This window comes from Nannobrachium achirus (genome assembly GCF_963921795.1).
Source record: "Nannobrachium achirus genome assembly, chromosome: 23".
In the NCBI taxonomy this organism is placed as follows: domain Eukaryota; kingdom Metazoa; phylum Chordata; class Actinopteri; order Myctophiformes; family Myctophidae; genus Nannobrachium; species Nannobrachium achirus.
The window spans coordinates 38884844-38955351 of NC_137830.1; the positions used below are offsets into that span (position 1 = coordinate 38884844).

Sequence of the window (70508 nt, forward strand, 5' to 3'; positions counted from 1 at the left end):
AACGATTTTTATACAGGCATATATTTTAGCCACCTCTCGCTAGGACCCCTACCCTACTGCAGCTGCAGCAGCCAGGGGTCATAAGGCCAGGGGTCAGGTCAACACAAGCCCAGAATATCCCAGACACACACACACACACACACACACACACACACACACACACACACACACACACACACACACACACACACACACACACACACACACACACACACACACACACACACACACACAGGTTTGTATACTTTTGGGAACATTACATAGACTTCCATTCATTTTCTGTGGCCTTACCCTAACCTCTATCCCTAAACCTAAACCACCTGGACAGATGGGCACTTGAGACATGTGGGCACTTGGAGAGGTGGGCACCGGGACAACTGGGCACTAGGGACATGTGGGCACTTGGAGAGGTGGGCACCTGGGCAATAGGGACATGTGGGCACTTGGAGAGGTGGGCACCAGGACAACTGGGATCTAGGGACATGTGGGCACTTGGAGAGGTGGGCATCTGGACAACTGGGCAATAGGGACATGTGGGCACTTGGAGAGGTGGGCACCGGGACAACTGGGCACTAGGGACATTTGGGCACTTGGAGAGGTGGGCACCTTGACAACTGGGCACTAGGGACATGTGGGCACTAGGAGAGGTGGGCACCTTGACAACTGGGCACTTGGAGAGGTGGACACCTGGACAGATGGGCACTTTAGACATGTGGACACTTGGAGAGGTGGGCACCTGGACAACTGGGCACTTGGTACATGTGGGCACTTGGAGAGGTGGACAACTGGGCACTAGGGACACGTGGGAAAGTGTGCAAGGACTGACAGATACAGATCTCCATATATGGCCATATCAGTTGAATCACTGCTGCAACGTAGCTGTGATCACCCGCAAAGCGGGCGCGATCTCTAGATGTGAGCGAGGTGGCCACTTGGACAACTGGGCACTAGAGACATGTGGGAAAGTGTGCAAGGACTGACAGATACAGATCTCCATATATGGCCATATCAGTTGAATCACTGCTGCAACATAGCTGTGAGCGCCCGCAAAGCGGGTGCGATCTCTAGATGGGAGCGGCCCAAAGGGCCGCGAACTTCTAGTATATATATATTAGTAATACATAACTGACACTATATAACAAATAATTGAAAAGGTCAGTTTCTAGCATTACTTCTTCCATTTCGATTCTGTTTTTGTTGTCGCTTCTGTTTTTGTTGTTGTTTTGTCAACTCAAGTGATGTTAATTTATTTACCTTTTGTGCATTGTTGTTTCTGTTTTGTTGTGTTTTTGTTTGTTTGTTTGTTTTTTTGTGTTTTCAGTCTTGTTTATGTCATTATATGTTTTTCTGATTTGTTTGCTTATACTCTTTCGAATATTACGTTTATTTACACGTTTAAAAGGGTAAGCATAATAAGCTTAGGCTTCAGCTTATAGGTCTACCCTTTTGGTCTGATTTGCTTTATTTTTTTCTCCCTATGAAAGGGAAACAATGAACTGTATTGTTTTAATCTATCACAAAAGACCAAATAAAACTACTACTACTACTAGACTAGGGCTGATCTTGCCTGAGTCCCACAGTCTGATGATGAGGACCTGAGATAAGGTGCTGAGGGGTAACGAGAGGCCAAAGCAGACATGGCTGGGACATCAGGTCAAATGTATTGGCTAACCAAACAGCCTCACTTCCTGGGAGAACCACCAGAGAGAAAGCTATTACCTTTGCCAACTGGTCAGCTCAGTCCTCTGGATCAAATGCATTTGATGTTCGAACAAGTCAAGACACAAATCTTAAGTTATAAAAAAAAGAAAAAGAAATAAAGATAAAGGACCTTTCTATTATTAACCAGCGTATTACTGATGTAACAGAGGTTGTGGGTGAACACTTTGAAAGTGAATAGACCTAAACTGACCATTGACTGTAGGTTCTGACAAAACCCAACCAAAATCTGAACCACGCTTTTCCTTTAATGTTGTAATTTAGCCATGGTAGTTGGACTGTGACATGCTCTTCCCTAGAAAACCAAGCAGATGTGCTCTTTATTACCCACAGGCCGTCAAGAGTCCAAGGGAGTATAAGTGAACAAGGGAAGAGAGTCTGTCGTCCAGGCTCTCTCGTTCTCTCCAGAGGGGAAATGTATAAACTCAGTGGGGAAAAGATAAGGCCAGTTCTTCGACATGACAGCCCATGAGGGTAGATAAAGAATTCCGCCGAATTCCACACCAGTTAAGTATATTCATAGACAACAGCACTTTTTGCCGTCTGAAATTCCCAGCCTATCATGGAAACACTAGCCTGCATTCAGGCCAGCTGTTGCTGGCCTGAATGTGAACTGAGGGTGACCATCTTGAAAGTAATGTCATAGCCATGAGGTCACCAATCAAAGTACATCATAGTCATGCCTTCCAGCACTACCAGAAGGTTGCAACACCTGACTGCACCGCTGAAGTTGAGATGGAGCTATAATGGGTAGAAATGTAAAATTGGACAATGTTTACCCCTAGAGTAGAACATATAGAATTAGGTCATTCCAATCACATTTTCATTTTATGAGCAAACACACCTAACTGCATTTCATTATCTGATTTACCAATTCTTTGACTAAGGGAGGGAAAATCATGTCATGCTGCAGACATTTGCCTTCAGTTCGTGTTTGCTATTTACAAGTCGACTTCACCATGGTCACCAGGCCTTCAGAGAGCACGCAGAGAGAATCATTTCCTATTTGAAACTACATTATGCAACTACAGGACGAACATACAGTATGCGCTGGTTTGCCATGCACCCCAAGCATCCAGAGATCTTCTGATAGATAGAGTATGCAGGATTTAAAGTAGATTAGGACAGTCATGACAGGGCTTGTTAGTGTATCTTGGGGGGTAAGTCAGTCTCAACATTATAGCGGGACATCTTCCCCTCCTTACTGATCTCATAAATACAACTGAAGGAGCATTCATCAATTCATCCACTTAAAACAGGCAAGTCTATCTTCCATTCAAAACTGCTGTTCTGAACGGAAGAAACGGAGGCTGCTTCAGGAACAACAAACACGTTTGTTTCCTTTCTATTGTTGTAAGAACAAAAAGAGAATATGGAAGACTAGACAAGCAAAAGCAATAATATAAGGCCCCTGTGACTATTTCTGGGCAAGTGGAAACTCCACTTTAGGGGGCTGGAAAGTTGGCCGGTTCGAGATATGTCACTCATATTCAAGTCTTTCAAAGTTAGGCATAGCCAGTGATCTAGGCCTTAATGTAAAAGTGGGAAAATACAAGAGTTGTTCTCAAATAGCCAAATCCCATTCAATCCAAGACGCACCATGTCTTAACTCGCATAGTAACTGGTAAACACACATCAACAAAACACTAAAACGTATTAATGGCCCTCAAAACTTTTATCCAAATAAAACAGGGGGATTCTTAAGTGTTGCCACATTGCTACTTCTATGGAATATCTGCCAAGCTACTCGCCTACATGCCTCCTGTCTCTACGATCTCACAGGGACACCACATAACCACTTGGTATGTAGTTGTCTTTACCTCACTTTTGCTCTGTCAATCCCTGCCGCTACTGGGCAAATGGCATGCCCCAGCAATAAGGTGCATTGAGGTGCATTAATGCTTAGGTAGCCAACACTAAACGCTTACGCAAAGACTGTTATTGTCCATCCATACGGTGTCTAAGTAATCATATCCAGGGGTCAGACCTGAAGATCACACAATATAAGTGCATACATCAGGAAACTGTGACTTATACAAACTAAGATGTCCCTTCAGTCAGGCTTTAAGCCTAGCCTCAAGGTGTGCTACCTGTATCATATGTGTCGGCGTTGTGCCAACGTGTGAATAGACAGATGGCCATCTTAACTGTGGCACATGGCTGCCATCTCCAATAATAAAAGAAAATCACAACAATAACAACACTTGGTTAGTGTTTCAGCCATTGTTAAAAGGCCGTGAATAATTAATCAACACCCACAGAATTGGTTATTGTATCCCACTGAATTCATCATTGTAAGTATACTGTCCTTGAGCTGTGCTTTGTGTTAAGACCATTGTTTAAAGTTGCAGCTTCATAATATAAGACAGTCTCTCCGGTTCCTATCCCGGGAAGGCATATACCAGCTGGGTCCCTTACAAAGATACATATCTTGTTTCTATGGGCCTTTCTGTGCATCTGGCCATTTTACCATTGACTTGCATTATGAAAAATACATGAACTTTGCATAGATATGGGTATCATATTGAGCTTTCATCATTTTCAGGATACATTTTTGTACTAATAAGAGACAAGATAATCAGACTTGGGAATACGGTGACCTCGGTAACCCCTTAAACAAAAATGTAGTTGACTGAGGTCCCCCAGAGGTGTATACGTGGTACCCTCCTTTTCCCCCCCTGGGACTCTCCCCAGGGACTCAAGGGTTGGTGCGCTTTAATCAACACTGAGGATTTTTACTGTGTGCAGTCCACAGGACATAAATGTATACAGTATATATGCAGTCGTACCGCTTTAGTTTGACTGTGGGAGGGATATACCCCTATAGAGCAAGCAGGGCTTGTGCTTAATGGCATCAGGATGACTAAGCATGAGGCCCACTGCCTGTGGCAGCGTGCAGACATGTTCCATTCTGTCAGTGCCCCAGCAGCACACAGGCACCATCTAGCATGGTCCCCCAACTCTTGGCTAGGAGAGTGGGAACAATCAGCAAAGAATCCTTGTGAAACTCTTCTGTAAACAACCTCCCAAGCATCCACGGTGGCTGTAGTGTAAAAATCAGTCCATTTAGATCTGTGTTTGTAAGTTAGTTTGTTAGTTTTTTGCATTGGTGCCATGTGGCAGTTGGAGCAATGGTGTCAGGGGGCTGAGTTATCAATTGCAGACCAATGATCATATGACATACAGTACACTGTAAACATAGCGCACGCACACTCTCACACTCACACTCACACACACACACACACACACACACACACACACACACACACACACACACACACACACACACACACACACGTGTGGCCTTGCAAGGAATAACTGCACTGGGAGATCTTTTTTTTATTGCATTGCCAGCAAAAATGGACATAAGTTGTTATCCAAAGTGTGTCATATTTCCCATCAGTGTCAGGAAAATGTACTGAGTCAATGTCTTCCTGCAGGTATTTCCTCCCAAAACAATGAATATCTACGCTAAGCATTCTCCTCAAACCATTCAAACCAAATCCCAGTATCATACAGTGGTTTCACAGTGTGTGTGGTCTGATCTCAGACAGAACCCCCTCACCAGTGCTTTTAAATCTTTACCTCCACCTAGTGGGCTTTGCTAGAATAATAGTACAACAACCCTTGCTTAGGGTTAGCCTCCAAAGTGTGAGGAACGACAAACTCAGAAGACCAAAATTAAATCAAAATACACTACATTCAAATTCATTGAACGGTTTTGAGTTAATCTGTGTTTCCGGGATCAAGTACATGGGCCCTGTGTCACCCTATAGAGACTGAGTGGTACCTTGTCTTTGTAGGCTACACTATAGACCACTGAAGCGTGATGCACATTTTCCACCCAATTAAGGGATTCTGGTTCCATCACCTTGCCAGATTAATGATAAAATGAATAGGGCAACATAGGACAACAGCACTATTTTGCAGGATCGTTTGATTTAAAATGGATGTTTTATTTGTTAACGTGGTGTGGAAAAGTTGTATTATGTTTTTCTTTCTAAAAATGTCTGTTTGTCCTACATGACGAATGGCTTCCTTATCTATGGACCTGCAGTTAAGTAGAAGATGAAAATCGCTAGTATTAACCGCCGTTCAGCCCAAAGATGACAACACTTCAGTGATCTATTCATATAATTCATGCATCAAACTGGAACCGAAAGTTAGATAAAACTTGAAACTTGAAATCAATGGGAGCCAGCTTATGAACAAATAATATACGAAATGATTCAATGTCGTATAATCAGTTCAGGAATATCAAAGAAGACATATCACACATCTGATCACTTGTTTTTCGATATATTGCAGAATATGCAATTTTATTGAAGCGAGGTATCTAAACAGCACCAGCTCTTATTGCTGCACATTCAGAAACGTACTCTGTGCTCTTTACGTACCTCAATAAAATGATATAGTGTACACACGTCTTCTTTTATTTCCTTTATCAGGTTATTTTATAAAAGAAAGTCTTTATTCATAAGTTTGCCCACCTGGCTCTCATTGACTTCAATGAATTCCATCCAACGTCCAGCTCCAGTTTGCCTCCCAGTGCGACGAATCTGCCAGCTGGAATCGCTGGACAGAGAAAATGACGTAGATGTCACTTCCTTCATTTTCCACTCCTCGGTTGTAAACTAAGGACGCATTTCGACTGGCAAAGAACCGGTTTGGGTTCTTTCTCCCACCTATGGGATGAACCAGAGGTGAGCTTTTCCACCGAGAACCGAGTTGGTTCGAAACGGGAACACAAAATCCTTGGTTCCTCTTGTTCAATCTGGTGGAAACGCAAGCCGGTTCGCAAGAACGAACCAAGGTTATTTTGGTGGAAAAGGCCCCCAAGAGCCCCTTTACATGAGGGTTAGGGCTCACGCATACTCCAGGTGAAGTGATAGCTCTTCACTTTTTAAGGTGATAAGCTATCACTTTTTTAGGTGATGTCAGAAAGTAAAAGCAGAGCAGACATGTCTGGGTTTGCTAATGACGTAAGGTTGTAGTTTTCTGACTTTAGAAAACTACACTGCAGTGATAGCTGCTCACTCCACCCTGGACTATGAATGAGCCTTCAGAAGCTCCAACTCTTCCGAGATGTAGTGATGTGATATTGTGTAAACAATGTAAAAAGAAGCAACATGGCAACATTCAATCATAGTGTAATATCTAAACAAGATATATAACAGCATGTTATAAGCAGAATTTCGAGTTTTGGTTTACGCAAAATACATACAGTGGGATAAAAAAAACACTTGAGCGCTCTGAGGTGGGAAGTTCCGTCAGAAACTTCCCAGTTCCCACTTGGCATGAACGCACCATATTCCATGACTCCAGCATCATGTCCATTCATCAGCCTGAACACTGGGGCTGCTCCTCTTCTTCTTCTCTGGTACTTCTTCTATACAGTAACATGTAGGCTGTGTCACTGTTGAAAGGTTTTTTAAATGCTTTTTTTAATTGATACTTTTGACACTAAAGGTAGTGTGTGACTGTGAAGTGATATTCTCTTTTTTTGGTCAAACAAAAGGTTGAAGCTCTATATTAAGATGGTAATAATTGCAACAGTTCAATAGCAGGGGTCTCCCTGTCTCTCCATCTCTATAATGAGCAGAAACATATTTTCAGGGTCGGATGCCAATTTCCAACCAATCAGGAAGAGAGTATCCATTTATTGTTTTTCTTTTTTTTAAAGAAAATCACTCACTAAAATAATATCAACTGAAATATTTCAGGGTGAATACTTTACCTGTGTCCGCCTCCATATGAGCTCTGTACCTCCTCCCAGCTGGCCTAGGTGTTGACAAGTTAAACAATAGTCAGAGAATAAGAAAGACATCTGACAAATAATTATATTGTGTTTGTGTGTGTGTGTGTGTGTGTGTGTGTGTGTGTGTGTGTGTGTGTGTGTGTGTGTGTGTGTGTGTGTGCACACACTTGAACTCATATAGTAACCCCTGCCCCTCCCCATATGCACAGGGAACATGGTGCAGTCCAATTGCCAGCTCCTTATAGCTGATCTGAAGCAGCTGGTACGTGTGTGGCCAGCCATTTTAACTTCAGTAATAGACAACTCCTCAAAACAACACAACTTAACCCTGTAGATTAGAGATTTCCCCTACAAGGGACAGAGGGGCCAACTCATTTTGAATTTTAAAAACAAACATTAAAATGCTTAAAGTAATTTCAGAAGCTGAAGACCAACCTGTCTTACATGGCTGTCATCTGCATAGTGCCAGTTAGGGTTCCCCTTGTGACGAACGTAAGCAGTGTAGTGTCCAAACATTACGGTACCAGAGTGCACTATTACCGCATACAAAACATATCTGCCTTCAGTCTGAAAGAACACAAAATCATATTAATAATGCAAAAAAGGGTAACACCATACTGTAGGCTACATACAATCTCCAGATTGCACACCGTACATATTTTATTAACTAGGCTACTTCTAATCTACTGTATATACTTAGTTGACTGGGGTCCCCAAGGGCCCTATACTAGTCTACTCCAAAAATAGTTGATCTACAAGCTCACAATGCCTCTCAACAATGCAACAGGTTGTGAGCTGGTGGATCGGCTATTTCCGCCTCTCTCCAGAACAGGGATTCTAGGGTTCATGTGGTTAAGTACCTTGACAAAGTTCCTTGAAAATGTCTCTTCTGTCAGGATCTGCAAACAGTCAAAGGTTTCCGGAAAAGTAACTCTGCAGTGGAGTTTTGTAATGTTGCCACGAGAATTACGAAATCTCTTCAGGTGCACACACAGAACAGAGGGCATGGAGTGCAGTCTGAGACCCTAAAGAGACAAGTGTTGTTTGAGCTTGCTAGTCAATAATTCTTTGGCCACACAGTAAAATCATGAGTGTTCATTTAACCCTGAGAGCACAAAATGAATATATTTGTACACTCTCAGAGTTACAGGTTGATCTGGTTCCATTTGTACTTTGTATATTACCCCTTTTTATTTCCAATTTAGTCATTATGCCAATGAATTCCTCCCACCTGTCAGTGTGGAGCCCCGCTCCTCCTGTTAAACATTCCCTACTGAAAGTTGCCGCCCTAGCCCGTACTGGGAATACGTGACAAATATCACACTCCTGGCCGGCTTTGGTCCCCCAAACACAGGTTAATTGTGGGTGTCGCTCTCCATTCCGAAATGTCACCACTCCGAAATTGACTTCTTATTGTCGGAGTGGCGACACTTCCATAGGGGTTAAGTTTAGGGTACAGGTTAGAGATAGGGTTAGTGAAGGAATGGAGACATGTCGGAAAGGAGACATGTCGGAGTGGCGGGGTGTAACTGTTAATTGTGTCCGTGTAGGCACTCAGCAAGCCAGACACCGCGGTGGATTTGAATTAATGGACTCTGCAGTGCTAGGACCTGCCCAGCACTGCCCCACCCGAGTGGCTCGTTTTTTTTTTTTTTTTTTTTTTCAGTAGTCTGACAGGAAGTGGGAAGAGAGAGTGACACGCAGTAAAAGGTTGTCGGGATGGGTAGTCGAACTCGCGACACGCTGTCAGGCAGCCTAGGTGCCTGGACCGCTACATTAGCCGCCAGAGGCCAGAGTTAAATTAACACTCAGGATTTTACATTGTATATCAATGGATAAAGAACGCACCTGTTTAGATGGAGTCCTTTTTGCACACTGTGCACAATAGCAAATGTTACTTCCCCGAAGCTCCTGAAGTTCGAAGAGAGATGCCATGCAGCCTTCCTGAAAATGTTGGAAAATGGAAAAAGTATTACGGTACGTTAATTATGACTAAATCAACTGAATCCCAGGCAGTCATATACAGTATGTCTTACATGGGCAACTGGCGGCCTGGGGGCCACATGCGGGCCCCATCTTCACTTAATGCGGCCCGCAGCAAGTTAATAGCCTATCAGAATACCAATATTATTGATTTCAGCTGTTCCAATTCCAAACATGCAAACAAGACCTGCTTTAATTACTTCAGTCTATATTAGTAGTCTAATGACTAGCATTAAAATTGTATTGTCTTTTACTATATTTTTTATGTCCAATGTATTTGTATTTAAGTTCATAAAGTAAATGAATATAAATAGCAAAAAACAATTCAGGACTGCAATTAAACAATAGTAAAAAAATAACAGATCTACAAGCTCAAAACATGTTGCAGCGTTTTGAGCTGGCTATTTTTGCAACTTTCTGTGAATGACGAAGTAGGGCATTAATTATGAAAAATGAGATAAGAGGTTTTGGCCCTCTGGAGTGAGTGTGGAAATATAGTGGCCCTCTCCATCATCAAAGTTGCCCACCCCTGCAGTATGTAGTAATAATGGTCTCACCAGCGAGTTGTGACCCTCAAGTATGTGCAGAGGGAGACTGAGCAGGTAGCTGGCCTCAGACTGGATGTGACCGCATTCTAAACACTCAAGGTGATTTTCAACTGAAATCTTGTATAGACTCTGGATATCAAGAGCCTATAGAGAAGAGCAGATAGAGTTAAATATGATATGGGACATAGGAAGCTAATGCTCAATAATAGCAGTTGCTAAATGCAAATTAACAAGGATATATGTCATAATTTGAAAAAACAAAACAACAACCAACCACTGCTTTGTCATCCATCTGCTGATGCATTAAGTTCAGAATAGCGAGGAACACCTCATCAGCATCATGCTGGATATAAACTACAAAGCAAAAATGTTGATATCTGTAAACCTTACAGTACATAGCAGAAGCCACACTATGTGACAGTGACAAGCAATATACTTTATATCCCCAAAGTGCACACACACACACACACACACACACACACAAACCCACACACACACACACACACACACACACACACACACAGTAGATAAGTGCTCATACGTCGAATGTGGTTTTTGTCCAGGCAGCGGAGGAAATCTGCATGAGGAGTAGGCTGAGACTGGTCACTCTGCAAGGCTCGAAGGACTCTCTTTAGTTGCAGGGGGACATTATGACTGTCTCGTTCAGTATCCCCTGGTTCCCACCTTATGGAATGTGAAATGAATAATCATGATCTATGATGTATCTGTTACATACTGTATAGCCCTGCGTTCATTATTGTCTAATTATCCAGGATGGTACCAGTAAGACTCCCTAATCGGGAGATAAGCGTCCGTCAGGTTGCATGTATACACAAATTGCAAAAAGCCACCTCATGGTGGCGCTAGAAGAGGGGCATGTGAGAAATCAGGGCCAGAGGTTGAGGTTTGCCAGCCAAGGAGCGTGTGTGCAAGGTTTGGCATGGATAGGGGCAACGGTGCCAGAGATAAGAGTAGGGGCAAAAGTGTGACGTGACGTGAAGTGACGGACTGACTGACAGCCAGTGGAGGTTTTCATAGTAACATGGGGATGTTGTGACAGGCATTGACACTAAGGCTTGCCCACCTGCCCCCGGCAGGTAAATAAAACATCAGGGCAGGTGAAGTTGGCTTTCAGGTTGCCCGACAGGGCAAGTGCTCATTTGAGAGGGGACACAAATGTCTATAAACACAACACAAGATATCTGTCTAAACATCTGAACGTGGCCAGTGCGCTGTGTCTTCTGGTCTGTGGAATGTAAAATAAGAGCACTATTTACCTATAATGTGCTGTTTTTACTGTTGCTACATTTAAAAATATAAAAAGTGTGAAACCATAGACATATTCAATCATAGCTAAAGTATTTGGTATTTGGATTTGGAGGTATTGAGGTATGACATTTTATCGCACAGACCCAGAAAGTAAAGAAATAAGTGTTAAATTGAGCGGTAATTAAAATCGTACCTATCATTTTATTATGGACGATTTACTTTTCGGGCAAGTGGGCATTACCTTCGGGCAAGTAGAACATGACCTGTACTTGCCCGATGGGCAAGTGCCTCTGAGACCTTAGTGTCAACCCCTGTGTGAGGATCTGTGGACTTACTTGTCTAGTATGTGTGTCAGTTCCCAGGTAGCAGAGAAAGACTTACTTGTCTAGTATGTGTGTCAGTTCCCAGGTAGCAGAGAAAGACTGCAGTAAAGCGTTCACACAGCAGGACAGACCATAGTTCCCGAGACCTCGTATCCCTGCAATATCACATCAGTCAGTGCATCTTCTATCTTAGATAGTATTCTAGACAAATCTTTTTTTTTTTCACCAGATCAATTTATAATTTCTGACTGAACATCAACATAACATTAAATGTAGTGTAGGTTTTCTGGGAAAAAACAGAGTTGAATTAAATAGCTCTATATTCTGATAGTAGGCAGTAGCATCTATAGTATTCGGTAGGGGGTCTCCCTGTCTCGCTAGCTCTTTATTAAACTGAAAATGAATTTTCAGGTCAGAATAAAAATTGTATCCAGTCAGGATTGAAAACAAATTAGCTGACACATTTGGAATAAATGAGTAGGCCTACTACTATAGGCACTCCTGATTGGCTGAAAATATGGTGTCATCAGTAACAGTTTCACTTGAATCCTTATTGGTTAAAATTGGTATCCGGCCAAATGCAATTTATGTTGTTTTAGCAGCAAAGCCAGTGATCTCATCATGTGACCAACAAACACCAACACGAGGGCTATTATTAAACATTTATTCTAACAAAACAATATCACTTATGCCTCATTCACACTACAGATAGGCTATATAGTTGAACGTTTTGCTTGGTAATTCAATGTAATCTCAATGGAAACCAGCTTTAAAGGCTGGGCATGTCGGCTGTCCTTGGAATCCAGCCTTTAAAGCTGGTTTCCATTGAGATTACATTGAATTACCAAGCAAAACGTTCAACTATATATCTGTAGTGTGAATGAGGCATTAGGCTACCTGTTCGCAACTAACATCGCACATTCAATAAAGGAAAATACATCATTACCAGAACTTCCAGAAGAGTAAGACCTTATGTAAGGACGACGATCAATTGAGGAGCCACTTCCTCCCATATGCCAATAATAACGTGACCGTGACATGTCACTGACATCGAAGAGCACGCAGCAAGTGTAGGCTACTGTAGACTGTAAAGCAGCAGCAACGGTGTTAAATTAACTTTCAGTTTCTATTCTGTTGTGAGCTTTCTGTAAACGAAACTTACCGTATGAGGACATCTATGGGAGGATGGCGAGACTGCAGGACAGTCTACCTTTAATTCTGGACCAAATTACACATGATATCAGATCAGAGCCTCAGACCAAATCATGTCTCCCGGTGTTCTTACATTTTGGGGTGCCAATAAAGTAAACAATGCCAAATGTGTTAATGCAAATAAAAAAATGTGTTTGATGTGTTAGCCTATACAGACAATAAATTCATTCTGGACCAAATTATACATAGGCTAATATCAGATCAGACCAAATAATGTCTCCCAATGTTCTTACATTTGGGCTGGCCAATAAAGTAAAAAAATACCAAATGTGTAAATGCAAATAAAAACTTGAAATGAAAGAGGTTGCAAATGGTAGGCCTATAAATAACAAATGAGAGTAACATCTGTCATTAGCCTACTTATTTCCATGACAAACAGCTGTTGTAATGGAAATAAGTAGGCTTTTTTTACACGAAAAAAGAAGAAAATATGTTTCTTCAGTCAACACGTTTTTAAGTTTCAGTGTCAAAAAGACCCAGAACAACATGGAATGCAATACATATTATGTGGCTTGCTGTCCATTTATTTATGAAACAGGTTCCTGGATTTAAAGAAAAAGTAGGATATCTTAGGAGTTATTCTTTTAAATATGTCAATAACTTTGGAGTGATCAATATCAATGCAAAAAAAGCCTGGGTTTCCGAGGCTATTATCAATGTGAATAGACAACATAGGTAGGACAAGGACACCAAATTATGAAGGGGCATTCATAATTGCTCATTCAACTGAGCAAGAGACATATTTCACTCAAATAGTGAAAGGCAGTTTCCATCTTGTTTACTAACACATTTCTCTTTGGGAGGGATTATGAGACAAGGAACACTTCCAAACTCACTTTGTTGCTATTGAATAGAATGGCAGCCAATCACGCTATAACCTGACATAAACTTGTATTATCTCAAATGGGAAGTGAGGCTATGAGGTTTTACATTTTCTGATTCAGAACATGTCTTGCCTGGCACATTAAAATGCACACCTATGACAAAAAGAGAAGGAATGTTGGCAACACAATGTAGTAAGAACATTCTCAAGAACTAATTGGGAGAGATGGAAGATTACTGTGATCGAACTGGCAGCAAGGAAGTTCTCATTTTCAGGACCAACTCCTAAGACAGAACAAAGCGTATAAACATATAACATTTTGTGTTCCACAAATCCATCTCCCATTCACCGTCGAGCAGCTCCAGATATACAAACTGATGACACAAACCTTACTAAAGCTCTAATGGCTTGACCTCTTCTTTCAGAGATCAGAAATACTTTAGATTGTTATAGTAAAAATCTGACTGATATTTGTGCTGATTAAGTGTAGTATGTAGAGTATGCATGCATATTCTCAGCACACACCAAAGTTTATTGAGGAATAGTTTTAAAGTACTTCATAAACAGTATATACAAAATTGGTTATTAAAATAGACTATACCCTGATTTTGATGTGTATTTTACAATTTCTTGTTCTGAGTAACGGCCTGATAGTGTGGGGCAAACACAGCATTCCACATCTGTTTAAGTAGTTGCAAAAGTTTGGAAATCCAGGGGAAAGAGGAAGGAAGAGCTGTGGGCAAAGAAGAAAATACAATTACTCTATTGTTTCCAACCAAATATTTAGCTCTTAGACAGAACTGTATTCAGGCCAAGTATGCATCAGACACAATGAATAATTTGACTAACCTGGATCCATTCGAACAAAAAGCATGTAGAGAAGGACAATAGCCAAAAACGCGTTTCTGAGAGGGAATGACTTGCCACTGACGGTTGACAGCTTTGTGTGCAAAAACCTTAGCATGGTGATCACAGCACCTGAAAAAACACCATCAAATACAGCAACATTAAACTTATTTAGATTATTTGAAAGGATTTATTAATGTGTGGTTACATAATTATGTGGAAGCCATAGTTAGCGTTATATTGAGATTTGTGACCTTGTGGTGTGGTTGTGAGTTCGGTGGTCTCTGGTACATGGCTGGGACTTGGAGGTGGTTCTAGACTTTTATGCTCTTTTTCCGCAATAAAATCCAGCGCCGTCTGCCTCTGCACCTCTGTGAAAGCACCACTTCCCACCTCGCCTAAGATGAACTCTCGTGCCTCTTCCATGTGTCCAAGAGGCACAAGGACATGCACCAGGTACAGCTCTGCAACGGATCCAAACTCTGCTAATCTTCTGTTGGAGGGGCAGTGAATCCAAAGCCTTGAAGCCTCCAGCATTACAGCTTGATCACCCACTTTGGTATAGAGAAATATACTATAAGAAAAATAAGAAAAAAAGAAAGAAAATGAAATTTGGACAGGAATTAAGAAATTGTTTTATTTATTTATTATTATTCTAAATGAAAACCATACCTGTGTTTTTTGATGTTAGCATGACATTATTGTGCAAGGTAGGGCTGGGCAATGTACTGTACCGATACTGTACATCCAAACAGAAAAGTCCTATATGATTGCATTAAACAACGTTAAACGTTAAACTCACTTTGCCACTCGATTTGCCATTCACTTTACGCATGTACATACCCTCTATTGTGATATTCTGATATATCGTCTTGTAGTTTGGATATTGTGATATTGTCTTTTCCTGGTTTTAATCATTTCAAAATATTTCAAAAAAAGAAAAAGTAGCCCGTCTACCAGTTCCCCATGCAGCGTTGTGAGCTTGTAAATCTGCTATTTCTGTTAATATTAGTATTTTTGAAAATACACTGCACACTGTGTCAGTTTAGGGTTGGGTGAGTTGGTGAAGTAGCAGACGCGTAGAATGAAATAAAATGGCCCGCACGGCGCCCCGTTTTCACTGAGTCAAACTTCTGGAAGTTTTTTCCAAAATGACGGCAATTTTGAAATTCACGCCATGTGAAAACGGCCACTCATTTTGTCTTCCGTGAGTTTTGGTGTCCCAAACGTGACGGGAAAATACCTAGTAATTTTTGCCTAAAGTCCCGGCAGAATAGAAATATCCCCACAGTGAAAACGGCATACCGTGATTTTTACTTTTTTCGGACAAGCAGGTGCACGCAAGGAGCCAATATTAACAGTTAAAGCATTGTAATTGGGATTGAAAGCTTCAGAATGCATATTGCATTCGAATGTTATGTGATGACGGATGACGGATGATGGCAAATATAGCGGCATGGTCATGATGGACCTCCAGAAGGCATTTGATACCGTAAATCATTCTATTCTGATTGAGAAACTAAAAGCCATCGGTCTTGACAGCGCAGCAGTGAGTTGGATGCAATCTTACCTGGTGGGGAGGGAACAGGTGGTGGAGATTAACGGTACCATGTCCCCCCCCCTCCCAGTAAGCTGTGGTGTTCCTCAAGGTAGCATACTGGGGCCTCTGTTGTTCCTAATATACGTGAACGACATGGCATCTGCTTGTGACTGCAACCTGTTCCTGTTCGCGGATGACTCGGCTCTCCTAGTCTCGGGCAAGGACCACTTGCAGGTTGAGAAGACACTTAACTCTGAACTAAGTAAGATCTGCACATGGCTTAACGACAACAAATTATCAATTCACCTGGGAAAAACGGAGTCCATCCTCTTTGGAACAAATCATAACCTCAAAAAGGTCGATAACTTCACAATCAAAGTGGGTGACAAGGTCATAACACGAAAAAACGAAATCTCTTACTTAGGATGTATCCTGGAAGCTAATCTTTCCAGTGAAAAGATGACTTCTAAAGTAATAAATAAAATCAACCAACGAACTCGTTTCCTACAGAGGATAGCCCCGATGGTCAATTTTAACACACTGAAGACCATAGCTGGTGCAATAATCCAGCCCCTCTTTGACTACGGAGTCCACGTATGGTATCGTGACGCCCCACAAGCCCTGAAAACTAAACTCCAAACAGCCCAAAATAAACTAATTAGGGTCCTGCTTAGCCTTCCCTATCAGACTCACCTCACCGCTACTCACCAATTAAGAGTGGGGTGGCTCAGAGTAGATGACAGAGTACAGCAGCTTGCAATGGGCCTGGTGTACAAGATACACTACACCACTATAGCCCCTTTTCGACTGCAGTTTTAGCACCACACCACACCACACTACACCACACCACACCGCACCACATAAAAATATCTACATTTTCCATTACACAAAAGTACCCCTATCGGTAAGAAACAAATTGACCCATTTAACTGTGATTATAATACAATATAAATTTGTATTATAACTATCCTAATTATAATGCACTATAATTGAATATAACTGTGATTATAATACATTATAAAGTATTAATGTATTACTATGATAATTATAATACACTATAATAGATTATAATAGTGGTTATAACACAATAGAATCTATTATCATGTATTACAACTATATCCTGGTGGTCCAAATGAAAGGTCAGTGAGTGATCAGTCATTATGAAGTGTTTGGCCCTGTTTGGCCTAGCTCAGACCTACTCTAGAGTGGATACTTTTTAGTACCCTGTTTAGTACCACTTTCACACCACTCTACCCAGGTCCTTGTAGTGGAAAACCTGGCACAAGTGGGCGGTGTGGTGTGGAGTGGTGTGGAGTGGGGCCTGTGGAAAAGGGGCTTATGATACCCAAGTACCTGTCAAAATACTTTATAAACATTAAGGATGTCCATAATTACAACACCAGAGGCAGCGCCACAGATCACTTTCAACCCAGAGTCAAAACCAACAAAGGGTCAAACTCTTTTTTCTGCTATACCACCAAAATGTGGAAAGCCTTACCGAAGGCCATAAAGGAGTGTGGATCACTTGCATCCTTTAAAATTGCCCTGAAAAGCCACTTACAGGCAGCAGCCGTTCGCAACTGGTAATAATGAACCTAGCCCCAACCCTACCCTCCCCTGCCCCTTCTTTGTATATACTGTTTGTTTAAGAATTACTGTCTTTGTTTTGTTTTTCTTTACATATCTACTGCATAGTACTGTGTTCTATCTGTCTGTCATATGTTATATGAGATACTTCAATGGTTTCCAGTGGAAATAAGCTTAGTCTTTTCATGGATCTCCTTTTAGTAGACCTTGTACCAGTGAACTGTACCGTCATGAAACTGTACCTTTTCCTATGCAAACTTCTAATAAAGTCTTCAATCAATCAATCAAATGTAAGCCAGCCAAACACAGAAGACAGATGTCGAGAAATGCAAGCTTAATGCTAGATCAATGCATGGTTCAAAATTATTCTATAGCCTATTTGTAATTAAGCTGTGTGGGTTTTGATACAAGTCCGCTCTGGAGACAGGAGCGCGATGCGCTCGTAATGTGATAAAAGCTGGAATCTTTACCAACTTTTTTTTACGGTGCTATAGCCTATTTTTTGTCTGAGTGAGACACAATGCGCTCATTTGGCCTATATGCTGTGATGAAAGTTGGGAGCTACCAACTCAAAGAGCGGCATCATTAGTTAATAGTTTCTCGTCGTAAAGTGTTTTACTGAGCAGCGAGCGAGTGGATGACCAGCATCCATCGGTGACGTGAAGAAAAAAAAAACAAGCCCACAATCCCACATGTGCAACACGTTGCATCCTTTCTGAACCTTATGTGACACACATAAGGTTCACATGTGTTGTTTCATGAAGAATATTTCTTGTAACTTGTTAAATCCATTGGTGAGAGAGAAAAGGAGAGACGAACAGACGTGACTCGCTGCTGCTTTAAGCAAGCGACCAAGCGTCCAGACGCAGACGGTGTGGTAAACACTGGTTGCCATGTTTGCTAATTATAAGCGACTATGGTCTTGATTTCCGTAAAGTTGCTTGTACGTATTGATCGTTTCTGGCTGCTTTTTATTTGTTGTGATCTTTTAGATCGGTAATTGTCAAGTAGCTGATGTGGCGATGCTTATAGTTTTAAATTGCTTTTGTGGCCTAGATAATATCACTTTTTGGGGCTTATTTTCGTACACCTGGTTGCTTATTTCTCTCGCAAAGTCTGGCAACACGGATTTTCATTCCGTGACGGTTTAGTAGTGAAAACGATGTATTTTATGGCGATGCCAGCATTTTTGCTCATGTGAAAACACCCAAAAAACAAAACTCCCGGCAAGTTGAAAATGATTATGCTAATTATTTTGCAGGAAAAATTCCGGAACTGTAGTGAAAACATGCCTCAAGATGCATGAAGAATGTCCATGACCGATATGTTTCCTTTATAATAAAAGCTTTCTTTATTGTGCAAGTGTAGATAGGGGTGGGCGATATGGTGATAAATATCGTTGAGACAGGAGATACAATGTCTCCACGATATTCCTTTTCAGTGATATAGTATACTGTATATAGTGATACAATGAGGGAGCCTTATAGAAAATCCTGTTGAATTGTTAATACAGAGATTCATTGCAGAATGCATTTAAACCTACATTTTGGTCTAAATTAGTAGTTCTCAAACTTTAAAATTTCATGGTCTTAATTCAGTTTCAAAAAAACTTTTGGTCATTTTATTGTTTAGTCAGGCTTTTATGAACACCCTGAACAGTTTTTAATTTGCTTGATTCAATATTTAGATATTTGATGTAAATGTTACCAGGCCCTCCTCCTGCAGGAGGCCTCCACATACACAGCCATTTTAACTCCAAACTCCATTTTAACCATGATAGATTAATTAAAAACACGCATTATTTTTTCTGGGTTCTCATAATACCCTCCTAATATGTGAGCAGGCCGTGTTTTTTCGATAACTTTTTTCATTTATTGTATTTAATTTTTTCCATTTTCCAAAATAATTATTAAAAATAAATTAAAAAAAGTTATTGAAAAAACACAGCCTGCTCACGTATTAGGAGGGTATTATGAGTCACCAGAAAAAAATAATGGGTGTTTTTAATTAATCTATCATGGTTAAAATGGAGTTTGAAGTTACAATGGGTGTGTATGTGGAGAGGCCCTGGGCCTGGAGGGCCTGATAACATTTACATCAAATATCTAAATATTGAATCAAGCAAATTAAAAACTGTTCAGGGTGTTCATAAAAGCCTGATTAGACTATAAAATGACCAAAGGTTTTTTTGAAAGTGGAATACCCCTTTAACTCTGACAGTATACAAATTAAACTTGGTTTTGTATACTGTCAGAGTTACATACTTGAAGGATTTTAGTTACCTTGTAGGTGGTTGCACTGTTAAGTAACTTGAAAAAATAACCATAAAAACCAATGTGAAAAAGAATCGTGATAAGATTGTGTATTGTGATACAGCTTGGAAGAATATTGTGATATTGTATTTTTCCATATCGCCCACCCCTAAATGTAGACGGTGTGCAGGTCAATCTATTTTATTCTACACAGTAAGAAAAAATATACATTGATATCATATCCTATATATATATATATATATATATATATATATATATATATATATATATATATACATATATATATATATATACATATACATATACATATACATATATATATATATACTAGAAAAAAAGCCCCTTGCGGGGGCTTCTCCCATGCTTCTCCCCACCGGGGGAAATGGATGTGCTGTGGCAGCGCGCCGCATCCAGTTGGGGTTACCGCGCGGCACTTCACGTGCGTCGATACCGCGATGGGACGCCGCGCAGCTGCCCGCGTTCAGTGTGTGCTCCACTTTATGTCCCTAGTGCCCAGTTGTCTAGGTGGCCGCCTCTCCAAGTGCCCACATATCCCTATTGGCCAGTTAAAGGGAATGGCCTCAGCAAGGCATTTTTGTATTATGTTTTTTACACAATTGAACAACGGACAGTCGGACGCAGAGTTAGCAGAAATGCGGACAGACTGGCTGGTACGTATTCTGATTAAGGTAGTGAGATAATATCCAAGATTTATCATGAACAAAAAGGCACACATGGACACTAATGGTAAAATACGCCAACACAACCTCCTCCAGTCCCTTAAGCGGCCGTGGCCCCATTAGGCTTATTTCCTGTGGAAATAATAAGCCTCTGCTTTCTAGGATCTCCTTTTAGTTGACCTTGTAGCAGTGATTTGTACTGTCATGAAACTGTACTTTTTTCTATTGCAAACTTCTAATAGATTTTTCAACCACCTCCCCACCCGGTCTGGGCTGTCTGAAAGTGAGTTAGTCTTTTTTAGCACCAATATAATAGGAGTCAGGAGAAATCAAATGGCGAAAGTAGGCACGTTCTGAGACATGTCGACCCGTTGATTGTTGTTAATATTTGGGGTTTTTGATGTTGGAAATTACATAAATGCCTCGCTGGTATGTTTTTTGTGTATTCCACTATTCCTCATCCTACCCCTGCTCTCCATTGCAGAAAGCAACATAACGATTGAAGCTTGCACGTTAGAGTAGCGTCCCTCCGTCAACACAATGTTACATGCGTAGGCTATTTAGTTACACCATAGCATTTGCACGTTCGCGAATGTGTCACTGTGTGCGTTCGGCGTGCGTGCTCTATTAACGCATTATTATGATACACGATCCAGTGGTTATGAAGTGAGGCAATGTTTTTTGTGAACATGGATCGGAGAGACAGAGAAACAGACAGGTTTTCACTGCAGCGCACGCACGCACACACACACACACACACACACACACACACACACACACACACACACACACACACACACACACACACACACACACACACACACACACACACACACACACACACACACACACACACACACACACACACACACAGGACGGAGGACGGTGTATCTTTCTCTGTCTGTATCTGATCCGAGGCATTTTAACGGTCCGGTGAACGGCTCTTTGAAATGAACGATGGGATCCGGTTCATAGTAGGGAGCCGTTCCTTTTGTAAATGAAGAGTGGTGGGAAAAGTACTCAAATTCTTTACTTAAGTCAAAAAAATATCAATACTGCAATCCATGTGGAAATACTCTGCCACAAGTAGAAACCTGGAATGTTAAGTAAAAGTACAAAAGTATTGGTATCAAAATGTACTGTAAGAATGTCCTGTTTCACAGGTTTTACAATGAATAAAATGTAAAAAAAGAAAAGAAATAAAAAAATTATTTGTGAGCTTGTAGATGGGCTATTTTCAAATAGCAGGTATGTAGGCTACATATGTATGTCAGAAATACATTTATATAGGGTTGAAGTTATTTGTAATCATAATCAAAATCTACATAGTAACTCAAATGAGTCAGTCTTTTGAACGGCTCTTTGAAAGGAACGGATCCCAGAGATCCGGCTCACTTCAGAGAGCCATAAATCCCATCTCTACTTGTGTGCACTGCAGTCGCACATGCGCAGTAGGGTGGGAGGGGGGTCCTAGCGAGAGGTGGCTAAAATATATGCCTGTATAAAAAATAACGTTTTATATTAATTGTTTGACATTTAAGTACAATCATGGCGGCAAACATAGCTTAGGCCCTTTCCAGAGTATTGAGCAGTGTACATGCCGAGCGGGGAACCGTGACGTTCACTGGTTTGCTGGGAATAGGCCTTCATGGCGTACATGACCTAGCTCTCCAATTATAATATTAAGATATATATATATATATATACCTAACCCTATATAATGGTATTTCATTTGATTTTGTCCATATCGCCCAGCCCTAGTGTAAGGAAACATAACCCTGTGTCTCACCACAGCTGCATTATTTTAGCAGGTATCTTCTCTGGGCACTCATAGTGCTTGAGGATCCAAGTGAGTACATATCGCCACTGATTAAGCTCAGCCAGTGCTTGCATCCCAATAATGCAGAGGCTTGCTTTAAACTCTCCATGCCTGGGGAAAAGCAAAAGTTAAAGCTAGACTAAGTAATGCTAACATAGTTATTTTACACACAATAAAATCCTCGTTGTTAATTTATCCATTTCGTGAACTCTAACAAATAGTGTAACTCACCTGCTGTCCTCTTGCTCGATGCTGGCAAGAGTCAGACAGTCCAACCCTCCTTGGCATGTGTCGAAAGCTGCTTGGAAATCTCTATGGACACATAGTTGTTCTGCAGCTGTGTCCAACGCATTGATTGTTTGTGCTAAATATGAAATAACTGGTGGGCTGCTGTGATTATGACGGACTGACCCACAGTTGCTTGGATCACTAGTTGAAGAGTTGTTCATCATCTCTTCCAACCTCTGCTTGAAGTTGAAGCTCAAAAACAACAGGACTTATAATCTAAATCACTGCCAACTATAACGTTACACAGGTACGGTTACCTTGATCATTTATGATTTTGCTGAATGTTTTTAATGGTTCGTTGCAGCAGACGGATCCTCTCACATTTATTGATCTAATCTCCTCAGCATTTTGCTTTTGTTTACTCTGATGAAAGTGAACGTCGACCTTCCGGGTTTGGACCATGAAATCCAATCAGATCACTGCGTCTTCTGCGAAGACCAACCCAGCCAATCAGCTTACCGTTTGTTGGACTCCGTCATCACGCTTTCACGTTGTAAACACGTGTGTGTGGAGTCAGTGCTGTGCATTACAGTTTGATGTGCATGAGACGGCGCGTTTGAACGACAAAACAACATTATTACTTGTAAGTTACAATCCCTATATAAATACTGCCATTTTTACAGTCGGAACGACGGTGTCAATTCGTGCAAAAATAATGACTTCAAACGTTCTACTGTCTGAAGGTCTTCAATCGGGTTGTCTGATGAGTAGTTGGTTAGCTGCTGGGTGCTAACAAGCTAGGCTCGCTAACGAATAACGATAGACCAGTGTTTCTAAAACTTTCACATTTCAATGTCTCGCCTTAACTCTGACAGTGTACACATGGGGTTCATTTGGTTCCATGTGTACACTGTTAGAGTTACAGACTTGTATGGGTCAATTTATACCCCTATAAAGGAACCCACAAAGTCCCTGGAATCAACTTTGATTGAGAACCATTGCGATAGACGTTCCTGTTCAGTGGTTTTTGATTGGTTGAAGACTTTATTAGAAGTTTGCAGAGGAAAAGGTACAGTCTCATGGTAGTACAGTTCACTGCACTGGTACAAGGTCAACTAAAAGGAGATCCAAAAAAGGCTTTCGGCTTGTTTACATAGGAAACCTTCTAGTGGAAAAAGTACTGTAAAAGTATCATTCTTTACTGCAATTTAGAAATACTCTGTTACAAGTAAAAGTCCGGAATTCAAAATGTATTTGAGTAAAATGTACTTAAAGTACCAAAAGTAAAAGCACTCATTGTGCAATGTTACATTTCAAGTTTTCAAATGTATAAGATTCTTAAGATAAGAAAATAGCAGCCCACAATGCGATGCATTGTGTTTTTGTAATTGACAAATACATTTCTGTTTGGCTTGTAGGCTTTGAAGTTGCACATGGCAGATATGACACATAACCTAGAAATATACAAAGAAATTACTGACATATTTGACAACTTTATTCTTGAAAATGAACATTGATAGTGGAAATAGCCGATCTACAAGCTCACTGTGAGATTGTAGATCGGCTATTTCCACTATTTTTTGAAGATATGTGAAATTATTTCAACATCTACACGACTTTGACGATTATCACAAAATAATTGCGATTATGTCAAATAATTGCGATTTGACGATTATTATGTAATAATTGTGACAGGCCTACTTGTATGTTCTTCAGCAGATCCCTGAAATGGCAAAAAGCTTAAGAAGCAAGAGGCAGAGGAAGATGCGAGCGGAGAAGAGGAAGAAGAATGCTCCAAAGGAACTGGCCCGCTTGAAGCAAGCTCTGGGCAACGATGTGAAAGGAGAAGCCATCATGAGTGACATCCAGGAGGTCGCCACGGTGGTGCCAGCCAAGAAGATCAAGGAGGGCTTGGTGGATGTTCCCATGGCAGAAACAGGGGGTGATGGTGGTGAGTGAAAGCATTATGGTAGTACTGTTGCTGACATGGTTCCCTAATACAGTGGTTCTCAACCTTGTCAGGCAGAAACCCCCAAAATAATCATGTTTTATCTGGGGACCCCCACCCTGACGAGCACTAAGAGTTGAGGCATTACATTTTGTATACCACGGTTCTATTGTGAAAATAGCAGATTCTACATTCTAAAATAGCAGATTCTGTGAGCATGTAGTTCGGCTATTTTCACAATTTCTGCCTTCATATTTGACAATTTGGCCAATGCTTAATTTGTCATTTCAGAGGTATTAAAAAGTCCTTAAATTGTCACTTTGGAAATGTGCAGATCCCCTCTATACATTTAAACATTATGTTTGTTTGTTTTTTACTGTTAAGTGAGAAAACGTTGCACATAAAGTTAATCATCTGGGGACCCCCCAAAATACCTTGGGGGTCCCCACAGGTTGAGAACCACTGCACTAATACACCCAGTTATCACCATCGTTATCTCCCCTGTTCCTTGACCTAAGACAATTGTTGCCTTTCTATTGCAGATGGGAAAATGGATTTGGACAGCACACGCAGCAAGAAAACTCTAATGAACGAACATGGACAATACCCGTCATGGATGAACCAAAGGCAGATCAAGAAAATGAAAGCCAAACGGTTGGCAAAGAAAGGAAAATTTCCTAAGAAGAAAAAGCACATTGCCTGGTAAAACAAAAGAACCCTAACCCAAGGACCTTTACTACTCAATATCTTGTGACACGTCTGGATGCATATGATGATGTCACATTACTTTGAGTGTATACTCAATAACCGTGAACCTGCAATTGAACCCGTTTTGTTCCTGATCTTGGTGGAGAAAGTTTTATTCACGGTTGTACCACAGAATTTATGGCTGAAAAGCAGTAGAGAGTAGCTGTTGTGTTCAAATGGAACAGGGATGCCTTGATATTTTCTTTTTTATTAATTAAAAGAACACCAGACTTTGTAAATACATACATGTTGCCTCAGTGAGTTGCGATATTGTGGCAGTTTACATGTAATATTTGACTCAAAGGTATGCGTAAATAGATGCATAGTATTCCCAAGGATTGTTATAGTATTCCACTATTACCTGCTCTCATCATTTCTTTCCCCCCAGTTACAGTATGCTCGGTCATTGATGGACCATCATAAGTTGTCAGTGATGGATGACATTAAAGCAATTTGTTGATATACAAGTGCGATTGATTGAATCTGTATTTTATTGACTCCATCCAGATGCAATTATAGCATGTATCCCTTATGAATATGACATTGACAATAGTGATTTCACAAAATCTGATAAAAAGAGTTTGGAAACTTCTATGTAGGCTATGCTTTTCCAACTATGTATGTATGGCCACATGAATGACCTAATCGTCCAAAGACATTCTTTATCATTCTTTGTCATTTATTCTCACTATTTTATTGTTCCTCTAGAAAAATGTTTGAAATTGCATGATTGATTGATTGAAGGCTTTATTAGAAGTTTGCATAGGAAAATGTACAGTTTCATGACGGTACAGTTCACTGGTACAAGGTCTACTAAAAGGAGATCCATGAAAAGACTAAGCTTATTTCAACAGGAAACCATTAAAGTATCTCATATAAATATGCAACTAGGCCATATGTAAAAAACACACAGCCGCGCGCACACATAAGTTCCGCTCGACACCGCAGTTATGGTTGTTGCTCAGAGAAGTTGGTCTATAGGTCAAGTCCCAAAGGTGAAACTTTGTTTCCTTGGTACGCAAACTAGTGAAAATAGCTGATCTACAATATAGATATGCTATTTTCACATTTAATTACTAATATCTTTTGAAAAGATTAGGAATTTGTTTTGAATTAATGACACATTTTTAAAATCTTTTGAAACAATGTAGGAAACAAAAAAAAGGGATATTACAAAATGGGTCCCAATCCAGTGTTTGGGAACCACTGAGGAAAAGGCTGACCCTGGCGCTCACTGCATCTTCACAAAGGCAGCAGGGAAGAGACCAAAGTGCCCATGGCAATGTCCCCTCCACCAGCCCTCATCCACCATCTCTATGTTGGTAATGACATCGTCCGCGTTGAAGGACACCTCATCATCAGCCCCTGGATGAAGGGAGGAATAAAGAATGAGTCTTTAAAAGAGAGAGGAAGGCAACTAGGATAGCTATTGTGTAATTTGCCAAATAAATGAGTTGTATACAGCGTTGTATCCATACCTCCCTCGTAGTCATAAAGTGCCACTGCAGTCGTGCCACCTGACAGGTCCTCGTAATCATTGTCTGTATCTACTTATAAACAAAAAAAGGGACATTTTGGAACTCTTAAATATTCAAAAGACTGCATTGTTTTGTTGACTTTGTATTTAAAGTGCTACCAATGCAACCAGACCTGGTGGAGGAGGTATTACTCCTATGTCTTCGTACTCTGACTCTTCTGTGATGTCCACATACTCTCCACCATCTTCTATGTTCTCATAGTCTTCGCCAGGTTCCTCGATCTCTGGTGTACATGACGGTGGCCGATTTAGCTCGTGGAAGTCATCTGGGCGTGGGGGTAAGGATGGAGGTTCTTCATACAGAGGTTCCTCCTGGAGAAATCAAACACAAGATCATTGGTTTCATCTTTCATGTCAACTCTTTGGAGATGAGCAATAATGATCTCCTAGTCCTAATCCAGAGTGGAGCTATATCAATGTAAAATTACAGAGTACTTGAATTGGATGATTTCAGCTAATCTGGATTTGATTGACTTTTAGATGAATCAGAGGCATATACTAATACTGTACATCTTGATCAGGTTCCTCAGTTGGTAGCTCAGGGAGTGGTCGGTAGACTTCTGTTTTCCTACTGTCCTCTGCCTCCATGTTTGGAATGGGTGGAGGACACTCCGTTTCCTCCCTATTGTCCTCCTGGAAGAAATAAAGAAAAGCTTAGACCACAACGGATGATGGATTAGCATGGGAAATAGTCAAATATGGCAAGCACATAAGAAAGCAACATTATCTGCCTGTACACAAGTTGTGGCAGATTGCATGTGTTTTGGATATGTGTTACCTCTTGTCTGTGTTTGGCCTCCTCCCGTTCTTTCTTCTCTCTGGCCTGTCTCCTAGTTCTCTCCTCTTCTGCTTTCTTTTTGTTCTCTTCATCTGACGCCTTAGCCATATTCTCAAAACGAGCCCTTAAGTTCCCTGCACCTGCGCTGGCTGCAGGTGCACAGAAAATACAGAAAGAAAAGTGTTGTTGTATAGAGGCAATTATTTTTTCATGTAAAATTGCTAGAATAGTGCCTTGACTCTCATGATAAAACAGTAAAACTTACAAGCCTCCAGTGGCTGTGTTTTTTCATAAGCAGATGTAGGAGATTCCATGTCTGTGAAGGCAACCGCACTCTAGAGGAAATCAGTTTGAGGGAAAAGGTATTTATAAACCACTTGAACCCTAGCATCTCTATTCAGGGCGGAATATTAGAATATCTGGTCCGTGAGCTTGTAAAACCCTTGTTTTACTAGTATACTCCAGTTTAAGTATAGAGGGTTAATACGCATACAAACAATTATTCATCATCATCAGTCTTTCAATACTAACCTTATCCATGCGGTCTTCCTGTACCCCATAGCGCCCTCCAAAACCTTTTGAGTAATCTGTACAGAGAGATCATTGCATTAATCCAGGGCCTTGTAATAAACGTCAATTTAAAATTTAAGGGCATTCGCTCACCTTTTTGTGACTGATGCTTCTCTGTCTCTGCTTTGTAATCGTAGCCTAAGGCAGCTTTATCTACTTTCTCCTTCTCAACTCCAAACTTGCCACCGAATCCCTTTGAGTAATCTGTATGAGTGATGATGAAAACATTTGGCATAGATTGACTACAATATTGACAACATTTTCACCTTTTGAGTAATCTGTAAAGAGAGATCATCACTTTAATCCAGGGCCTTGTAATAAACCTCAATGTCAATTTAAGGGCATTCGCTCACCTTTTTGTGACTGATGCAACTCTGTCTCTCCTTTGTAATCGTAGCCTAAGGCAGCTTTATCTACTTTCTCCTTCTCAACTCCAAACTTGCCACCGAATCCCTTTGAGTAATCTGTTGGAGCGATAATCAAAACATTTTGCAGAGATCGACTACAATATTGACAACGTTTTCATGACGAAGTATGAAATGAAGTTAATACTCTGATCTGAACCCACCTTTCTGAGATTGGTGTTTCTCTGTTTCTCCTTTATAGTCATAACCCAATGCAGTCTTGTCCACCTTTTCTTTCTCCACCCCATACTTTCCACCAAATCCTTTGGCATAATCTAAAACAGTTAAACAGCAGGTTTAGATACTGTGCTGCAGAAAAGTATGACAATTTTGTAATGTGGCTTCTAGTAAGAGAGAACGGTGAACAGGCCTACCTTTCTGAGAGGAATGTTGTGCCACTTCCCCCTTGTATTGATAACCCACAGCCGACTACACAAACAAAACATTATGTGTAAGGTTTGTGTGACTTTAGGAGACCGTATTGCTTGAGCTCTAAAGACTGAAACATTATATTTTCTCTAATAAATGTTTTATAATCGTATAAAAAATGTATAGGTCTTCAACAGGGGGTCCGGGACCCCTAGGGGGTCTCAGAGTTACTACAGGGGGGCTGCCAAATCTTTGTGTGATAGGATGATTATTTTAGATTAACAACTTGAACCCTCGCATCCCTATTCTGAGGAGAACGTTGGCCTAAAATAGCTGATCTACAAGCTCTCATCGCCTCGCAGCGCGAAGCGTTGAGAGCTTGTAGATCGGCTATTTTCGGCAAATAGGTTGGGTGTGGAGGAAGTGATTAAATGTCTAAAAAAACACATTAACACGAATCCAACATCGACTGATGACAGTGCTGTCAAACAAGTCTATGAATCTACCTATGAAATCGATGAAAATCTCCATCACACATTTATACAATACGTAGAGGCCCTGCTTCATCTCTCTCTCAGCTAAGGGGTCCTTGGCCTGAAAAACGTTGAATCTCTTCATTTGTTCTGCAAGGTTTGTAGACTCGAGTAGACTTGAATATTGAGCATTTAGTGTAATAGTAGATATTATCTACTATTACTAGATATCCCTTTTCTCACCTTATCAACACGGTCTTTCTGAACACCAAACTTGCCACCAAAACCTTGTGCTCCGTCTTTCTGAGAAGAATGTTGCTCCACCTGTGCCACGTAGTCGTGCCCCTTTGCCACCTGAGTTGTACACAAACACACATCCTCAAACACACAACAAGAACTACAGTATGGATTAGATTACTGTCACTGGTTTTGGAGACTGACAAGGAGTACTGACTTTCATTTGATTGACTTAACCCTCTTAAAGAATCTTCAACATTAGGCAATCTACATGTTGCCTTAAGGGCTATTCACACTGAGCACTATAGCTGTAACTATAACAAATATAGTTTTAAAAATCGGTCTAAGCCAAGTGGATGGCAGTGTTCACACCAACTATAAAAGAATTCAAGGGTGAAAGTTATCTTTATAGTTATCGTGCCCAGTGGGAATGGCACTTAATGCCTAATGAGCTTGTAGATCGTCTGATTTAGAAAATGTTGGAAGATTTGTAAACATTTTCGCCTATAATGACAAAATTGGGATGCTGAGGTGAAAGTGGATCTATAAAGTAAAGTACAGAGTAAAAAGCAAAGACTCATTTGAGACATTAGAATAAGGCATTGGGACCCGGGCACCTAGGCTCCTAAGTAGCCTGACAGTGCAGGCATTGGAATAAGAGTTATGACAGAAACATAGATCATATTTTGAAAAAAATATTATAGATTGTGGTTCCTCAACCTTGTCCATGCGGTCTTTCTCCACTCCGAACTTCCCTCCGTACCCGTAGGAGGCTTTGGGAGCCTGGGCGAGTTCCTTTTGCTTGATCTTTGCATGCTCCTGAGACACATTCTGTCTGAGCTCTGCAACACTGGAAGGTTACACACAATTCAAATCATATTAATCAGGTTGATAGTTACACCCATGCCCATAACAGTAATGATAATGTTTTGATACTAGGGTTGATAGGGTAGTGGCATTGAGTTTGATTAAAGTGAGAAATACTATCTGACTCATCTATAGCATTTCAAAGTTTTGATTGACTTTTACAGAATGTTGTGCACAACATTTAATAATCTTAACAATACATTATTCTCTTATAGTCTATATTTTAGTGCATGGTCACACCATGTCTGTGACATGGCAGCCTATTGGTTTAATATAAACCATCTTCCCATATTGCCCATATAAGGGAACACACAGCGCTTCATGCCCTGCACACTTAGTTTCACTTCCTTTTCCTCTTTCGACACAGCACTGTCTTGTCACTCACTGTATGACCTGGTCTCTATTTGCAGCTTGATGCTGTCACATTCTCTTTCATGTACAGAAACAATATCATTGAAATATACAAATAATAGTCACCTGAAGGTCTCTTGGCGCCCTGACCCCTCAATGGTCTTGGCACCCCACCTCTGTTCCTGTTCTGAAACGTCATTCTGAAACACAGAACACAAAGTCTGCTCTGAAAAGCCATGTGAGGTACAATAAACAAAAGCAGCAAAGACTGCATTTTGATGCCAAGCAGGCTAAACAGTACAAGCCTCTGTGTTCAATCAATCAATTTGTAACTTTGAGTACAAACCATTCCAAAACAAACCATTCCAAACCAGTCCATTTGGTTACATTTTGGACACGCTCAGAAGTTAAAAATACAGACAAGATGACCTGACCGAATGTACAAGATAAATAAGCGTTTTATCTGATCTCTTTAGGAGGAACTGGAAGTGATGAGCGATTAATGGTCTCCACAGTCAAGCCTGGTGGTGAAAGGCCTACTCTGGTTTCGACACAGGAGTCATCACCATGTTGGCTTGTGGTGGACTTTTTTTCCATGGACATACAAAATAAGAAGACAATAATATTACCAGAACGTGTGTACTAAAGGAACCTTACGGGTTCCATTTGTACACACTCAGTGTTATGGGGGTCCTTGAAAAGAAACATTTGCGTGGTGCCCACTGGCCTACTGGTCCAGGCCCATACCACTTAGGCATTGCCACATAGGCATGCATGAATGCCTGGCGGCGTCGCTGGTTCGATTCCCGATCCGGACAACCTTTGTCGCGTGTCACTCCCCATCTCTCTCCCCATTTCCTGTCAGTCTACTGTCCTATCAATAAAGGCATAAAAGCCCCCCAAAAATAATCTTAAAAAAAAAGATAGTCATAGTAAATCAGTGTCATACATATTCTGAAGAAAACCTGGAGACTGACATTCAGTAATTGGGTTTTATGTTATGGTGAAAATAAGTAAATTATAATGGTGTGTAAAAAACAAAATCTAGAATTTGCCATGGACAAAACCAAGTTTGCCACGGACATGTTAGTCCGTGTACGTGACATGTTGATGACCCAAGTGTTTCGAACACTCCTGAAAGTTCATACCTCAAAGTCAGGGTCCGTCTCCCAGTCATCGCCCTCAGCAGCCACCTTCATGCTCACATCGTGCCCGACCACTGACTTCCACATCTGGGGAAACGGCACAACACATGAGCAATGGTTATATTTATTAAAAGGACAAACAAGTTAACGTGCCTCCAGAGTCCCTGGAGTCCTGAACATAATAACCACAGTACAGACATGCAAGAAAGTACAAGGCACATACGGTGGTCTGTATGTATGTACTGTCTGTCTGTCTGTCTGTCTGTCTGTCTGTCTGTCTGTCTGTCTGTCTGTGTGTGTGTACACACACACACACACACACACACACACACACACACACACACAGTATAATAAGCATGTTGATCAGTGCATATTTGACAGTGCATGTAGGCTACGCGTTTGTTTGCTAGGTTTTTTTAGGTCATCATGGGGAGAAAAAAAGATATAGCACCTCAAGCCCCATAGTGACAGTCAAAATAGGAAGGAAGTCAACAGAAGTTATTTGCAGCACTGCACTTCCTCACCATAAAAACACAATCCTCTCAAAATGAATTTAATACAGAAGTAAAACAAAATAAATCATGATGGGATATGGAAATCATTTCATAATAAGCCTAGGCTATAATCCTCTTCATAAATATAACCTGCTATAGGCTAATAATGGCATTTCGTTTTTTCTTGAAATGGATAAACCCAACAGAATGTATGTTTTGCTTAATGCTTATAGCCTATGATTAAAAGTTATGTTTCTACCTGTGACGCAAAACGCTACAAAATCTAACGATTCCTTAAATTATCCTGCTAAAAAATATTCTAATCTGGGCTTGAATCACTGAACATAAGATTCATCAAGTGCACAAGTTACTGTAACTCGTAGTGTTAAACAACTTCCTTAAAATGAAAAACAAAACAAAACATGGTAAAATAAGAAAACTAAGCCAGCAAACAAATAGTTTAAAGTGGAATAAACTTACCTTGAAATGATTAATGTGTTTCCAAAATATTTAGTCTAAATAAAATGCTCTTCTTTGGAAATGAGATGCGACAGACGACAGAGGGTGCGACGCGCTAAATGCGATGCTGCAGGCATGCGTGCGTGCGTACGGGGATGTGAATGTGACCAATAGCCTACCACGCGTAGCCTACTATATTTAATGGCAATCGGTTAGATTCTGCTATTTATCACCTAATAGCATCCGATAAATCAAATTAGACCGGGTTGATTAATTTCATGCACCTCTCGTGTCTTAGCATATATAGCCTATATAGTCTACTTTATTTTAATTTTAAGTAAAAATGATATATATAATATTTGTATTTCTCTTTTGGGTCTTGAGCTAAAACGTTTGGAAATGACTTTAATAGTGAACAATGTAATACCCCACGTTGAACACTTGAGGGCAGGCTGATACAAAGCATATCTTACCACCACGAAATGACAGTTATCAGTAGTAGTTAATCAACACGCGTTTATGATTCTCTTGGAAAGGTGTCAGTAGAATATCAGATCACAATCATTTCTTGAGGATAGACTTGTGTATCCCTCCCACCCCTCTTGCCTGACTGTTGATTTATTGGGTGAATTTAATTTTCACATCCATCAACTAAGCTGTTATCTGCCTGTCTACCAGTGGAAACACAAAGTTCATAGAGCCATTTAAAAATGCCAGGCAATTCTACACCATTGCAAATGTCATTACTTTATTATTATACAGCCCTTATACAAGGTATTTTACATTAAACTTTTATTTCAGTGAAGCCAAATTACAAGATAATGTCATTAAACAAAGATAAACTTAGGCCTAGTCATTTGTACCAACAGTGAGTGATTAAAGATACAACACAGAGGATGGTCTGACCTTAGAACCATTTTAACTTATGGGTAATAAATTAGGCTGAAGAATCAACACACGAAGGACATCATGACAAGAAACCGTTTGTTGTTTTCTCTTTAAAAAAAGAAAAGAAACTGGAATGGATCCACACAAAATTCCACCTACTGGAACCAGTCAACCATAATAAAAACCAACCAACCTAAATGTGTGCAACAAAAGCATGGATAAGAAACCTGACTGCATAGAGAAAAGGAACCCCATTAAAGCCTAATTTAAACTAGTGTGTATGAAGTATCACATTGAAAGTTGAAAATTGTTATTTTTCAATGAGCAACGTGGTCATACAACAACATATGAATGTGGCTTAAGTCCACATACATACAGAAATACAAACTGTAAAACAACCTCACAAACTCATCATAAGCCCATTATCATGTCAATTTTTTATATGAACTATATGAAAAGGAAAGTAAAAGACAATAAATTATGGTCGGAATGTTATTAGTCTAAAAAGGAAAATTGCACTGTGCTCAATTGGTGTGCATTTACACACAAGTAGAGATAAAGATGGGTGAAATTTCAACCACATCCTAAACCGCAAGCCATCTAAGTATTAAATGATCCCTTTCCATTCGAATGCAACGGCACGTGGAAATCAGTCGGCCACAACACTAAACCAGATTAAAAATCGAAACATTATCCAACGCGTTATTGCTGTATCCATTTATAGCATGAAACAAACATCTTTTCAGGCTCAGTCATAACTGCACCTTGTATACTAAGAAATGATTGACAACTGCTACCAGCTATCTCCGCAATTCTACATACTTTGGTTTACATTTCTTGTAGTTTATTAAAAAAAGTGCATCACTTTGTGTTAAGAATGTCATTTCTTGTAGTTTATTAAAAAAAAAGTGCATCACGTTGTGTAGTAGGTAACGTATGATATTGTGATGGCTTGGGTTTAGTCTGTGTAATTTTCATGTTCTCTCTTTGTATGTGTGTGTGTGTGTGTGTGTGTGTGTGTGTGTGTGTGTGTGTGTGTGTGTTGTGGGGTCTCATAGGTAACCTCCCAGGCACAGCAGAAGTAGGACGTGCACAGTGAGCAGGTAGAGGGAGACAAGGAGAGGAGTGCGCTGGCGAGAGCAGAACGCCACGCGGAGCATCCGCATCAGTCCTGGGCCACCTCTCCGACTCTGCCAAAGGACAAAAGTGAGGGTGATGTTACAGGGAATGTTTAAAACATACACCGTTGTCACTAGAGCAGGGTTTTTCATCGTGTGGCCCATAGACAAATGAAAAACAAAACCATTTTAGGGTGGCCCACATGTGAAAATTAATATTTGATAAAAACAAAATTACTCTATCTTTTGTACTTTCCCTTTTAATCCGAGGTTCTCAAAAACAACATTGTAGAGTAGACGAAGGCTAAATTCTGAGACATGAAATTTGGGCATTTCTTCTCTTGTGGTGCCTTCCCTACCAATGCAGGCTCCTCAAAATGGCCCTCAGTCACCAACATTTTTGAGAACCTCTGTACTAAAGCAGTGATATCACAGAAAATGATCAGTCCTTACTCGAGTGACCAGTCCGTCTGGTGGCTCTATGAGGACAGACGTTTCAGAGTGCTGTCCTTCATGTGCAGCTTGCCATTCGCCTTGGGTATAACTGAAGACATCAAACAGACACAGTCATAAATGTCTTATTATACATTTGGCGTTTAAGACAGAAAATGTACTATTTTCACCAAAAACAATGGATGAGGGGGTGGGCAAAAGAAAATCATTGCCTCATACCGTTTTAGATGATCCTGTGAGACCATCAGTTGCTCCTCGATTAACATCCTCTGTTGCATCTCCTCATCCAGCCTGACAGAGGAAGGTTTAAAGTTTACTTTGTAAGAAAGCACATGCAAATGTTAAAAGTCCAATGTGCTACTACATGGTAGTAGGACTTCTAATGATAACTACTGCCCTAGTCCATCCTCCTTAATGATCAATTACCTCCTCTGCAGCTCTTTCATCTCAGCTATGTAGGTATGGCCCTCTAGGGAGCTACTGCGCTCTTGCGGAGCCCCAGGAGCGCTATCCACTTCCTCGGTCCCCTGGAGGAAAATTATAACGGGAATCAGGTTACACAAATTCATCCCGATTTCAACCCGATTTTGCCAACACCGTAACATTTCCCGCATCAGGCCTGAATATGAGTTGAGAATGATGACTGTGCGACACTGTGTGTCTTTACCTCTTGTATTGTGACCACTGATGTGGCATCTGCAACGCCCCACGACAAAAAATACTTTTTATTTTATTTTCTATCCTACGACGTGTTTACCAATAGAACGACAGCTCTCTGGTGCACTAGGTGCACATAATAAACACAGTGAAAGAGAAGAGAATGAGGGATGCTCCTGCGGCCCTCATAGGCTACTTAACCCCAGTGTGCTGTTAAAACCAACATTAATTGTAGGGTTTGATTAGTAAAAACATTATCATTCACAAACAATGAAACGAAGGCAAATGAGCAGGTTACACATAACTCTGAAACAGGCCTCTGAACAACTCTGGCAACAACACAAGAAAGACGACTGTTTGAAAATGCTCAGTTGTTTCTGTGTAGCACTTTGGTCAACAGTTGTTTTTAAATGTGTTGTTTAAATAAAGTTTTATTTGATTTGATTTAAAAGCATGACATGCAAGCAAGGCAGATCTTTTTGTCTTCTGGCTATCTGCCAGTTTTTGTCCTTGTTCCTCTTGTTCTTTCATTCTCTATTTTCTTACCTTACCTGAAAACTACAAATGGTGCTTGTATGAAAATTGTGAAATCTCTCTCACCTCTGCTCCATTCCGCACTGGGGATAGCACAGGCAGACACCCGTATGCACATAAAGAATATAACATCTATTTTAAAAATAGGTGTTTTTTTTATACATGTACTCACAGTCCATGGACAATTGCTTTGATGCTTACCTGTCTCTGATAGTGCTCTTGTAGGATTTGGGGTTTAGGAGCCTGAGCTTCCTCCAGCATGGCAGTAAGCTGGCGTAGCTGTTGGTCACGTTCTGAGAGTGTGGCAAGGGTCTGTTGCTTCAGCTGTTCTGCCTGAGCCATCCAGTCAATACGCTCCAGCCTGCAATGAGAACACACAGTAGCCCACGTCAAACATTTCCCTTGAAATGCTGCTTTGGTGAATTGATCAGTGACATAATGAGAGAATCGTTTCTCACCGGAGTGTTTCGATTTCCTGCTTGCACATCTCCACCGTGTCCTCCGTTTGCTTTAAGATACTAAGTGTTTCCTCAGATTGTGTCCTCTCCTCAAATAACTCCTGGCTGACTTTAATCAATTCTCCCGCTCCCAGTCGAGCCAGCTCTAACTTCTTCCTCTGGAGCTCAGTGGTTTGTTGCTGTAGTTGTTCCAGCTGCAAGTTAAAACACGCAGAGAAAAAAGAGCATACTGCTGATGGATAACCCCCCAAAAGCATTCAAATTAATGCATCAGTAGTATGAATGTAGTGAATTTGACTACCTAAAGCAGGCATTAAAAGTTCAGAACACGTCTCTTACCAGTCTTTCCCTATCATTCTGCAGGGCTTGTAGTGCATTCTTCAGGCCCCACACTTCTCCGGTGGAGCCTCCCGGGCTGCTATGTGCTGGTGGGGCCACTGCCATGCTCATCTCATCCAGCCGAAGGCTCAGTTCCTGGGCCTTATTTAGCGCCTGGTCCCTGCTGTCCTGAAGGGAGGCCATGGCCTTCGCAAACGACTGGTTCTCTGCCCTCAGTTCAGCCGTCACTTCTTTCTCCTCTACCAGCTTCTGCTCAATCACCATCAGGTCTCGAGCCAACTCTGCCACCCTCTCCTGGGCGCTCTCGGACTCTGTCCGCATCACGCCTCCCTCCCAGCGCAGCTCTGCAAGTTCTTTGGCCTTGGAGGCCTGCTCCTCCCTCTGGTGCTGCAGGTTGTACTCCAGGGCCTCCACCTGCTCCCTGGCAGCCTGCAGCTGCTCCCTCAGCTTCTCCACCTCTGCCCCCGGGGCGTCTCTCGTCTGCTGGACCCTGATGCCGTCACTGGTTTGACTGAGGGCCTCTCTCTCCACCCTGCCTAGTACAGCCCCTGCCTCTGCCTCCCTATCTCCGCTGAGGTTCTTTATGTGAGTCTCCAGGGCATCGCGCTCACTCTCCAGGGAGGCGATGCGCTCTCGCTGCGCGGCCAGGAGCTTCCTGTGCTGCGACTCCTTCATGCTGAGGACTTGGTTGAGTTCCTCACGGTAGCCGTGGAGCTGGGCAGACAGCTTGGCCTTCTCGGCGTACAGGTCGTCTCTCTGGACCAGCAGCGAGCGCAGCTCCTCCTTCAGGCTGTTGTTCTCCCCTGCGGCCTCCTGGATCAGAGCATCCTTCTCCATCATTACCTGATGGTGCAAAAGACTGAGTTGACAACATTGTCGACCCTAACCCATTTAACGCAAATCATGAACATTTGTGCAAGTCTTTGAATATTTTTGACCCGATTCTAGAAGTGTCTTCTAAATCCTTCTAGGGAACACCCTAGAATGTTTATATCATCAGTGGTTCTCTTCATGTCAAGGACCCTCAAAATTACATGTATTTGGACCCCCATCTCAAAATATGTTGTTCCAGGGACCACCCAGAAGCAAATAGTTGAGTTACAAAGGTTCGCTTTTAAAAAGATACATTCAAAGATTTGCAAAAAAAAAAAAAAAAGATTTAAAAAAGAAAAATAGCAGATCTAAAAGCTCGCAGCCGCGCTGTGAGCTTGTATATCTGCTATTTTTCAATAGTTAAAGCATTAAATAACTCTAGGCCTAAATGGGCTAAAGAAATTCAGCAATGCAGAGGCTTATTAGCTCTGCAGTTTGCCTCCGTAGAGTGCATTACCTTTTTGAAAACCACACGGCTTGGAGTTGATTGTACCAGTTATACTACAGTATACTGTGCTCACTTACCAACTATTATAAGATATTTGTCAACAGCTATTAGGGTATAGCAGTGGTAGGCCATTTGTGGTGCAACAGACAGAAAACCCATAATCTTTTCCCATAGAGATTTCCAAGAGGTGAATCATGACCATAACATAAAACATTTGATTCTCTGTCAAAATATATATATTTCTTCTTGTTTTATGGTCACGATTCAGCAGGAGCCTGGATGGCCTGGATTTTTTCTGAAATCTCTAGGGGAAAACTGATTGGGATAGGTATAGTATATAATATTTTAAGGATGGCTTGTAGCTAATGTTAGCTTCAATTACAGTTAGTACGAAATACTTCATTAATTTAGAAGCGTGACAACGCCACAGCCATGCAGTTCTGAAAATTACGCACAACATTCAGCTTATCAGAATCAAGTATCATCTGAGGCCATGGTATAATGCACCGCAGAACATACTTGTCGCAGTTTTATTAGTGAGGTTGCCCAACAGGGGCAACACACTATAGTTCTAGTGTTACTTTATTTATTCTTTCAAGATAAACAACCCAGAAATATAAATAGTCAATTTACTTGACTATAAATAGGCCAAGGTTCAGATGACATTCTGGCTATCCAGACTATAAATAGTCTTTCTTTCTAGATAAACTATCCAGACCATAAATAGGCAATTTACTGGACTATAAATAGGTCAAGCCTCACATGATTAGTGTTGTTGCCCAACATGGCTTTACATGACAATTATGCTATGCAGGCGATAAAAAGTCAACCACACTCGCAATTCCCCAGAATTGCATTCTATGTAGTTATCCATATTCTACCTGAAGGTGTTTCTCTTCCAGCTGTTTGTACATGTTGAGAACGCGGTCTCGATCATCCTGCAAAGAGCCCATGGCCTTTGTGAAGGAGTCCAGTCTGGCTTTACTATGGTTGCTCTCCTCCTTCGCCTTCTGCAGTTGAGCTTCCAGATCTCGTAGTTCCTCTCTTCTCTGCTCCAACTCTGTTTCTGCTTCCTGTGCCCTGCTGTCAGCCTCTCTTCGAGCCTCCTCCGCAGCCTGGGGGAATCAAACACAAACTGTGAGCAGAGGTGGAAAAAGTACTAACATGTCTTAAGGTCATTGCACACTGCTGCGTTTCTTTTCTGCAGGAAATCAGAGCGAATTTCGGAGCACGTAAATAAAGAAAATCTACTCTTTTTTTTTTTTATTTACGCAACTGTCGCCACTGGGTCCCTTGCTCTCTCTCTCTCCTCTCCCATCTCTCTCTTTCTCTCTCCTTGGCCTGAAAAATACTTTTGGAGATTTCGGATTTCCAAAATGCAATGAAAAAACGCAGCAGTGTGCAACCAGCTTGAGTATCAATACTGCAATATAGAAATACTCTGTTACAAGTAAAAGTCCGGAATTCTAAATGTACTTGAGTAAAAGTACAAAATTATTGGCATCAAAATATACTTAAATTAAAAGTAAAAGTACAAAATGTTTGAAAATAACAGATCTACAAGCTTGTAGATCGGCTATTTTCAAATAGCCTCACTATAAAATAGGGATAAAGTGGATTAATGTATGTTTTGTAATACAGCAACTAGTAACTAAAGTTTCCAGTGGTCCCTGGAACAAAAATATTTCAGATGGGGGTCGGCAGTCAGATAAATATATTTCTAAGGGTTCTTCACATTAAAAAGTTTGAGCACCACTGATCATAGAAACATAGGATTAGGATTTAGAAGACATGTTTTGGTATTTTTCAGGCCTAAATGGGATTAAGTACCTGAGTGACAGCTTGCTCCTTCTCCCCGAGTAACTCCACCTCTCTCCTCTCCTTCTCGCTCAGCTCTGTCTGCAGGCTCTCTGTCAGGGCCTTGGACGAACGCAGGTCCGTCTCCAGCTGCTCCACGGTCAGACACAGCCTCCTCTCCTCTGCCTCCCTCTCCCTCAGCCGTGTCCTGGCCTGGTCGGCTTCGCCCTGAAGCCTCCCGACGGCCTCCTCCAGGGCCCGGACCCTGTTACGGAGCCCCTCCACCTCGCTCTCCAGGGTGCTGGCTTCGGCCCGTGTGCTCTGTATTTGGGCCATGGCTTGCTCCAGCTTCCCCTTCTTCTCCTCCAGCACGGCTGTGGTTTCTCGTAGTTTCTTTTCCTCCTCTTCCGTTCTCAGCACCCAGTTTTTGTCTACTTTCTGCAGTCTATAATGAAAGATGTCTATCGTCAATCATTGTCAAAATCTGAAATATACATTAGAGAACACACACACACATACACAGTCCAATTCACAAAACAGAGAATCCTTACCTGTCCACTGAAAGCTGTAGTTCCTCCTTCTGGGTAATCTCTTTCTGCAGCTGTTCAGCCAGCTCCTTGACTCGTGTCTCAGCCTCACGCACTTCCGACTCCTTCCCCTGAAGAGTGCTGTTAAAGCGGGTCTCCCACTGCCGGGTTTCATCCAATACCCGGTCCCGGTCATCCTGCAGTGAGGACATGCAGCGTGAAAAGGCGGCCAGTCTAGCCAGGGATTCATCCAGTCGAGCCTGCATCTCCCGGGCCTGTCTCTCAGCGCTCTTTGCCCTGTTCCTGGCCTCCAATGTGGCCTCCTCTTCTTTTTCCCTCTCCCTGTAAGCATCCTCGAGCCTCAGTTCCACCTGCTTGAGCTCAGCCCCCAGCCTGCATCTCACAGAGTCCAAGGTCTGCTCCGCCTCAGCTTTTATGGACGCCTCCCTTTGCAGTGCCACCTGTTCAGAAGCAGTCTTCTCGGATAGGGCCTGGCTGGCTTGTTTTTGGGCATCCTCCAGCTGGTGTTTGCAAGCCACCAGGTCAGCTTCAGTCCTCTTCATTTCCTCCAGGGCTTTAGAGGTTTCCGCACGGGAAAATCCCAGCTCTCTGTGGAGCTCGTCATGGGCTAGCTGCAGTGCCTTGGCTTCCCTGCCCAGTTCACTGATCCTCTCCTGGTATCTGATACAGTCCTTTTGCATCTGACGTACTTCCAGTTGCTTTTCCCTCAGAAGTTCCTCTAGCTGACGTGTTCGGCTCTGACTGCCCTCTTTGACCCTCTGAGCCGACTTGAGCTGTTGCTCCAACTCTCTTTGCTTGCCAGACTCTGCTTCTGCCTCGTCCCTCTCTCTCAGTGCCTGCCTCTTGTCCTCTTCTAGTCGGGCTGCTCTGTCTTTTTCACTCAGCGTCTCGGCCTCCAGCTCGGCTCGCTCTCTCTCCAACCTCTCCACTTCCCTTTGGAGCTCAGCCATGCGCTCTCGGCTGTCTGTTGACTCTTGCTGGTAGCCAGCGATGCTGCCATTGAGCTGGGCCAATTGGTTCATCAGACGTTCCTCCAGGTCATCTTTCTCACACTCAAGGCTACTGCGGAGCTCTTTGAAATGGGCTTCACGTTTGGACATTTCCTCCATGAAGCTCTGTTCTTTCTCTTTGCACTGTTGTAGAGAGTTCACAAGGCTCTGCTCCGTCTCTTTACATTCCTGGAGTTGCTTTTGTAGTGATCCCAGCTCAGCCTTGAGTGTGGCCTCCTGTTCCTGCCTAAGCTCTCTCTCTGCACTAAGTTCTGCCTCCATCTCCCTGATTTTACCCTCCAAAACAATCTGGTTATCTTCATTTGCTTCCATCGACCTCTCCTCAGTAGACTGGGACTGTGTTTCGGGGGCAAATGGTGAAACTACTAGCTCAGATGGCTCTATAGCCTCAGGCTGTTCTTCAGAATTACTCTCAAGTTCATTGTGGGAAATTTCAGCCATGACACTGCATGTTTGCTGGGCAACAACAGACTCTTCCACAACAACCTCGGTGCTTGAGGATGATGGTGAAATTTGACTCCTTTTTACTACCTCTTGGGCAAGTTCTTCCTTCAACTCTGCAACCTGTTGTTGTAAACAGTCCCTTTCAGCTTTTATAGAATCCAAATCAGCAGTCAAAGTTCCCAGCTCTTCCTGAAGTCTTTCAAGCTCAGCTTTCAGTGCCCTGTCGTCTCTTCTGACTGCCTTCTTTTCCTCCACTTCCCTAAGCCTCTCATTCTCCTCCTCCAACTCCAATATTTTCTGCTGCTTAGTTTTAGCAAACTTCCTCATTTTATCTTTAATGGAATCCACTTCTTTCTGTGCCTCCTCTGCCTGCCGTTCTGCTTGCTGCCTAGCCACCTCATGAGCCCTCACTCTGGCTGCAAGCTCCTGTCTCTCCTGTCTGGCAGCTTCAAGGACGCGTCTCACACGTTCTGCTTCGTCGCTCACATTTTCATAGGACTTGAGCAAAGTCTCATACTCATCCTTCATACCTTGAACCTTATCCTCATATTCTCTGCAGTTCCTGGAAGCGTCTTCCTTGGCAAATTCAGCTTCTCTCTTACAAGCATCTTTCTCCGTTATTATACCTTCCATTGCCAACTTGAGGCTTTCACAGGACGACCCTAGGCTTTGGTTCTCAAGCAAGGTACGATCAACCTCCTCAATCAACCTAACTCTCTCTGCCCTCAACTTCTCCATCTCGCACTCCTTAAGATCCACATTCTGCTGCAGCTCAGCTACGAGTTTCTCCGTAGAGGCCAGTGCCTCCTTCTTGGCCTTACTTTCTTTGATGGCCTCTTTGCGGGAGATTAGAGCGGCCTGAAGTTTCCGCTGAAGCTGCTGGATCTTGGCCTCGTTGTCCTTTTCTCCCTCTTGTTTCTTTTCTCCCTCTTGTTTCTCAGCCTCGAGTCTCTGCACCTTTTCCTGCTCAGCCACCAGACCACCCTGTAGGGAAGCTATTAGTTGGTCCTTCTCAGACACTGTGTCCTGCATGGAACGAAGGAGTGTGTTCTGCTCACTGAGCTGCTGACTTAGCTCAATTATCTCTCTATTCTTGTTGTCAAGGAACTGTTTGAATTCCTCCATTTCAGCCTGCAGACTTACAACAGAGGCCTCCGCAGACATTGCCCCAGCTGCAGCCTCCACCTCCATTTTCAAGGTTTCTGCATAAGCCTCTGCCTGCCGACACTTCTCCCTTAGAGAGTCAATCTCCTCCAGAAGAACGTCAATCTGCTGTTCTTTTGCTTTCTGGGATTCCAACTCTTTGCCCAAGCTGATAAGTTCAGTTTCCTTCAGTGAGAGACTGGCCTGGGTCTGCTGCAGCTGGTCCTCCAACTGTGAGCACGTCACCTGCACGGCCTGATTCTCCTCTGTGAGAGTTTGCAGACACACATCTTTTTCTGCAGAGGGGCCTTCTAGGGGCATCTCCACGGGAGGCCCAATGGGTTTATCACACTGCTGTTGTGCTGTATCGCTTTCACTGAAATCCACCCAGTCCTCTTGGACCCAGTCCCCTGTTGCTGGCTTCTCTTGTGTTTCAGGGAGAGCCGCTGTCTCTTGATGAGTCAAAACCTCTTTCTCCATGTTTACATCTCTCTGTGTCTGCTGTTCCTCTAGTTCTCTCAGTTTAGTTGCAAGACATTCCCGCTCACCATCCTGCTTCTCAAAACGTTCCAATAGCTCATTGTATTCTTCCTTCTGTTGTTTTAGCTGTTCCCGGTGGTGCCTGTCTTTCTCTTTGGCTTTGCGAATGGTTTCCTTACGAGCTTGCTGGGCTTCGAGGAGTTTCTTCTGTAGTGTTTCACACTCTGCCTCTAGAGAGGCCATGTGGGATTGTAACTCTGTCAATTCTGCATTGTCAGTCTGCTGAGCTTTTTCACTTAGCTTTTTGTTCTGAACAAGGGTTTCAGCCAGAACCTGTTCCTGTTCGCTGATTCTCTGTTCAAGACTCCTGACTGCTTCTTCTTTGGACCTCAAAGTTTGCCTTACTTCCTCGAGAACAGTCTCCATTTCCTGAATTTCCTTTAATCTCTGTTTTTCTTCCTCAGGTTTATTCACAGGAGTCTCCACTGTTGCTTTTCCATCTTGCCCTTTCCATTTCTTGGCCTCCTCCTCAAAATCAGCTACTTTCTTCATGAGTTCTTTGCGTTGTACAAGCGCTGCCTGAAATTTCTTCTTCACGTTTGTAAGCTGGGTTGTAAGTTCCTCCTTGTCCTTTCTCAAAGTAGCAAGCTCATCATGTACATCTACTAAGCCCTCATCCTTCACTTCCTGTTGCCCTGATCTGACATTCTCTAGTTCCGATATTTGCTCCTTCAGCGTCTTGACCTCATTTCTCATCATAGACTTCTCCTCACCTGCTTGGAGAAGCTTGGCAGACACGCTGTCATGCAACTCCATCATCTCTTGATCCTTCTGCATCATACGAAGCTGCAGCTCACTGATCTCAGAGTCCTTCTCCGACAAAGAAGTGTTCAGGTCTGTCGTCTGGGAGTATTCCAGCAGGCTATTCTCCATATCTTGGAGCTTACGCTCCAGTTCAGAGGAGAGCAACTCCCTGTCCTCTAGCTGTGCACTCAGCATCCTAGCGTGGCCCTCCTGTTCAGAAAGGGCTTGCTGGACAGCGTGTAGGTCAGTCTGCAGGGCGATGATCCTCCGCTCCTTGGTTTCGCGCTCAGCATTCAAGACGTTTAACTGCTCTTCTAAAAGGTGCATTTCAGCAACATGTTTGTCCTCTACAGTGGTACACTGTTGAGAGAGTCTATGCACCTCCTCTCTGGCTTCACTGAGATCGTCCTTAAAGTTCTGGACAATGCATTCCATCTCTTCTTTGACCGCTACCAGCTGCTGCTTTTCTTCTTCAAGGCTATGGATTTTCTCTTGTGACTCAGCCGATGTGTCTCTCAGCCTTTGGAGTTCAGCCAGAAGCTCACTGTACCTCTTCTGGAGTTCGTCTGCTAATGCCTGGGCAAAGACTTGGCCTGAGGGGAGGTTGGAGTCAGTGGTGGAGGCACCCTGCTGAGTCAGCTGAACATGCACAGTTTCTCGGATGACAACAGAGGAAGATGCCTCTTGAACGGTGGACGTTTCCCGCTCCATGCTGGTCTCCTCCCACGACTGCAGCTGTAGCTGGCCAAAGTCTTGAAGTATGGAGGGCCACTCCTGGCTGCTTTCTTGATTCACCGCTTCCAGCATGGTCCAGCTACTGTGGGCCACTTCTGAGTCACTGCTGGTGACCATCTCATCTGAGGAGGCCCCTTTGGATTCTCCCGGTGACTCCGACTGGCGTCCAAGGAGCTCTGGGCTGCTCTCGTTATCAGCACAAACTGACAGGACGGACGTGTCCTCTGCCACCAGGGTTGTCTCCTCTTCTGGGGTGTCCTCCACGAGGTCAGGCAAGGCTAGTGGACTGTCACGGGAGGCCCTGATGGCATCAGGATCCTGTTCTGGAGTCTGATCACAAAAGTCTTCTGTTCCACTTTCAGAGCTTTGCTCTTTAGCCACCGAGAGGCATTCTTTCAAGGCAGCCAGCTCATTATCTTTCTCCAACAACTGCTGCCCCAAAGCCAAGATTTGGGCTGAGGAAGAAAACAAAACAAAAAAAAGAAAACGATTGAAATTCTTCTTTCATGTCATCGGCACAATAATTAGTGTATGTTGTGACAAATGAGCATTAGCACTTTTCAATCAACCAGTCTTTCAAGTGGTAAATGGACTGTATTTGGCAGTAACATGATCACGGCCATCTGTTCTGTTGTGTATGTATGGCTTTAGTCTGACTGGCCATCTTAGGCAGAAAATACACATTAATAGTGGGTGTGTGCTGCTGGCAGGATGCAACACAGATCAAATTCCACACTTGTAATTTGGAGGGAGATAAATGCATCAAAACGTAATCTTAAAAAAAAATAAAACATTATAAATAATGACTAAAAATTATAACATTTTAGTCTGCTGTGCCATAAATTCAATTCTTGCATAGGAGGATGACATTGCGGACACTGCAATATTATGCAGGATGTTAGCACAACTAATCAAGTAAAGTGCACTTGTGTGCAAAGGCATGAACAAACATTCGGTGAGCAAACAATCTCTCCATTCTCTGTCAACGGACCAACTTCAAAAGTGTTGCTTAATGACACCAAAACCTGAAGTATTTTCTCTCTTGTTACCAAAATTGGGGAAGAGTATATACACATTAAAGGGATAGTTCACCCCCAAAATGACCTTTTTTTCTATCGATGACTCACACCATGGAGACTTGAATTCATGGATATTCTTTACAGTCTCCCTTGAAGTCATATTTCGTACCTTTTGCAGCATCAGATGATTCCGGCACTGCTGGTTCAATCACATCCTGTCCCAGAGGTTCAGACAACTGGGGGGGGGAAAGAGATCAAAACGTGAGCTACTTTTGAACACAGAAGCTGTTGACACCATGATTAATCATTTCTCACACTGACACTTCCTTGTATAGGGTGGACAGAAACGGATGATAGGATAACCGTTTTACAATGTTGGGCTATCTGTCTGCTGTTACGATGCAAAACCACAGTGCTGCTATTAGATCAGCTGAGGCTACAGTCCTAACAGGGATTAACGTTTTACTAAAACTGCATTTTCCTTTATCGGTGGGGAGGTCACAGACAGCATCAGCAGTGACCCAAAGCACCGTCTCTGTCCTTCCGTCTGTCCCCCGACGACAACAAAGCAGACAAAACTGACCTTGGCCGAGGTGTTGTGGGTGCGCTGAAATAGCCTAATTGACTGTCTGAACAAAGTGTCTCTTTTACGCCAGGAGGGAACATGGTGTGGCAGTGTATAAAGGACACATGATGGCAATTTAAGAATGTTTTGAGTTGTCCAAAGGTATGACCTTATATTCAGGGAGGGATTATTAATTAACACTGTTCTTCAGATCACTAATTTTACACTGAGCCCACGGCAATGGCAGCGGAAACCAGTGGCGTCAGTTCAGAAAAAGCTAAGGTATGGCAACATGACTGGTGTCTTGCAGACACCAGTCATGTTACCATACCTTAGCAACAGATACATTTTATTTTTTTCTCTGTTTCTACGGTTTCTTGGGCTGGATATGGCAGCCTTGAACAGTTGTTCAAGTGCAGCTAAACTTGGCATGTTAGTAAACGTTCCACAATTAACAATAATGCATTGCACCTGTGCAGCTGACCTGCGGAACCTGGGAATATACCATTCTTTCAAGATGGGGAGAATACAAGTGTGGAGAATATAATTATAATACCTTGTTAAAGTGACCATTTTGTAAAATGTTGCATTTGTAGTTATTTTACTGTAATATAACAACATAATAACCAGCACAGATAAAGAGACATTCATGGATTTATATTTAAATGTAACTTTTATTTTCCCCCCTGGACCCAGGGTATGGCAGCTGCATAGCCCTGCCATACCCAATTGACGCCCCTGGCGGAAACATTATCACCTTATTTAATGCTTTCTTTTCATGCTAACATAAGCAAAGAGTTCAGAAACTCAATATAGAGAAGTTAGGGATTTCAGTTTAGTTTAGCAGAGCGATGACAAAGGCTGCCATTTCACTAAGCACTAAGCAGTGGTTCTCAAAGTGGGACCCCCTAGGGTCCTTGGGTGGGGGGGTGGGGTTCAAAGGGGTCCCCAGCCATATTAGTTAATATAGCATAACAATCAGTTTAACCCATGTCCTTGACATGAAAAACTTTGAGAATCACTGAATTAAAGTTACTATCATGTCAGGCTTGCTTACTAACCGTTCCAATTTGCTGCTCCAGGTGTTGTATCTTGGCAACAGCCTCCTCACATTCTGATGTACTTCTATCTAGTTGCTCTGAAAAAAGAAAAGCTCATTCAACTTTGAAGTCACATCACCTTGGCATACAGCTTCGTGGGACTCGACATACTACACTAAATGCTTTGAATTCCTTAACCGTAAAAGAATAGGAGGACTAACAGATATCAGATGATTCTCTTACCTTGAAGGTGACTGACTTGGGCACAGCGCTCCTCATAGTGACCCCGCTCTTCCCTCAGGCTCATGAGTTGGTCCTCCAGGGACTGCAGAGTTCCCAGGAAAAGGGAGAGATCGGTTGGGTCAGGGCATTCTTCCTCTGCTAAATGAACGTCCTCTAAAGCCAAGGCATGAAGACGTCTCCATACTTCAGCTAAGGTTTCAGCCCTCTTCTGGCTCTGTCCCTGCTCTTCCCTAAGAGAAGCGATCTCGTTCTGCAGTTTATCAATTTCCACCTTCTCCCTCTCCATGTTCTCCTGGATGGCATGGGTGGTCGCCTGATCCAACTTCTCATTCACAGAAGCGAGCTCCCTTTCAAGCCGAGTGATTTCCATCCCGTCTCTCTCCGACGCGTCGCGGCTCGCTTGGACAGCTGCAAACTCTGCCTCTTTTACTGAATCAAGCTCACTTTCCAATCTGCGAACATCTTCCATCGTGTCTTTCTCAAAAGCCTCGCCTCTAGCGATGAACGCTGCCTGATCTGCCTCTCTTGTGTTGGTCATCTCTATCAACTGCCTGGCCACCTCTGTTTTCTCTCTCTCTAAGAATTCATTCTGGCCTCTGAGTGTTTCTAGCTCCGCTTCAGTGCGGGTGGCCTGTTGGGCCCACTTCTGCTGGTCTTCCTCCCTCTGCCTGGCAGCCTCAGCCAGCTCCTGCTCCATCTGGCGGAACTGAGCAGTTAGGATCTAGAGAGAGAGACAGAGTGAAGAAGTGTGGGCGTTAAGTGGGTGTGAGGTGGGTGGTTTTGCCAAACAATGCTTAATGCCATCTCCATCTAGATTGAGAACTGCGTGCACTGTGGAATAAACTCCCTGTCGCACTTCAATCCACGCTTCCGCCGTGGACTGAAGACGCACCTCTTCAGACTCCACCTAAACCCATAGCACTACTGTAACACAAATTGACCATACATGAAGCATTGTTTAGGTTTTAGAATACTGATTAGGTGCATGGTGGTCTACCTATATTATTGTTTTTCTAGATTGATATTCCTATGCATTTGTTATATTGTTGTTGATGTACTGACATATTATCTTGCTTATTATAGTGATGTATTACCTGCTTATTGTAAGTCGCTTTGGATTAAAAGCGTCTGCTAAATGCCTAAACTCTAAACTGTAACACAAATTGTGCCGGGAATTAATTCATTCATTTAGTAGCTTCTGCCAGGGGTTTTCAGTGTTTTTACCCATTTTTTAGGGCACACGTGAGCAAACGTGCATACCGTGTCTGCGTGGACAAGTTGAAAAAATATTTCTCCTGTTGTTGTAGCTTCACCTAGTGTCCACTAAACAGTGTGTGAATGGACTATGGGCGCTTTGGAAACCTAGAACCAGTAATCCCATTTCCCTGCAGAAGAAGTTGTTGAACCGGATCTCCGGATAATCTTTGAATGCATCGGTCTCCTAGCTACTGCGGATTGTTCTTACAGTAGTGAACGGCAATATTAATACGCTCTCGTTAAAAAGACCAAAACACAGAGATCGCCGACCTTGGCACAAAACCGATACCTTTAAAAACAAAAACGACGATCGCCGTCCTGAGCACGAAATGTGTTAAGAGCTGTATTACTTTCATCAGCCCTGTATTGATTACAGTCGGCTAGTGTCAAATTCAGCTATTTAATCATCAACGTGGCATCCGGTCGGATGGGAGCTGCACCTGCTTTTGTTGATCAGCACTGTTGAGCTCCTGCTGCAGCATTTCCAGAACTTGGGACCGTGAGCGCATGGCTTCCTCCAGTTCCTCACACCGCCGCTGGGATGTTTGCAGGGCCTGGGGAAACGTACAAGAGTCCGAATATGATGACACATGATGATTAATAGTGAACATGAATGGAATGGAACCTTTGTCAAGTCCCGCCCATGGTTGTGCTCCTCTTCGCACCCATTGGTTGCCGTTTCTTGGTTGGACAAAAGTCCTGTCTCTCCATCCACTACCATTGAAATAACATGTTTTTTTTTTTTTTGTATTGATGTTCTGTGTATTCAATTCTTATTTTAAACTTGGTGTCAGTAAAAAGGAACATCTCAGGTTCAACATAAACCCTAACCATTTAAGGCAGAACCAGGGTGGAACTAGGGCAGAACAAGGTAGAAGGAGCCTGCTGGTTGGTCAGACAGGGACCAACCAGGTGTGGTGAATTCTAACTTCTTCATGCGTTAATGAACTGACTCTTAAATCAATCACAAAATGTAATGGGACAATAATAATTTTGACCAGCTTCAAATGTTACTGAATGTGGCACCTGCTGGAGCTCAGTGTCACTGTGAGACTGCATGGTGACCCTCAGTAGTTCGTCCTCATGTTTCTGGACCTGCTCCTGGAAACGCACGTCCTTCTCAGACACGACAGTCTGTAGCACTCGCAGCTACGGGCACAACCACAACACCCTCTGTTAGTCAGAACCTTTGAAAACACTTTAACTCATACCCTGCCAAAAAATAAGTTTTCTATAATAAAAACGTCTTTTTAACTATGGACCTCCCTGCCAGACGTCTTCTGGACGTCTTTTTTTTTAAATAATAAAAAAAATTGAAAAAAAAAACATTTAAAAAAAAAAAAAAAAAAAATGGACCTCCAACAGTGTGTAACTAGCCATGATCGCGATCGCGAAATTGCATGTTTAACCCCATCTTTCAAACATGGCAGCCATGTTTGTTTACATTTGAAGAAAACATAAGGGCTGCCTTCTCCTGAATGCCTGAACGGATTTCCAAGCGGATTTTTTTGTTTGAAAGCTGTGAAAAGCATGCACATGCATAGTGCATGATCTGTGCATGAATGTGTGCACCAGCGTGCACACTATTCTTTTAACCCTTTGTTGGCGAACCGGCAATATAAGAGGTCCCACTTTAAATATGGCACTGAAGAAGTTAAGTGGTTATGATACGCAAAAACAAAAGGTCTATCATTTTGGCTAATATTGTTGATGACGTCACGGCACGCCTCTAATGTACTTCACTGTACAGTACTGTCTGTCGGCCGGCCCGTCTCCCCTTGCCCGCAATATGAAAACCAGGAAGCCACCTTACATGAAAATGTATTTTATAACTAAATCTATGGATATACAAATTATATAACCTCTCAGATAGCTTAGTTTTTTAGCAACATTGTTCATGTCAAGTAGTTAGTTTATGCTTATTTGTTGAAATTATGAAAATCGCTATCGGTCTGCCGACTAGGGATGTTGGCGGTTAACCGGTTAGCCATCCGTTAAGAAAAAATCAAACCTCGGTTCGAAGTGGAGCGGTGAATCTGAGCGTGCGTGCGTGCGTGCGTGTGTGTGTGAGTGGTGAGTGTGCCTGGCCTGCACAAAACAGCGCCCCTCCTTTAACTAGTGTGTTGTGTGTGGCCACTCATGGTATTGCCAGGCTACGGACACGGCCAGCCACCCACCCACCCACGGACATACCTGTCTATTGGGAGCGCTTTCACCGCTCCAATAACTGGTCATGCTTAATGGCTTCACGGTTAATTTTCATAATAATATGATCGCATTTTCCTGGTCCTGGATGGTGTTGTTTGATTATGGGGATGGGATTTTGTTAAACAGACTCTGGGAGGCGCAAGAGAAGTAGTCTTATGTCATGTCCAATGGAATAGTGAAAGAGAGACAGCTGATTATGATGCTTGTTGTTTATTGATGATTCAGCCTATAACAATTTATTTTTATTGTTAAATTCTGCTTTTTTGTTTGTCTTTCAAAGGAGCATAACTAAATGTCTACCATTCGTCTACCAACGTTAATTTTGTGTACTTACATAATACAATTTTGGGTTGAAAGAATTGGTTAAAAATAATAATAACCGGTTACTGAATTAACCGTTAGTGACATCCCTACTGCTGACCGCCGGCTTGAAGCTTGGATTGGATCCAACCCCGGAAGGAGGGGAAAATGCCGGCTACATATGGTCTCGCTTAGCGCCAGAAATGTGGCACAGATTCTATAATTCTATACAGAGATTTAGTAATAAAAGACCTTTTAAGTTGAGCCCACTTCCTGGTTTTCATCAAGGAGGATGGGAAACACGCGACCACCGGGCATACGCCATGACGCTCACCATGGGTGCCAAAACTCGCATCGGAAGTGCGATGAAATACATGACAGTGAATGGAATAAAAGAAAACATATCACAGGTATTTTTTACAATCACTTGTTTTTCGATGTGCACATAATTAAATAATAATAAGTACTAAATAATAATCGTTTCTGTCTCGGAGGTATCGCAAGATTTGGTTCCCAGACAAGAAACGGTGGATAGTCTTGCGACACTTGGCACGTTTAGAAACATACTTTGTGCTTTTTAGATACCTCTATAAAATGACACAGTGCACACATCGAAAATCAACACGGCAGAAAGAAAATGTGTGACATGCCTTCTTTTATTTTCCTGAGCTGAGTATGTTATAAAGGTCTGAATAGTTCAGAAAGTGTTTATTCATGAGCTGCTCCACAGGCTTCCACTGACTCCAGTGCATTCTACCCGAACTTCCTTGGTTCTCGTGGTCTGTTTCGCTGCCAGAACAAACGTCAATCAATCTGTGACATGGTCCCGGCTCCGCCCCGTTTTCAAACTTTTTCTAAAAATAAAAATAAACACGAGACCTACTGTATGATAACGTACATTTTCGGGACGTGACATGACACCTTTAAAGCCTTTGAAAACAGAGGACTATCGCTTCATTATGCGGTGTCATGACTATGATTACCTGCTCAGCATGAGACGTTTCTTTCTCTTGAAGGAGCTGCTTGGTGGTGTTGAGGCGTTCCTGCAGCGCCCTGCTGTTGGCCTCCTCCTCTAACAGCTTGTTTCTCAGCTCCTCCTCTGCAGCGCCACTAGATCCTGTGAAAGAGCTGTCTGGGCTCTGATGGACACGGGACAAGAAACCTTAATATTTCACAGCAGTGATTCTCAACCTTTTCAGGCCGCGACCCCCACATTAATAATATTTTAGCTGGGGACCCCCTCACCCTGATGAGCACTAAGAGTTGAGGCATAACATTTTGTATCGGCTATTTTCACAATTTCTGCCTCTGAGGTATTAAAAAGTCCTTACATTTTCACTTTAGAAATGTGCAGATACCCTCTATACACTTAAACTTTATGTCGGATTGTTTACTGTTAAGAGAGAAAACAATGTTGCACATTAAGTTAATCATCTGGGGAATCCACAAATAATTTGGGGGCCACCCTGGGCACAAACATTTTGATGCAACATGTTAGACTTGGGTCTTTTATTGCTCAGTGGAATAACTTACAGGTATTGCTTCTTGTCCTTTCAACTCGGATATCTGTTTGGTGAGAGAAGCCATCTTGGCTTTGGCCTGCAGTTTCAGTTTGGTGAAGCGAGTGTCTGCTGTTTCTCTTTCATTCTGCGAACATTCAACAAAACCTCATTTAAAAAAAGGGTGGAAAAAAAGAAAGAAAATAAAACACCAGCAGCAATTAACCACTTAAATCCTATGTGTTTGTTTATCAGGGCTCTCTCCTTGCCCCCCCTCCCTCATACATCTGCGCCAAAAATGGCCTATCTACAAGCTCACGCTTTAAATTAATGTTTGCACCAGAATAGAGACACTAGAAATTACATAAGAACATGGCAGTGGCTCAGGGGTAGAGTTGCCATCTTAGAACACGGAGGGTTCCCAGTTCAATCCCGGGCTCCCCCAAGTTAGTGTCGAAGCGTCCTTGAGCAAGTCTCTGAACCCCTAGTTGCTCCCGGTTTCCCCTGCCATCAGTGTATAAATGAGTGTGTGAATGGGTGAATGTAATGCACAATCTCTGTAAAGCGCCTTGGATGAAAGGCGCTAAATAAATGCACCATTTACCACAAAATACTTGCCTTGAGCAGCACATCTTTGTTGACCAGATCAGCCTCCTTCTGGGCCAGCTGACCGTCCTTCTCTCTGACGAGCTCCTTCAGCTGGGACACCAGCTGTTCCAGGTGGGCCAGTCTCTCCATGGCTTCCTCGGACACCTGAGTCCCCGCTGGGTCCTGCTCCTCCCCTGGAAGTACCTGAGGCACCAGTCCGTCCTGCACACACACACACACACGCACGCACGCACGCACGCACGCACACACACACACACAAACACACAGATGTAATGATAGCTTTTCCAATACAGGTCAGTGTAATGAAATCCACAAAAGTGGATTTATCTCGTAATCTAACTCCAGATCATGTTCAAAACAAGCTCTTCTCTACCGACCGTTACAAAAGCACTGATTGTCATTTTTCTGTTCTGAGTGAAAGGAAATAGTATTGTGATGAAAAAGCGGAAATACTCAGATTACATTTATTCTGATTACTTTTAATCAGAGCCTCGCAAATAAGGAAAACACTATAAAAAACCCAGGCACTTTTCGATTAAATCATGGTTTAATCATCGGCATCCAGTGTGTTAATAGGGATAGGTCAGAATAACAACACACAAACACACAAATAATAATAAAGATGTAGCGTGTGTGATCATCATGGAGGCTGTTTGCACATTGGCTCTCACCTGTGGATCTCCATCCGGGGCCTCTTCTCCAGAGAGCTCCTGGAGGACCGTGGCCAGACGACTCAACATAAATATGCACTGTGACCAGATCAAAACAAAGTTGTAACGACTCAACATAAATGACCAGATCGAAACAAAAAAGGTTGTAAGGCCTGCCCTGAATGCAGACTCTAACACTACACGGTTTAGATCAGTGTTTCCGTTGGGACCATTTGTGTGTTTTATTCTTTTCTATATCGTGTTACAGATGTTGTCCAAAAATTATGCAGATCGGTACACACTACACAGTATCTCTGTAGCCATTAAACGAAACGGGTATTTCTTACATTGATGCTCCTACATATCATGCAAGCACCAGTTAAAGTTACTTTCCATCCCTCATCCCATAACCCACACACTGCACATCATTTCGGAGCTCATATCTTTGAACGGGTAAGGGCTAGTATTAATAAAAGATAAATAAGATATTACAAAAACAGCTCGCAATGTGTTGCATCGTAACACGTTGAGAACTATTTTCACTAGTTTGGGTCCCAGGGAAACTTAAAATGACCATTTATGGGTCTCAAGCTAAAATGTTTGGGAACCACTGATTTAGATTACACATGTGTCCTTGCTGATATACTGTTAAACAATTCCTATAAAAAGAGGATAGTTGGGGCTGCTGGCCTGTCGTGAATTCCATGTTGAAAGTGTTTATTTTGTGTCTAAGTGTATAACAACTGTGTTATAACAGAAGGAAAATGGAAAACCTATTATCCAGCTGACCAGCTCAGTGCCCTTGTTGTGGTTAGAGTGGAAGGTCAGGGTTCAATTACCCAGCCAGATCCATACCACAGACTATAAAAATGGGACCCAGTACCCTGAACCTCCCTTCTTGGCACTCAGCATGAAGGGTTGGATTGTGGTAGCCGCAAATTGCAACGTCTAGACTTTATTTTGATCGGATGAATCTAGGGTTGCAATACCTCCCATATAGGCAGCCAATGCATCAAAATAGTTTTTTGCTATCTGATTGTATTTAACAACTTCAGACTAACCAATACTGGGGCTCTATGGAAAGCTTGAAGTATCCTCTTTCTATCTGCAAAGTGTTTGTTTCAGAAAGATCCACCGTAGACATGTTATGAGTTACTTTCTGTCAAGAAATCCGAGCAGACATGGATTGTTTTCTAAGTGTTTAACTTCGGAAGCGCTCATCTTCTATAACGCAACATCCCGCTGCCTGAGCGATTTTTCACGAGCGCTTCCAAACTCCAGCACTTAGAAAAAATCACACCCGTGTGAACTGAGCGGTGGTCGTGGGGGGGGGGGGGGGGAGGGGTGCCTGTGTGTGTGGGGTGGGTGTGTGTGTGTGTGTGTGTGTGCGTGTGTGTGTGTCTGGCCTGGCCTGAACAACAGCGCCCCTCCCTTAACATGTGTGGTGAAAAAAGGTACTTCAGACTACATACAGACACGCACACACACACGCACGCATACACACACGGCCACGTATAGGAGATGGTGTAACCACCGCTCAAAAATAATCACCTGAACCAAATGTCTTGATAGAAAGTAGCTCATAACATGTCTATGGTGGATTTATAAAACCAACACTTTGCAGATAGAAAGAGGATACTTGAAGAGGATACTTGAAGCTTTCCATAGAGCCACAATATTGGTGAGTTTAACGTTGTTTAATATAATCAGATAGCAAAAAATCTGTTTTGATGCATTGGCTGCCTATGGGAGGTATTGCAACCCTAGATTTGTCCGATTTAAAAAAAAAAAAAGTCTAGTGTTGCAATTTGCAGCTAGGATTGTGGGTCCCTGCGACATACTAGCGGCAAGTCTACTTGTACTGTACTTGTACATCATCATGGCTACCTGGGGGGTGTATTTGTAAATCAAACTGCATCACGCTATAGAAACAGGAGATAGGCTCCCGCCCTGTGGGCCACATGGTTCAGGAACCATTTTTTATTCCAAGTCTACTCATTAGTAGTACTACTTACTATTATCCACTTATCCAGCTAATTGATTCCAGTCTTGCTGGAAAGGTATCCTGAGAAAACTGGACATTTTCATGTAGGGCTGGGCGGTATGGAATAACAAATCACTGTGTAATTTGAAGCACTAATGGTAACAATATGTAACTATGTATGAAATATGTATCATGGAATATTCCTTGTTCTTAATATAAATGCTTCTAAAGGGGTAAAACACTAGTATGGTAACTGCAATAGCAGCCATCATGGTCTTACAATGTATTACTAGGACATATTTCACATAGTCCAGACAGAGGTGTGAAATTTATTGTAATAAATACTAAACCTTTTCTCAAGTAACTTCCATCTCTGTAAAAGACCTTGTTAGGTACAGTACTGTACAACAAAAATCATGCTGCAGAGAGTGAAAATAAATACAGCTTCAAGTACAGAAGCAAAACAAAAAAGAAAACAAGCTCTGCTGGTCGACTAAGTATAAACAAATTCCATACCATAGAAAACGCATACTTTAGACCCGTTTGGAACCTGATCTGAAGGGAGAGGTGCCGGTAGCTAACCTTCTACAGAGTTTATAATGTCCACCCCGATATGTGTGTGTGTGTGTGTGTGTGTGTGTGTGTGTGTGTGTGTGTGTGTGTGTGTGTGTGTGTGTGTGTGTGTGTTATACATGCATAACCTTTAAGACCATGAATTCAAGTCACAAAATAGACAAACATACCAATGCTTATTGCTTATGAATAACTTTAAAACAACAACATGGCTGGCTGCATGTAATATGCACTTGTGTTGTATATGTTAGGGAGACACAATGGTTCATGTGTGTACTGTTGATATGATTTATGAGCAATATATATCAACCACAAACCTAATTTGGTGTCTTGTTAATGGATCCTGTAAACAATGCTTGTAACCAATGGTTACATGCGGAGGCAGCCACTACAAACACATCATAAGGCCGTTTATGAAATTCCCAATAATGTGTTTTGCAGTGAAAGTGAATCCAAACCAATCCAAAACACTGGCTCTCAGACACTTTCACTGCGGCTGCGTCATTAGTTTGTGACGTTAATGTTTACACTAGTGTAAAGTAATCAAGTACATTTTTAGGGTTAGGGAACCCAATTTTTAGGTATTTGTAATTTACTTGAGTATTTCCAATTTCCATTACTTCTACCCCACTACATCTCGGACCCAAACATTATTTTCCAAAAGATTTTTATACATTTGAAAACTTTGAAATCGGACATTCTACATACATGAGTACCGACAGGTACTTTCTACTTTTGTACTTCTTTAAGTACATTTTGATGTCAATACTTGTGTACTTTCACTCATGTATAATTCCGGACATCAGAGTATATTCTATATTGCAGTATTGATTACTTCTACTTAAGTAAAACACTCGAGTACTTTCTCCACCACTGCTGCTGCTGCGTCATAGTTTGTGACGTTCATGTTTATGACCAGCATACATAGATTAAAGAAAGGCTATCTTTCATAGATAATGACGACACGTTCGTCTTCAGACATATCCAGCGTGCATAAAGCGTGCATAAAGGATTCACGAAGGTTAACAGACATTACTTAGCAGGGCAGTTGAGATACTTCAACAGACCCAGGCTAGCTTCTCTTCTCGTCAGCCTGCTAAACAAGCTACACAACTCGCCAACAAGGACGCCTATGTGTTTGTGCTTTTGTGTCATTGAACGACAGCCTTCCAGTGCGACTCGGAATGGTGCAACCTGTACAGAAATAACGTTTGAACTAACCTGTACGAATGCCCGTCCAGTACACCGATCTGCTTTTTATTATTTGCTTCGGATGGATGTCTGTGTGTATGTGTGTATGTGTGCATACAGTGGCCACATCACCACCAAACATCCCGGAAACAGAGTCTGCCCTGCACTGATTGGACGCGGTTCGGCGTGTGCGGGTTTTCCAACGGGTCTGAGGCCCTAAGCTAGATGCAGAATAGACCCACATTTAGAGTGAATATTTTTTTTAACTCAGATCTTTGCTTCTGGGGGTCCCTGGATCAAAATATTTTGAGATGGGGATCCGCAGCCAAATACATATCTTTTTGGGCAAACCTTGACATGACAAAGTTTGATCACCACTGATATAGCTTTTTTGAAAACTGTTAGGAACTGTTAGGATTTAGAAGACATTTGTAGAATCGTCCTATATCAGTGGTTCTCAAACTTTGTCAAGTCAAGGACCCTCAAAATTTAATATTTTGATCCAGGGACCCCCAGAAGCAAAAATTTTAGTTAAAAAGGTTCACTCTAAATTTGGGTCTTGGAACATCATTCTATTCTGCATCTAGCTTAGGGCCTCAGACCCATTGGCAAACACCAGGTCGCCGCCAGACGCGACCGGGGTCAATTCACTTTGCATGTTGCGGATCCGGTCTGGACCGGATGCGGAAACTGTCTGTGTGCTTGCATGTTTACGCATGTGGACATAACCGGATACAATAGGCGCGCTCCAGGCCGGATCCGAGCACTGAGGGGTAAATAGAAACTAGCCATTTCTTCCCAGACAGAGTAAACGAAGGAGGCAAGGAGCCGTGTGCTAAAGGGAAAACATGTGCACTTGCACTAGACAAACACACAGATTAGCTACAATATTTGACCGCTAAACCTATAAGGATGGTGGGACTTGACCAAAGAGTAAATGTGGTGATCAACGGTGTCGGACAGTTGGTAAAGGGACTGCTACTGCTGGCATACTACACCACAGTGATGGTGGTCTTTGTGGGTCGCATGGGACAGTGGATATGGGAGGCGATCAACTGGATCGAACTGTGTGCGCGCTACACGGTTTCGTTTTTTGACGGTATCTACAGATGCTTGCATTGGTTGCGGTTCGCATTGGGCTGTGGATGGTGGAAGCGTTGAAGTGATGTCGAGATGTAATCTGCACTGAAGTGAAGCCAAGAGGCCAATGGCCAGATACAGAATGACCTAAAATGACCACAATAACAAAAGTGGGTCGGGCATGAGGACCGCCTGAACTTGATGAAGAAGCAGGTTTTCGGAGCTTGGCTTTAGCCTGTTTTAGGCTACTTATTTGCTAATCAAGTACTGGTGGAATGGACAATTTTTTTTTAACATATGGCTTTAGCCTGTGTTACTTATTTGCAAATCAACAAGTACCATTTACTGTTTTTATACGGTACTATACACTTAAGTCTGACCACCCAACAGTCCGACGAAATACTAAGCCAAACTAAAGATGTGCACACTGCACACACATGTACTTTACTGTGTAGCTGTGAAGACAGCTAGTGCACACATGTACTTTACTGTGTGTGCATGCATATGTCTACTATATGCACTATAACTACATTTACAGTTTTGTTTGTTTGTTTTTTAATTATTATTATTATGCATGGTATTTTACTGTTGTAAGTAGGCCTAGCCTACTTTAGTATTCCTAGCATCATTATTATCCATATGCAATCGCAATATCACAAAAATAAGAAATGATGTTGGACACTGAAAAATACTTTTCATCAGCTATAGGCTGTTGATGTGTTTTCCAGGATTACAGTAAACTAGGCTTTATATGATCTGACATGCCAACATGTTTGTGCAGTTAGGTTTTCATGCTTGGCCACATGAAGAATTCACCATGCCAGTAAGAACCAATGTGTATATAGGCCTATATACTTTTTTTTACATCAATGACAGAGTTGAAGCTTATGTCATGTATTTTTCTATGTTCTAAGCTTTAGGTAGCCTATATTTTCCACAGATATATCAGTTCGCACTGGTATAAGATTACTGTAGTGGTACTGGTATTACCTATCATGAATTCATGATGTCATGTTACATGTCGTTGCTTTTTGTTTTACCTGAATTTGTTTCCAAAGTATTCATATAATGGCTCAGTGGAGTTAATATCATTTTATAAGAACTTAATACAAACATGAAGTGAACCCTTCCTATATATTTGACAGGATTCCACATGCATATATATTGCTCCTTGCAAAGTGGCCTGCATGTTCTTTTTATCTTTTTTTTTCCATTTGAGTCATTATGCCAATCCCACTACTGTATGTCTTTAGTCCCTGTCACTGGTAGGGATGGGACTATAATCGTTATCGTTTATCGTGATAAATAACACTCACAATAATCGTATCGTGGAGATTTTAATTTATTGTGAAATGTTCCTGTCATGCACTGGGATCACTTCACATGACATTTTCATACCGTCCCATCCCTAGTCACAGCCACTCACTGGTGAGCTCCACTGTTGAGCCTTGCAGAGGCCAAGGATGCAAACCAGTGGTTCTCAACCTTTTCAGGCCACAACCCCCAAAAGAATCATATTTTAACTTGGGATCACCCCCTGACGAGCACTAAGATTTGAGGCATTACATTTTGTATAACACAATTCTATTGTGAAAATGGCCGATCTACATGCTCACAACGCCTCGTGTTGCGAGGCGTTGTGAGCATGTAGATCGGGCTATTTTCACAATTTCAGCCTCTAATATTTGGCAATTTGGCCACAGGTTTCCATTTTGACATTTTAGAGGTATTAAAAAGTCCTTAAATTGTAACATTAGAAGTGTGCAGATACCCTCTATACACTTAGACTTTATGATGGTTTGTTTACTGTTGAGTGAGAAAACAACGTTGCACATTAAGTCAATCATCTGGGGACCCCCCAAAATAATTTGGGGACCTCCCTGCCCCTGGGGATCCCGACCCACAAGTTGAGAACCACTGATGTAGACAACCACATGTCTAATATGTATTCACCTGAGAGTGAGGAGTTTCACCGCAAGCCAGGGCATAATGCATGCGGAGGAACACCATCCTTCCCAGTTCTGCTCCCTGCTAAACTGGTACTCCAGCCAATCTGTAGGCATCATTAATGCAGAGATCACCCTCAGCAACTGGCTTCCAACGCATGAACACAAAGAGCCTGCTAATGTTTTTTTTTTTTAAATATATATATTTTTGTAGTATTGTGTACTGTATGTTGTTGTTGTACATGTACTGTGTTAATGATAAATTAACTTACAGTATATTGTAATGACTGCCTAAGTCGCTCAGTGACTCAAGCCTTCATTGTTTGACTATGATCTATTCTAAACTCTAAATAAAGTAATCTAGATTTTTTTTTTTTTATATATAAATGTCTTTGTTTTCTGTGATTCCTTAGTTAAACTAAGATGGGAAATAATGGTTTGTCTAGTACCACAGTCTAACATTCACCCATCACAACAATGCCTTATGCTCAGTGGTTTCACAAACTACACACGCTGAGCAAGATGTATTGTGTACATGTCTGATTTTGTCTTTTGAGCTAGCATATATCACCTACTTCTTATACAAGGAGGCACAACAGTCATTTACTTTTTATTTATTTTTTCACATTATCTTAAACCCAGATTTATACTTACAGTAGATGACAACTGACACAATGACAATTGTAGATGTACATAATCTCAGTGTGAAGTGTTTTTACATTTAGCAATTACATTTAAACATAAGCTAAAACATTTCTCCATGGGCCAACTTTACATTTTGCCAAGGGGATGAAACAGGAAAGGCAGCAGATGGCTATACCAGGGTAGGACGGCCTAGCTTAGTGGGTAGAAAGGCATTAATGAGCCTGGTAATCAAAGGGTCACTGGGTCTCTCTGTGTTGAAGTGTCCTGAACAAGATCTTAAAGGAGTAGTTCACACCCAAAATAACCTTTTTTCTATTGATTACTAACCCCATGGAGAGTTGAGTTAAATAATATTTGTTTTTTGTTGGATTCTTAAGAAAATAATTTGATTATAACAAATTTACTCCCATTGATTCCGGATGGAGACCCAAATGCATTTGTGTCAACAGATGTCCATTGCAGTGTCCAAATGCAATTTATTTTATTTTTATTTTATTTATTTATTTGGACAGGACAGTACCAGTTAATGGACACGTCGACATTGACATGTTGCATAATAAATACCAACATACAAAAAATCTCAGTGTAAACCAGCCGGAGTTAGCTTAAAGCTAAATTTCATCCGTTGTCCTCACATAAAACAAGACTAACAATAACAAGAACAGAACAGTACAGGGCGAACAAAACACAACAAGAAAAGGTGATTGGTGCAACAGAGTGCCTAGTGCGACAAAGTGATTAGTGCCAGAAATAAGCTAAAAACCATACAGGAGAAACTAACCTGGCAGAGCAATACCGGCATCAAATAGTTCTCAAAGGTGGTTACATGTTTGTGATCGTTTTAACCATTGCTTCAACTGCCCTTTAAAAGCACCGAATGTGGGGATCTCTCTAATTGAGGTAGGGATCTGGTTCCAATATTGGCATCCATTTATGGAGAGAACGTTTTTACTAAAAGTAGTTTTTCTAAAATCAATTTCACAGTCTCCCCTGGATGTTGACCTAGTACTGCGTCCAATATCCCTCTTCTTATGGATGAATTCCATAAGAGGAGGGGGAGCCAGATCATTAAGGCAAGACATTAAATGCAAGACAAACTGTTTCTCACAGAGAGCCCCTGTGAGGTGGTTACACATAGATTTTTAGTTAAACAAACCAATAACGGCAATCAATTTAAAAGTCTAGTCAGTTTGTCACAGCTGGCTCTATCAGATGAGCACATATCAAAGGCCCTTGAACTTGTTCAGCCTGTGACTCAACCTGAAGTCCTTGTGGCTGCCTGCCAGTAACAGGCTCACAATCCAATTTGAGTAATAAACATTGGCTTAAATGAAGAGAAAGGGTCATTACAGGATGTGTCGGGAACAGTATTTATCTGCAGCATCTATATTTAGTTGCCCTGTCAGCTTCAATTACAGGGTGCCGTGAAAATCGTAATGCATGATTTAATTGTGAGATTATCTCTTCAAGACAAAGCCTTGATGCCAAGATTTGTGCCTGTGTTTATGCCTGTCTGAAAATCATGTTGCCTCATTGAGTTAATAAAGAGGATGTTTTCTATAATGCACTAGTCTCTATTTATTGGATATTTAGAATAAGTCATGTAAGATGTTCAGCAAGAGCTGAGGATGAACTTTATCTCTCTGTTCAAGTAATACAAATTAATCTATTCAAAATAAATGTATTTGTTTTTTTAATATGCTTGGTCAAAAAAGGTGGTATAGCCACTTGCCACTTTGACTTCCTGACAATGTTTAAGAGTTTTTTATTCGCTTAAGACCTCTTGATTGTTTTATTCACCCTAATTTCAAATCCCCATCTGATGTGTTACTAGCAAGTAAATATCTCAGAGTGGTGATTTATGATTTGTAAGTCTGGATGGAATGTGGGAGAGGCTGAAGTGGAGAGACAAGCGAGAAACTGTGACAGAAATGCATATGGAGCTTGAGTGTGCAACACAGTCTTACTTCAAGTGATCAGCACCTCACTTCATGGCTGCATTGACCAGCATTAAGGTATATTGAAGCAATAAGCCACAAGAGGCAAAATACAGGTAACCACATGCCTCATGTGGCTTATTGCTTTTCTAAAACGGTTACAATATGGCAACATGAAAAATCATAGACATGTACCAATTAAAACTGTTCTATTTCACTATTAATTCACAGCAAGGTCAGAAAGTAGTTCCCAGCTACAAGAAAGTAGTTCCCAGCTTTTTTGCCAACAACACAGGTGCAGATAATTGGTGCACTGTGGAAAGAAATAACACACCTGGGTTTGATATAAACCGATTCAAGGTGTGGATTATAGTGTCATATACCACAGCAATTAAAGGGAAACCAGCCAATCAGAATCAAGGAATGGAACTAGCCTTTTAGAAATATATTTGTTCTCCACATCGCATTACTTTCTCAGTTTAATATTGCCTGCTAGCCACAAAATGTGGCTCATTCGTTGTTTTATATGCCATCTGCAGTTTCTGCACCACATCTGCTGAGGATTTCACCAACTGTTTACAATATTGATATTTCACAGAGATTGTGAGTGTCAAAACATGTAATCCTCAGGAATTAAGTTATGATGTTCATAAGTGCTTTATTATTTATATTTATCCATCTAGGTTCATAATAGTGTTTTAGTCCTGTTTGTCAGAACTAACCTGTATATTTATTTCACTTGTTTTAGAAATGCTACCTTTTTTTATTGCGTGACAAATAAAAGGTTGGTTTAATTGAAGCCTATTTTATACTTAATAAAAATCTGTTATTTTTGGAGAATGACAGAGTCATGCGACAAAGTATATACTGTACATCTTTGAGCAATTAATCACTTGGGTGGACATAGACATATTGACGAGTTAATACACTGAAGCCCTATTTAACTTAATTATGTTACTGTCTTTTGGGTCTATGAACTCTCCAATGCTTAGTGAGCCCTTAATTAATTTTTTTCTTAAACCTTTATCCCATGATTTTTGAAACCCATTTTTCACTCCGTGTCAATTATCTAATGTAATCCTGGGCGCTACACTCCCTCTGCCAACCTGGGGAGACAACGGACTGACCTCATGCTTCCTTCTATGCATGTGGAGTCCAAGCCGCTTCTTTTCACCTGACGGGGGAGTTTCCCCAGTTGGACCTAGCGCGTGGAAGGAACATGTTCCAACGAGTTTCTTTCCCCTTCATCAGGCGCCCCGGCTGGTCAGGGGGAGGCAGTAGAGAGACCAGGATTGCTGCATGTCTTTTGTGAGGGTGCCCTAGGGGACAACATGCAAACTCCACACAGAAAGGCCCTTTCGCTTAGTAATAATTACTAATGTTAAAGGCTCATGGCTGTAAGATGGCGCCAACAATAATGTGCCATTACCGTAATAAGGCAGCAGGTGTAGTTCATGATTGCATTTCGTAAGACCCAGAAATGTAAGCAGAACATGCACATTGCCATTACATATATATATATACAGGTATATATATATAGATCTTTCTTTCTTTCTTTTTTTTTAAGTTTATGGAAAAACTCTTAACATGAATCGCAAAAAAGAATCTAGTTTACATGTCTGACAGTCAGACAGACTAGATAAGAACTGTCTGATGTACAGTAGGCTATGTGTGAAGTGGATGTTTCCCTAAATAGAATGATGCCCTCCCTAGTGGAAGACAGATGATCACACACACACACACACACACACACACACACACACACACACACACACACACACACACACACACACACACACACACACACACACACACACACACACACACACACACACACACACACACACACACACACACACACACACACACACACATTCCAGTGTGGTATAAAACTACTGCATCACGATGCTCAGATTTAAGATGTGGCAAACCCACCTCCTGGTTGCCATAACAACAATGCAACCATGAATGATTTCTATGGCAACCCCTCCTCACACCAAAAAAGAAACATTCCAGGAAACTAATTAAATCTGAATCCATTTGGACACAGTTTGGAACAAATCTAACATAATTATCTTCAATTCAGTCAGAAGAAATGTTCACCTAATGATTAGGCTGGGCAATTAACCGGTAATATATCGAATATCAAATCACCCTAACCCTTCTTTCCTTACATACCAATTGATTTAGTTGATTATTAAAAAAAAAGAAAAAAAAATCACACTCAGAGCCAGGACAAAGTCAGATGTTGGAGCTTAGCTCCTTCCAAGAGCAACGCTCTAAAAAAATAGACATTTGTCAATTAGTTTAACTACTTAACCCTGTAATACTACACCAGTGGCATACAAGAATGTTGTGAGCTTGTAGATCTGCTATTTTTGTAGATCTATTTTTTTAAATCATAATTGTTTAAGCATTTGTTTATAATAGAGGCAAAAGTTTGACATAATCGTGATATTGATTTGTTATATCGCCTAGCCCTAATATGAAACATCTTAAATGAATGAAACAATGTTTTACACTGCATAGTGCAGACACCATACTGTATTTATAAGACATAAGGAAAGATGTAGACGCAAAGCTTGGCCAACCCTGGGCCTAGGGGTAACTTTGGACAAAGCCAGACTAGCTCATGATGCATGAACTTAGGCCTAACCCCTTACCCTATATACTGTAGTTGACTGGGGTGACAGGGTTCTGTACTTGATCCCCTCCTTTTTTCCCCTGTAAACCAACACTGGTCTTGTAGATCGGCTATTCTTTTCGCCCCCCAGAATAGGGACGCTGGTGTTCATGTGGTTAAACAAAGGCATCATCCGATCTACTGTTCAACAGCAGATGATTTAGCAACTGGAGCCCAATTTATGATATTCCTATAACAAATATGATTATTTGGGGATTTCTCTCATGTCTAAAGGAAACGGATTGTCCCCAAAAGCCGTACAATATGCCAAAGAATACATTCAACACATATTTATTATATATACACAATGTATGATTAGGTCACATGCTCTTGGTACAAAAATCTTGCCTTGTCCAGCCAGAATGCAGCACTACATAATGTTTGGTGGTGATTACAACTATTAATCTCTACAGATATCATCCATCCTCAAAAATAATCCTGAACTCCAGTCTCAAAATTACTAGTCTCATTATTATCAGAACTGACAGAAAAATAAGAGGAAATTATATCCATAGAGAATGATGTCCATAATCGTGGTTTGCAGCAGTGATACATTTCTGTCAAGAGACACAGAGGTTCCCCACAAACAGCATTAATGGTCATCCACAAGGGGGCAGCAATATGTAACCAGAATGTGCTTTCTAACAGTCCAGACTCCAGAGCATCTCCTCACCTTTGCCTCAATGGCAACATCCACAGATGTTCTTCAGTACAAATTCCATGGTGATATCGTTCCTTTCTGCACAACAGACTTATAGAAAGTCATAGAGGTACTTCACAATGTCGAAATTCACAGTTCTGTAATGAAAACCGTAGAAGGACAAATGTTCAGCACCAGAGAGTTGCAAATGATCCATGTGAAACGCTTCCAGCCATGTTTTATTAAGCATGTAGAACACACCTGGATATGGCCCTGATGAAGTCCAGACAGACGGCACATTTATACTTGGGTGCATCCAGCTGGTCATCGTGACCCACCTGAGTCAACAGCTGGAGGGTTACCAGAGAGGAGATCTAGAAGGAGAAAAAGAAAACATCACTCGTCACCGGCCTACTTTTTCCAATTTCTTTTAACAACTTATAACCCTAGTGATCCTATTAGGGATGGGACGATAAGCAATATTATCGTATATCGTGATAAAAAACACTCACGATAATCGTATCGTGGAGATTTAATTTATCGTGATATCGTTCTCCATCATGCACTGGGGTCAATTCACCTTTTATTTGCCGAGCTGCATATCCGGTACCACTTAAACCCTGTAGAATTGGTAAAAGATACTTATAATATCCGTACTTGATACAGTCTTTTTTTTTTTTCACTCTATCAAATGTCTTTGCCAAAAAATTGCAGATCTACAAGCTCACAACGTGTCGTGTTGCGACGCACTGTGAGCTTGTAGATAGCCAGTTTACATACTGTACACGGCGCGCACAATGCTCATGTTGTGAACTTGTAGATCTATTTTTGCCAAGAGATTTGGTGTAGGTAGGTACCAAGTCCCCTGGGGGAGCCCAGGCATTGGCAACAAAGTATATTGGGTATATTGTGGTTAATGCAGACACAAAATGTGATTATTCGACCCACATTCAGTGTAGTGGCTCACGCCTAAACGCATTTCATGCCAAGTAGCACGAATAGAAAGGCATCTCCTCAAGGATCCAATCTAAGCATACCCACCCATATACATATTTAATGCAGTCCCAGTCATCTGCTAAATTATCATTTTATTCATACCAAATGGTATTATATTACTCTGTAGAAATGGCAAACTATGTTATTCAGAAACCTGATTCTATTTATTTATTTATTTTTTATTTCAAAATGTTCTGTGGACCACTGTACCATTGTTATAGATCAGGGGTTCCCAAACTTTTTTGGATCATGGGCACCCCTATAAATATTTTTAATAATAATGTAGGCACCCCTACATTATATTCCTAATTTTCGCAACTTATATTTATAGCATATTTTAGCGATTATGTTGCGAGGAAAACATTGAGATAATAGCCATTTTGGTTAGAACTGACTGAAAATAACTTTGTACTTCAAGTTTAAAATTATACTAAATATATTTTAAGTGTCCAAATAAATTCCAAAAATTAATATTCCTTGGATTAGTAATCCAAGAAACCTCAAAATACTAATGTCAATGAAAGCTACTAAAACATGCAGTATATGCATGTTTGAGTATATATATCTTAGAAGCATCTTAACCATGTTTGTACAAACAGACCTTATAGCAACTCATAATGTAATAATGGCTCATAATGTAATAAGGGCTCATAATAAGTGTCTGCTGAGCTGCCATGATTGATGCAAACCAAAAGAAAGGAGGAGGTGACTGCAGAGTGACAGCCATTGGGGATCGAACCTGGGAGAAGATGCTGGCAGATGGAGCCACTCTACTGTCCACCACACTGTAAAAGATGGCCAAGAGACGGTCCAGAGGGAAGGGCTTGGGTCCTAGCAGGTGGTTACTGGTCTAAAACATATGGATGACCACATTAAAAAGCTTTGTTGTACAGAAACATACATTATGCACGCAGGTACAATCTCAACCTTGTGAACAAAAAACAAAACAAGTCACTCTGTGAACATTTCTTTTTTTAAATTAAATGCAATTGTGAACAATAACCAAGTAAGATAATGTGTCCAATCATACGGTTCACTCAACAGTCAGTGTGAGGGTTGGTCAGGAGATGTCTATGAATGAACCCTGCATTTAAAGGCTTGAAGGCCATTGTCTGTGATGGAATCAACCACATGCTCTGGTAGGCTGTTCCACACCTAATATACAGTAATTTATATATAGCTGGCCCATTTGGCAAGTGTTGCTATTTGTCAACAAATAGGATGTATTTTCACATGGACAATTCATGACAGAATTCAGCTGAAAAGACCTTTTTCAGCTGACAGCTTTGTCGAAAGGACTGTGTGATGTAGAAAATGAATAAGCCATATGTTAAAACATCACCTTTTCATGTTTCTTCAAAAAACTTTTAGTCTTCTTTATTTTGCCGTGGTGCTGTTGAAGAGAAGTCAAAGAGAAGAGGGAAGTCATCAAATAGCGTATTATATACAAAAACAAATACACCGAAACACCGAAACAGGTCTTTACAGAGGAGGCGTGTCCGCTACCTTGACAAAGAAGCGTTTGTCTGTGCGGGCAGGGTTGTAGGACGCCAGGTAAGCAGCAATCAACAGGAACTTAGAATAATATGGGAGCTCCACATGAGCATGAGCTGACAAGCCTGGGTAGTCAAAAAAGAATGTCATGAATAGAACGCATTCCTTTACACACATAATGTGAAGAGACGAAACAAGAGTTGCAACAACTACAATACTTTGATTATGGGAAA

General features: G+C 41.7%; 6 protein-coding genes across 10 annotated transcripts in view; 1 reads left to right on the top strand and 5 right to left on the bottom strand.

Moving 5' to 3' along the window:
• Positions 1–6144: 6144 nt before the first annotated feature.
• On the bottom strand, positions 6145–12651 carry usp18 (ubiquitin specific peptidase 18; the record flags this gene model as incomplete). The annotated part of the gene is made up of 10 exons (XM_080754367.1): positions 6145–7135; positions 7457–7500; positions 7913–8044; positions 8338–8502; positions 9326–9421; positions 10018–10152; positions 10283–10362; positions 10550–10692; positions 11613–11662; positions 12646–12651. The coding sequence occupies 10 exons, from the start codon at positions 12649–12651 to the stop codon at positions 7060–7062; spliced, it is 927 nt and encodes a 308-aa protein (XP_080610493.1). The 3' UTR covers positions 6145–7059.
• An 800-nt stretch (positions 12652–13451) lies between these two features.
• Positions 13452–23019, bottom strand: pex26 (peroxisomal biogenesis factor 26). Of its 2 annotated transcripts, XM_080754085.1 has the most exons (6): positions 22926–23019; positions 22612–22844; positions 22351–22491; positions 14736–15055; positions 14485–14613; positions 13452–14368 (listed from the first exon to the last, which is right to left on the bottom strand). In XM_080754085.1, the coding sequence occupies exons 1-6, from the start codon at positions 22932–22934 to the stop codon at positions 14256–14258; spliced, it is 945 nt and encodes a 314-aa protein (XP_080610211.1). In that variant the 5' UTR covers positions 22935–23019; the 3' UTR covers positions 13452–14255. The 2 variants fall into 2 exon arrangements, with proteins under 2 accessions (XP_080610211.1, XP_080610212.1); XM_080754086.1 differs by lacking the exon at positions 22351–22491.
• A 145-nt stretch (positions 23020–23164) lies between these two features.
• On the top strand, positions 23165–25776 carry llph (LLP homolog, long-term synaptic facilitation factor). 3 transcript variants are annotated; one of them, XM_080754759.1, is made up of 3 exons: positions 23165–23251; positions 24325–24559; positions 25099–25776. In XM_080754759.1, exons 2-3 carry the CDS (start codon positions 24337–24339, stop codon positions 25260–25262), a joined length of 387 nt encoding a protein of 128 aa, XP_080610885.1. In that variant the 5' UTR covers positions 23165–23251; positions 24325–24336; the 3' UTR covers positions 25263–25776. The 3 variants fall into 3 exon arrangements, with proteins under 3 accessions (XP_080610885.1, XP_080610887.1, XP_080610886.1); XM_080754761.1 differs by having other exon boundaries at positions 23182–23251; positions 24304–24559; XM_080754760.1 differs by having other exon boundaries at positions 23182–23251; positions 24328–24559.
• Positions 25777–25794: 18 nt separating this feature from the next.
• hcls1 (hematopoietic cell-specific Lyn substrate 1) lies at positions 25795–33129 on the bottom strand. The gene is made up of 16 exons (XM_080754758.1): positions 33009–33129; positions 32038–32121; positions 31016–31089; positions 30392–30521; positions 29678–29788; positions 28967–29021; positions 28757–28867; positions 28542–28652; positions 28282–28392; positions 28150–28205; positions 27884–27953; positions 27618–27767; positions 27351–27475; positions 26954–27152; positions 26782–26853; positions 25795–26668 (listed from the first exon to the last, which is right to left on the bottom strand). The coding sequence occupies exons 2-16, from the start codon at positions 32119–32121 to the stop codon at positions 26535–26537; spliced, it is 1593 nt and encodes a 530-aa protein (XP_080610884.1). The 5' UTR covers positions 33009–33129; the 3' UTR covers positions 25795–26534.
• A 628-nt stretch (positions 33130–33757) lies between these two features.
• golgb1 (golgin B1) lies at positions 33758–58967 on the bottom strand. 2 transcript variants are annotated; one of them, XM_080754685.1, is made up of 20 exons: positions 58885–58967; positions 55128–55205; positions 54466–54657; positions 53882–53995; positions 53332–53487; positions 50867–50989; positions 50281–50394; positions 48584–49304; positions 48362–48438; positions 46905–46971; positions 41104–46171; positions 40586–40997; positions 39637–39870; positions 37435–38277; positions 37096–37289; positions 36839–36998; positions 35873–35973; positions 35666–35737; positions 35447–35537; positions 33758–35065 (listed from the first exon to the last, which is right to left on the bottom strand). In XM_080754685.1, the coding sequence occupies exons 2-20, from the start codon at positions 55194–55196 to the stop codon at positions 34928–34930; spliced, it is 8946 nt and encodes a 2981-aa protein (XP_080610811.1). In that variant the 5' UTR covers positions 55197–55205; positions 58885–58967; the 3' UTR covers positions 33758–34927. The 2 variants fall into 2 exon arrangements, with proteins under 2 accessions (XP_080610811.1, XP_080610812.1); XM_080754686.1 differs by lacking the exons at positions 53332–53487; positions 53882–53995; positions 54466–54657; positions 55128–55205; positions 58885–58967 and adding an exon at positions 51512–51849 and having other exon boundaries at positions 50867–51052.
• An 8634-nt stretch (positions 58968–67601) lies between these two features.
• orc5 (origin recognition complex, subunit 5) overlaps positions 67602–70508 on the bottom strand; it is a 12741-nt gene continuing 9834 nt past the window's right edge. Inside the window, exons 11-15 of the mRNA XM_080754634.1 lie at positions 70288–70400; positions 70124–70174; positions 69521–69631; positions 68047–68159; positions 67602–67943 (exon numbers count right to left, since the gene is read on the bottom strand). Of these exons, the coding sequence (XP_080610760.1) occupies positions 67898–67943; positions 68047–68159; positions 69521–69631; positions 70124–70174; positions 70288–70400 (434 nt within the window). The 3' untranslated portion in view covers positions 67602–67897. The remainder of the gene's footprint in view (positions 67944–68046; positions 68160–69520; positions 69632–70123; positions 70175–70287; positions 70401–70508) is intronic.

Bases quoted from the DNA above. Each gene is read 5' to 3' on its own strand.
- pex26 (XM_080754085.1), bottom strand. The intron at 22,492-22,611 runs GTGAGTTACACT...GCTTTTCCCCAG, and splicing joins ATCGAGCAAGAGGACAGCAG to GCATGGAGAGTTTAAAGCAA. The intron at 14,369-14,484 runs GTTAGTCAAATT...CTTTGCCCACAG, and splicing joins TTTTGTTCGAATGGATCCAG to CTCTTCCTTCCTCTTTCCCC.
- llph (XM_080754759.1), top strand. From the start codon at position 24,337: ATGGCAAAAAGCTTAAGAAGCAAGAGGCAGAGGAAGATGCGAGCGGAG. The intron at 24,560-25,098 runs GTGAGTGAAAGC...TTTCTATTGCAG, and splicing joins AGAAACAGGGGGTGATGGTG to ATGGGAAAATGGATTTGGAC.
- hcls1 (XM_080754758.1), bottom strand. From the start codon at position 32,121: ATGTGGAAGTCAGTGGTCGGGCACGATGTGAGCATGAAGGTGGCTGCT. The intron at 29,789-30,391 runs GTTGAGGAACCA...TGTACAACTCAG, and splicing joins AGAAAGACCGCATGGACAAG to GTGGCAAAGGGGCACGACTA. The intron at 28,653-28,756 runs GTGGGTTCAGAT...TCGCTCCAACAG, and splicing joins GAAACACCAATCTCAGAAAG to ATTACTCAAAGGGATTCGGT.
- golgb1 (XM_080754685.1), bottom strand. From the start codon at position 55,196: ATGTTGAGTCGTCTGGCCACGGTCCTCCAGGAGCTCTCTGGAGAAGAG. The intron at 37,290-37,434 runs GTAAGAGACGTG...TTTAACTTGCAG, and splicing joins AGAATGATAGGGAAAGACTG to CTGGAACAACTACAGCAACA. The intron at 36,999-37,095 runs GTGAGAAACGAT...TTCTCATTGCAG, and splicing joins CAGGAAATCGAAACACTCCG to GCTGGAGCGTATTGACTGGA.